Source organism: Panthera tigris, chromosome E2 (genome assembly GCF_018350195.1).
Source record: "Panthera tigris isolate Pti1 chromosome E2, P.tigris_Pti1_mat1.1, whole genome shotgun sequence".
In the NCBI taxonomy this organism is placed as follows: domain Eukaryota; kingdom Metazoa; phylum Chordata; class Mammalia; order Carnivora; family Felidae; genus Panthera; species Panthera tigris.
Window position 1 is genome coordinate 18,289,340 of NC_056674.1, and position 67,962 is coordinate 18,357,301.

At 50.9% G+C, this 67,962-nt stretch overlaps 5 protein-coding genes, 1 long non-coding RNA gene and 1 pseudogene across 11 annotated transcripts in view; 3 read left to right on the forward strand and 4 right to left on the reverse strand.

Annotated features, from left to right (window-relative positions):
* The window catches only part of MAG (myelin associated glycoprotein), an 11,062-nt gene extending 8,125 nt beyond the window's left edge, over window positions 1-2,937 (reverse strand). Inside the window, exons 1-4 of the mRNA XM_042968985.1 lie at window positions 2,889-2,937; window positions 2,357-2,725; window positions 582-878; window positions 218-475 (exon numbers count right to left, since the gene is read on the reverse strand). Coding sequence (XP_042824919.1) covers window positions 218-475; window positions 582-878; window positions 2,357-2,725; window positions 2,889-2,934 — 970 coding nt within the window. The 5' untranslated portion in view covers window positions 2,935-2,937. The remainder of the gene's footprint in view (window positions 1-217; window positions 476-581; window positions 879-2,356; window positions 2,726-2,888) is intronic.
* A 6,280-nt stretch (window positions 2,938-9,217) lies between these two features.
* On the reverse strand, window positions 9,218-10,787 carry LOC102956443 (hepcidin antimicrobial peptide). The gene is made up of 3 exons (XM_007096768.3): window positions 10,637-10,787; window positions 9,518-9,577; window positions 9,218-9,433 (listed from the first exon to the last, which is right to left on the reverse strand). Exons 1-3 carry the CDS (start codon window positions 10,721-10,723, stop codon window positions 9,329-9,331), a joined length of 252 nt encoding a protein of 83 aa, XP_007096830.2. The 5' UTR covers window positions 10,724-10,787; the 3' UTR covers window positions 9,218-9,328.
* A 2,180-nt stretch (window positions 10,788-12,967) lies between these two features.
* Window positions 12,968-22,209, reverse strand: USF2 (upstream transcription factor 2, c-fos interacting). The gene is made up of 10 exons (XM_042969069.1): window positions 22,126-22,209; window positions 21,815-21,861; window positions 21,587-21,705; window positions 21,251-21,451; window positions 20,679-20,829; window positions 20,468-20,555; window positions 20,118-20,176; window positions 14,001-14,095; window positions 13,711-13,839; window positions 12,968-13,618 (listed from the first exon to the last, which is right to left on the reverse strand). Exons 1-10 carry the CDS (start codon window positions 22,185-22,187, stop codon window positions 13,529-13,531), a joined length of 1,041 nt encoding a protein of 346 aa, XP_042825003.1. The 5' UTR covers window positions 22,188-22,209; the 3' UTR covers window positions 12,968-13,528.
* Window positions 22,210-23,428: 1,219 nt separating this feature from the next.
* LSR (lipolysis stimulated lipoprotein receptor) lies at window positions 23,429-36,840 on the reverse strand. 6 transcript variants are annotated; one of them, XM_042968969.1, is made up of 10 exons: window positions 36,715-36,840; window positions 35,166-35,510; window positions 29,812-29,931; window positions 28,068-28,124; window positions 27,351-27,497; window positions 25,005-25,166; window positions 24,774-24,833; window positions 24,543-24,674; window positions 23,619-24,244; window positions 23,429-23,528 (listed from the first exon to the last, which is right to left on the reverse strand). In XM_042968969.1, exons 1-10 carry the CDS (start codon window positions 36,821-36,823, stop codon window positions 23,493-23,495), a joined length of 1,794 nt encoding a protein of 597 aa, XP_042824903.1. In that variant the 5' UTR covers window positions 36,824-36,840; the 3' UTR covers window positions 23,429-23,492. The 6 variants fall into 6 exon arrangements, with proteins under 6 accessions (XP_042824903.1, XP_042824904.1, XP_042824899.1 ...); XM_042968970.1 differs by lacking the exon at window positions 28,068-28,124 and having other exon boundaries at window positions 36,715-36,832; XM_042968965.1 differs by having other exon boundaries at window positions 23,429-24,244; window positions 36,715-36,823.
* On the forward strand, window positions 35,997-37,096 carry LOC122234084. The gene is made up of 3 exons (XR_006211810.1): window positions 35,997-36,086; window positions 36,671-36,778; window positions 36,979-37,096. It is a non-coding gene; the product is annotated as an uncharacterized LOC122234084 (long non-coding RNA).
* Window positions 37,097-46,676: 9,580 nt separating this feature from the next.
* Window positions 46,677-47,544, forward strand: LOC102961836 (annotated as a pseudogene).
* Window positions 47,545-63,253: 15,709 nt separating this feature from the next.
* On the forward strand, window positions 63,254-67,183 carry LOC102955870 (protein FAM187B-like). The gene is made up of 2 exons (XM_007096766.3): window positions 63,254-64,013; window positions 66,774-67,183. Exons 1-2 carry the CDS (start codon window positions 63,259-63,261, stop codon window positions 67,159-67,161), a joined length of 1,143 nt encoding a protein of 380 aa, XP_007096828.3. The 5' UTR covers window positions 63,254-63,258; the 3' UTR covers window positions 67,162-67,183.
* Window positions 67,184-67,962: the final 779 nt, after the last annotated feature.

Sequence of the window (67,962 nt, forward strand, 5' to 3'; positions counted from 1 at the left end):
TGTCCCAGGGATGAGAGTGGTCACAGTAGGTGTTCGCCAGATACTTTGGGAAGCAGGCGGAACGCCTCGACCTGACGCCCTCCTCTCCATCTCCACCTCCACCTTGTATATGGCCTGGAGGGTCCGGGCCCGGCCCAACTCCAGCGGCCCTGCGTGAGTCCGGTTTCCCCTAACCTCTCTGCCCCGGGGCCGGTGCTGGCGCGTGCAGGAGACTCACACATGACGCTGAGCCCCACGGTGCGGTTCTCCTGGCCATAGGCGTTCTCTGCCAGGCAGGCGTAGACGCCGTCCTCCGCGGGGGTCACCTCTTCCAGATCCAGGAACAGGCTCTCGGTCACGGCCTCCCGGAGCACCGTGCCGTCCCGCATCCAGGTCAGCAGCGGCAGCGGGTTGCTGTCAGCCCCACAGAGCAGGCTGACATGCGAGCCCTCGATGGCCTCCACCGAGGCATTCATCTCCACGATCACCGGGGGGTCTGAGGCCGAGGACACAGTGTGGGGTCAGGGGGCTGGGGCCGCAGACCCCGCTCCCGGCCCTGACCACCGCGCACGCCCCCCCCCCCGCTCCGCCCCCAGGCTCACACTTGACGTCCAGGCTGGCGTAGCCCTCGAACTGCAGAGTGGTGTTGGGGAAGGAGGCCTGGCAGCCCAGCCGGTGGCCGTTGGCCTCCCTAGTGGGCACGAAGTGTAGCAGCGACACCTGCACCCACGTGCCCTCGTCCTCGCGCAGCCGACCCAGCACGGTGGGCTCCCCCAGCCCTTCGTGGCCCAGCCAGCTCAGCTCCGGGCGCAGCTCTGGGCAGTTGTCAGGCACCATGCAGCTGACCTCGACTTCCGTGCCTGCCACCACCTCCGGGGGGACCACGATGTTGGGGGTGTCTAGACGAGACAGGGGTGGTGGGGGCCGGGGGAGGAGGGAGGGCTGAGGAAGCAGCATCGGGCCACGGGCCACCTCTACCTTGTCCTACTTCATTCTCGGTACCTGGTTGCCTCCCCATCCTTGCAGACAATTCCCTACGACCCTCTCTCCTCCCGGTTACCTGTCACCCAGAGGTCCTCCACAATGAACCACGGGTGTGCAATAATGAAAATAATGCCCTGAGTCCATGACACCAGCTTGACTTGCCAGTCCTCCCAGCCATGCTAGTTAAGTGGGTAATATTAGTTTGCTCATTTTTGAGATGAGGAATTCTACTGAGACCACAGCTAGTGTGGAGTAAAACTGAACTTCAAACCCTGTCACTCTGGCTTCATAATCTGTGCTCTGGCTATGACATTATATCCCCTAAGAAACTTCTCTCTGGGTGGCTCAGTCTGTTAAGCATCTGACTTCAGCTCAGGTCATGATCTCACAGTTCGTGGGTTCCAGCCCTGCGTCGGGCTCTGTGTTGACAACTCAGAGCCTGGAGCCTGCTTGGGATTCTGTCTCCCTCTCTCTGACCCTCTCCCACTCACACTCGGTCTGTCTCTCAAAAATAAATAATAAACATAAAAAAAAAAAAAAAAACCTTCTCTCCTTTCCCGTGTTTTCTTTGGTTTATTTTCCGTGTGTGCATCTGTGTGTGTTGTATGTCCTGCAGGTGTGTCCGTGTCTGGCTGTGCCAGTGGGGTCTCTTTCTGCATCACGGCTGTGATCTGGCTCATTTAGCTCCGTGCTGATGGGAAATCCGAATCTAAGGGCTCCATGCTACAGGGCCTCTCAGACATTAGGCAGCGTGCCCTACTCTGATTGCCAAATCTGGCCCAGAACTGCATTTTATTTGGCCTAAATTTAGGATTAAAAAAAAAAAATCTGAATCAGCAGCCAATGTTTAGGAATTGGGAGATTACATGGAAAAAACACAGTTCTGGTTTCTCTTAAAAATTCAGATCGTCTGGGAGCGGTATCTGTGCCTTCTCCCGGATCACCAGCTACCCAGAGCAGGGTCCCCTGTGCCAGGCGCTGCTCTGAGCACTCGTAACTCTTCACTGGTTGAGCTCTAAGTGCTGTTCCCATCCCCGTCTTACAGAAGAGGAGAGCACAGCCCAGAGAAGTTAAGTAATTTGCCCCCAGTCACCCAGCTGACACAGGGATCCATCCAGAGGCCTCACCCCGAACCCCTGGGCCCCGCTGCTTTTCTCCGAGTTGTTTCTAGAAGAGGAAGAGCGCTCATATTCCTCTGAGGGCAATAAAACTATCCGGGGCCTTAGTCTGCGCCGTCCTCCTGGTCCGTGTGGGCGTTGGGGTTTGCACCCCTCCCCCCAGCCAGACCGAGAAGTCCCTGGACCTGCCAGCCCAGACCTCCCTGGAGAGGTCCCGGGGAAGACTTTGTGCACCGCCCCAGCCCGCAGCACCCGCGCACCCTCTGGGGACTCACTGATGATGTCCAGAACACTGTGCTCAGAGAAGGTGTACTGGTTGTAGCCCCCGAGGTCCCCGCGGAAATAGTACTTGCCGCCCAGCTCCGGGCTGAGGCTGCTGAGCAGCAGGGTGCAGTTGCGCATGCCCAGGTCCCCCAGGAGGCGGCTGCGGCCCTGGAAGCTCTCGTGCACGACTTGGGTTCGAGACTTGAAGACCACGGGGGGGTAGTTTTTCGGGTAGGGGCTGTTGAAGTACCAGACGCCATGCACGACCGCCGGCCGCAGCTCGTCGGGGAAGTCGAAGCGGCAGGGGATGGAGACGCACGTGCCCTCGAAGGCGGAGATGGACGAGGGCATCCAGGCACCCCAGTGACCCCCTCGGGAGGCTGCAGGCAAGCGGGACCACTGAGGCGGAGGGACACGTCCTCCCTGACCCCCGCCCCCGCCCCCACTCCCGTCGCCTTCCACCGCCCTGAGGGCTCCAGGGGCCCGCAGAGACAACCCCAGCCTGCTCAGGGCCCCAGGACCCCCAGCACCCCTACCTCGTACCTGAGATCATAATCCAAAACAGAGGCAGTGTCGTGAGGAATATCATTTTGTACAGCAAGCGAGCAACAGCTGGAAAGGGGAGGTGGTGGTGAGGGCTGCGTCTATTAAGGCTTCAGGAAGGGGGCCTGTTCAGATGTTAGCTGCTGCTGGTATTATTATGATCTGTAGTTGCAAACATTTCTATGGCATGGACCGCGTACGAGGCTTCAGCGCTTTACTCCGTGATATTAATTCATGTGATCTCTTTGAGGTAGGTGCAATTATAACCCACACTTTATAGCTGAGGTCCAGAGAGGTTAAGTAACTTGCCCAAGGCCACACAGCCCGCAAGTGGCAGAGTTAGGATTCAAGCCCTGTCTGCCTAGCTCTGGGTCTGCAGACTTCACCACCGAACCGCCCTGATAATTAGCCTCCTTGTCCTCGTGCCCCTGGGCACCTGGAGAAAGTAAGGACAGAGCCAGGGCTGGGCCAGCAGCAGGAAGCGGGGGAAGCCAGGGGGAAAGAGAAGTTGGAACCCCGCCCCTCACCTCCGTCTCCCTGAGTTGGGAATGTCTTCGGGTCTCACTTGAAGCGGTCAGCCAGCCAACCTGGAACGAGAGTCAGACAGGTGCCCCCCTGCCGCCCTCTTTCGGGGTCCGCTCTGAGTGGCGACCCGCCGTAAGGCTGCCCGTGTGGGCTCTGCGGCCTGTGGATGCTTGGGACCCTCCCACACGGCCCGGCAGCTACTCTGTGGCCACGGCCCACCCCGAGCTGTGATGGCAAGGAACTCTGGGGAGGAAAGGGGGAGCGGCAGAGCATTGGGGTTGGGGGGGAGGCAGGCAGGGTGGTGAGTAGGGTGAGGGAGCAGATGTCCCACGGCTGAGGCCTGGGGGTGGCAGGCAGGGACCTGGCCCATCAATGACTGGGTTTCACGGCATCAGCATTCCCGGCATGCCGCGGGAATTCCTGCCGCCCTCTCCCACCCCACAGACGGCCCCTGGTGTCCCCCACCCTCAACAGAGGCCAGGACCGGTTACAAAAGAGCCCTGTTCGCTCAGGGTGAGGGTGCCTCATCCCGGGGGGCTTCTCGGGTAGGTGGGATGGGAGAAGAGTCCGGCACTCCTGGCTGGGCTCTGAGCGGGACCAGGCGGGACCAGGGGTTGGGAGTCAGTGAGTCCCTGGCACCCGGCGGCTCTGTGGGTTGCCTCAGGGTCGAAGCCAAGGTTTCCAAGTGGCTGCCTTTCCTGGCCTCCGCCTCCCTTCTTCCCACGGACACAGACGCATGCACAGTCAGACACATGCAAAGGCCGGTATGAAAAGTGACAGATCCAGACCCGACCAGAAGGAGCAGGCTCACACAGCGGGGACTCGGGCGCACCCCGGTCAGGGCCCCGCACCCGCAGACAGGCACCGAGACCCCCGCGCCCGCAGAACGTGCCGGCACACACACAGTCACAGAAGCATGCTGCATTGCCCCGCCTCGTGTCCGCTGCACGTGTCCACCTGGGCTGGCGTGGGCACGGCATTCAGGCACGCGCGTGGACCCGCCTGCGGGCCAGGCTCACAAAGACCCGCAGACCTGCGCACACGATGAGGTGTGGCTGAGGACAGACCCGCCCAGACGCGCGCTGACGGCCACGTGGCTGATGCCACCGTTGCACGTGCGACAGGAAGGCACAGGAGATAGACACAGGTGAGGCCCAGCCCCAGGACCCGGGCCGACTTGTGAAACAAGCTTGTAGGCCACCTGTTTTTCACGGGGGGTAAAACTTGGTTCCTGGGGTGTGGGCCAGAAAAGTCTTAGAGGTTCCCATGCAGTGTGAGTCTCGAAAGGGCCGCGGTGCATAAACATATGCATACACCATGCATATGGTGTATCTGCTTGGTGGGAGTGGGATTAGGAAAACCAGGTCTACAATTTTTCCTTAGTGGGGTGTAACGAAAACAAGGCTGAGGAACGCTGATGCAGATCCAGGCGGACCCAGGGGCAGCGTGTGTGTGAGTGCACGTGCACACACACACACACACACACACACACATGCACCTGTCAGGTGCCGGGTGCTAGAACTTGCTCGCTCACGGCCCGCCGCCCTCACGCCCTCACAGACAGCGGGATGCAGGTGTCTGATCTCCTGCCCGTCCTTCTGTTCCTCATCCAGCCCCAGACACTCCCACCGCACCTCAGGAGCCCTCGGGCGGCCGTTCCTGCACAACTTCCACCGTGGGGATGCTGAGGGGGCCCTTTGTTCTTTCTCCCTGGTTTCTTCCCTGAGCCCGGTCACTGTCCCTGCTGCGGTCCCAGCCCCTCCCCAAAGCAGTTCTGACCCGCACCCTGCTCCAACCTAAACTGGTGGCAGTTGCCGGTGACCATCCACGGCCCGGAGCACCTGGCCTTGGCGCGTGCTTCTGGGCGCCCCTCGCCGCCCCCTCAGTCCCGGTCCTCTGCCCTCCACCTCATCGCTGGCCCCTCTTGGCGGCGGTACTCACTTGGATGCTCTTGCTTCTGCGCCCTCTGCTCCACAGGCCCAGCTCACAGTCCCCTGGCCTCCCAGGGTCCGGGCCCCCACTTGCCAGCCCGTCCCCTCCCCCCGGGTGCCAGGGGCCGCCTGCCTCCAGGGCCCAGCTCCTCCCTGCCCCCGAGGGAGGGGGGCACAAAGGGGCCCTTGTCACCACCGCTGGAACTGGGCAGCCTGACGCCTGGGTTCTACCAGCTCCTTCCTGGAGGGGACGGGGCGGGGGGGAAGCGGCCCCCCTTGTCCCCCCTCCTCCACCACTGAGCGCCCTGGTCCTGGGTCCCTGAGAGGGCCTTCCGATATCCCTGGAAGTCTCAGGCTAAGAAACAGGAGGCCTTGTCCTCAGTGTCTAGGGAACGTCAGTGGCAAGAACAGGTATAACCTCAGTCCCAAGAGGCCACAGAGGGTGTGAGCAGGAGCAGGCGGGACCCGCCCGCTCTTGGCTCCAGCGTCACCTCCACCCTCTCTTGAATCACTTCCCAGGGGCAGGTTGGGTGCCCACATCCTGGTCTACCTTCCAGGCTCCTCTTGCTATCACAAATGACCGTATGGTTTGACTGTCTCCTCTCCTGAGAACTCGGCCTCCAGAACGACGAGGGCTTTGCCTGCTTACTCCGTCTGTCCTGTTTGTAGAATGGCTCCTGGCACAGGGTTAAGCTTCCTAACCACAGAGCGGGTGCACGGATGTGTTGCTCAGATACCCAGCGGCACCTTCTGCCTGGAGACCTTTGCACTTACCTGTTCCTTCCTCCCGGACAGGTCTCCCTACCCCATCCCGCTCCCCACTCTGCCACTGGCCGCGGCCTGTGCACTCTGTTGGCTCCCAGCTCGGACACCACTTCCTCTGGAAGCCTGCCCTGCCCGTCTCACCAAGCCGGGCCCCTCCATTCAAACGCTGCCCTGTCCTTCCAGAGCCCTCCGCACACTTGCCCGCCGCGCTCTGGGTGCGCTCCTTCCGCGCCGGCACGGGAGCTCCCAGAGGGCAGGGTTTCTACCTGTCTGTCTAGTTCATCCTCTGTCCCATAGAACAGCGCCTGGTGCACAGAGGGGCTTATCGGGGGCTCTGTTTACTCTATGAGCTGGGTGAGGACCCTCTGTGCGCAGATTCCAGATTCCACAGCGATCCTCCTCTTTGGTCATGACCTCGGCAAGGTGCTTGTACGGGGAGGGACGGGCGGAGGGAGCTGGCGATGCCGCGATTAAGCGTAGGGATGGTTTGACCAGGAGCTGTTCAGTCACACTGGCGCATCCTCAGTCCTCATTCAGGCCAGAGCAGTTTGTGGGGAGAGGGGAGGTCCTTTCTCCCAAGGGAGAACTCGGCCAGGGTGGGGAGGGTGAGGGGCAGGGAAATCCCTCAGACCCAGGCGTGTGGAGTCAGAGAAAGCTGGATAGAGGGGGAGGGGGAGTCCCACCCCCACCTCAGGCTTCATGATGTCAGACTCTGCCCGTGCCTTTCCCAGACAGGGACAAAGGCCCATTGAGAGTGGGGTGGGGCTTGAACGCCTGGGTCCCGGAGAAGAGAGGGGCCTGGTGCCTGGGCTCCGGAGGAGGACACTGAGATCCTGATCGGGCTACTCATATGGCACAGCCTTCAGCCTCAACACCAACCCCGTTGGGGTCGTGTGCCTGTGCCGTTTGGGGGTCCAGCTCCTCTTTAGGCGTGCACCGGAGGCTGTCTCGTGGGGCGGGTAGGATGTACAGGCAGGCGCATCCACAGACAGCCCTGGGTCCCCAGGCCACAGGAGGGTGGGGCGCTGGGGAGCCTGAGAGTGTCTAAAGGGGGAGCCGCCGCTCTGATCCGGCCGAGCCTTCCAAACCAGGCAGGTGTGGTAGGACTACTGTGACAGAGCACCACATGCTGGGTGGCTCAAAAAACAGAAATCGATTGTCTCCCAGGGCTGGAGGCTGCAGTCTGACGTCAAGATGTTGGCAGGCTCGATCCTGGGCGCTGGCGGGAAGGATCTGCTCGAGGCTTCTCTCCTTGGCTCATAGGTGACAGTCTTCATGTTCGCATGGCGTTCTTCCTGTATATGGGCCTCTGTGTCCAAATCCCTGCTTTTCATAAGGACACTAGCCCTATTGGATTAGGGTCCACCCTACTGACCTCATTTTAACTTGATTATCTCTATAAAGAGACCCTATTTCCAAATCGGGTCACAATCCTGGGACTTAGGACTTCAACATTTAAATGTGGGGGTGGGGGTGGGTGGTGCCTGGGTGGCTCAGTCGGTTGAGCGTCCGACTTCGGCTCAGGTCATCATCTCGTGATTCGTGAGTTGGAGCCCTGAGTCGGGCTCTGTGCTGACAGCTCAGAACCTGGAGCCTGCTTCCCATTCTGTGTCTCCCTCTCTCTCTGCCCCTCCCATGCTTGCACTCAGTTTCTCTCTCTCTCTCTCTCTCAAAAATAAATAAACATTAAAAAAAATTAAATGTGGCGGGGGGTGGACACAGTTTAACTCATAACTCGTGAGCAGCTAAATCACCCGATGAACCGAAGCCTAGAGACACTTCTCCTTTTTCAGATGAGGAGGCGGGGTTTCCGTGGAGAGAAGCCGCCTGCGAGATCCTGCAGCTAATGGGAGACTAAGCTGTCTACCTCACCTTCCTCTTCCCACCCTTTGGTCTCCATTCAGGGAAATCACTCCCAGAGGGCGAGCCTCTCATGGCTTCCAAAGCAGAAGGTAGAGGGTGGCGATGTACAGGACCGATCTGGCTCCCTGGCTGGGTTTAGTTGGGCTCACAGAGTGTTGTTTACAAAAAATAAAATCCCTTTCATCAGCTGCCAATATTTAAAAAATCAGGAAATTTCACATAAAAATAAGCATGGCCACCTTCTCTCGAAAAGAAGATTTCGCCATGTTTGGCCCATCTTTGGGCACAACAGCCATCTACCGGTCCCCCGTTGGATACCCGGGCCTCCCCATGGATACGAAACATTGGGCCCAAATGGCCAAGGCCCCTTATCACCATGCTAGCGCTGATGTTTTCTTAGAGGCTGGGAAGATCGTGAAATGCATCTTCTCTGTTTCTATCAGTGGGGAAATGGGATAAAGCAAGGGGGATATGGTCCCAAGAACAACGGGAGGGAACTCAGCTCCTCATGGAGGTGGACGGCGTTCTCCCACGTGGGTCACATGCCGTGCGTCCTTACTGAGATCACAGAGCCTCCCACGTGCTCCTCTGAGACAAGCCCCCCACCCCTCACTCGTTCGCCGTGCCTGTCCAGAAGGTCGTCGGTTTTTCTCAAACTCTTTGGTGTCAGAATCCCTTTCTACTCTGCAAAATCTTCGAGGACTCCAAAACAACTCTTGTTTACATGGGTGGTATCTATGGCTGCTCAATGTATGAGAAATCGAGACTGGGACGCTTTTAAAGCACGGGGGCACACGAGCGCACAGCTCATTACCGTCAGAGCCATGGGGTCATCCCGTGTCACAGAGCTTGTACGCCCGGGACGCAAAGAAGGTGAAAGAAAAAAACAAGTGACGTTTTCGTAGTTTCCACCTTGTGGAGCCCTGCGAGGAGTCCCCAGACCTTGCTTTGAGAACCCTTGTGGGGAATCTAAAGTTGTAACCCCTGTTTCAAGAAGACTTCAAGGAGAAGAAACTTGGCTTAACTTCCAGCCCCGCTGTAGCAACGTAAATTCTAGGTCCTCTGAAGAGGGGAAGGGAGGGAAGAACAGGGAAGAAACTTCCTTCACCAAGCCTCCTTGCCAAACCCAGCACGCACGAACCCCGTACGCCCCACGGAGTACCGGCCCTTGCAAGACAGGGGCCAGAACCAGCCTCTGGCAGTGGCCTTGGGCAGGGAGAAAGGGCAACAGACACTCTGGGATGGAAAACAACAGACAGAACGAGCCATTTTATTCCAAGTCCATTCACTGAGAGTCAGGGGGCAGCAGGAATAAATACGGAGGGGAGGGAGGTCCGGGGGCAGGCTGGGGAGGCTCTACGTCTTGCAGCACATCCCACACTTTGCTTTTTTACAGCAGCCGCAGCAGAACATGCAGATGGGGAAGTGGGTGTCTCGCCTCCTTAGCCTCTGGAGCACGGGCTGCGGGGAGGAAGGGAGAGTGAGCGGAGCTTGGGCGCAGGGAAGGGACGGGGAGGCTCAGAAGGGACTCGCAGGTGCTCTCACCTTCAAGCCCGCCTCGGCTGCCGCTGTGTCCTGGGGTTGGAGGTCCGTGAGCTGTCCTGTCTGTGAGAGCAGAAGGGGTGGTGAGGGTGGTGGGGATGTGGAGCTCTCAGACTCGCCCCCAAAGACCAGCTTCTCCCCGCGTGGTCGGTGTCCTGGGGCTCAGCTGGCATCCCAGGAGTGGCCTTGCCGTCTGGCCTTTTCTCCCCCGCCCTCGGGCAGCTCTTCCTGCAGACGGATCCCGGATCCGTCTCCCTCTCTCACTTCTTGGGGACATCACCCTCCCTGGCCTGGATGCCACCCCCGCCTGTATCAAGTCTCCCTGCGTCTCGCCCCGTCCATCCCGTTCGTGCCTCACACCTTATCGGTCGGATTAAAAGCGTGGCGCCCGCTCAAGAGTCTCTCCCTCCGCCCCTCTCCCCAGTGCCAGCGCTTGTGCTAAAAGAAACTAGCCTGCAGAGCTGCCCTCGCAGGCGGAGGAAAGTCAGTACTTGGAGTCCGCCCCTCAGTCTCCTCTCCAAGCCGCGTCCTCTCCACTTACTACAGCCTCCGATCCTCGGACACCCGTCTGCCCTCTGCCCGGGGCTTCGCTTACCGCCCCCTTCTCTTATGGTCCAGGTCACCCAGTCCCAGGTCGAATTTCATTTCTCACAAACCATCCCGCTTGACTCCCAGCCCCTGATCCGTCGCAAGTCCTCCCCTCACCCCTCGTGGCCACTCTGCTGCCATCACCATCTTCTGTTATCCAGGATCCCACTGACGAGACAGTTATCCTGGTTATGTTTTAATTGTTCACAGATGAATTCCCCGGCCGGGACGTCAGCTCCACGAGAGCAAAGCTCTTCTCTCCTCTACCTTGTTCGCTGTGTGATCCCCACTGACTAGAAAAGGACTTGTCACAGAGCAGGTGCTCTGTAACTGTGGAACTAGTTCGGGCCCCCAGTCCGATCCTCAGGCCACGATCTCTGTACTTCAGGCGGCCGTCCGTCCCCACCCCGGTCCCTGCCCCGAGCTCTACCTGGTGCTAAGAGGACCAGCTGCCCTCAGCAGTCCCCCCACCACCCAGGGCCTGGCTCTCCGGTCCCGGCCACCGTGCCGGGCCCGGGCCCCCTGGGCTCTCACCTCTTGCCGGAGAGCTGAGCCACTGGCCAGGCTGGCCAGGAGGAGGAGCAGGAGGCAGGCGGCCCGGACCTGTGTGCTCAGTGCCATCGTGTTGTCTGGCTGTGTCCCGCTGTCGGGTTTGGGACTTGCTGTGGTGTCTGGGGTCCCGTTTCAGCTGCTTTTATGGGCCCTTCTGGGGGAGGCGGGGGTACTAAGCCCCCTCCCCTTTGTCCCAACTCATTTCCAAGAAGGTGGTGGCGCCGACAAGACGGGAGATAAGCGGGAACAGAGCGACAGGGAACAGTGTTATGTCACCCTGAGCCAGCGGAGGTGTGTCCAGGGGGTGGGGCAGACGGGGCCACAGACCCATGCCTCTAGCCAGCCACCTGGGAGACACTTTCCCTGACACAGCATCACCCTGTTGACTTCAGAAAAAATTCCTTTTGCCCCCAAAGTTGAACAGTTCGAGGAGTAGGAGGAAGGTGACCTCTTATTCTCCCCCCTTTCCCGATATCCTCATCCACAGGGAGGCCGGCTGTCACTATGGTCCCTCGGGTGTCCAGCAGAATTCCTATCGCTTCAGGCGGTCTTCACATGTGCACGGGTTCTGGCAGGGAACGCTGGGGTGGCCAGACGCAGGAATCTGTGTCGGCTCCAGCCCCCAGCAGGCATGTGGTTTTCTGAATCTTGGGAAATGTATCTGCAGAACGTCCCCGAGAATTTTGGGCCACGAGACAGCAGTGATAGTAACGGCTGCCATCAGACGCCTGCATCCTATGCGCCGGCGGATGTACTGACCCACTTTTGCATTCGGCCTCTGCCGCCCGCCCCCAGCAGCTCCCGCCTGCCCCATGTCGGGCTCTGCTCTGTGCTTTGGGGCCCTCGTCGCCTTCTTAGCCACCGGTCCCGGCGGCCTAGCTTCCCGGGCCCTGCTCCCTCCTGGGAGCCCACGGCCACCCCAAGGCTGCTTTTCTTCATTCTGTAGGGGGAACCGAGGGCGGACTCGGGGCAGTGCCCAAGCGCACCTGGTCAGAAGAGCTAGGCCGGCCTGAGCAGCCGGACCCTGGGGCCCGTGCTCTCACCATTGGCCTTCCTGCCTCCCCACGAGCACAGGCCACAGTGGGACGTGCTAGACCCGGCTCACACCGGCTCCACGGAGCGAAGGGTGCGCATCTCATCCCGGCTCTGCCGCGGGACATCCCCCTGGCACCTTGAAACCGGCCGCGGTGGGAGCAGCCAAACCACAGATGGTGGCCGACGCTGCACAGCTGGGCCTTTTTTGGGCGAGCTGGTCCTCCAGCATGTCACCGGATGGAGACGAGCCTGGGCTGCCTGCCTGGGGCCACCTCCCTCCTACTCACTTGGGCCGTCTTTGCAGGCACACGGCCCTGGGAACTACCAACCTTGACTCCGCAGACAGGCCTTTAGCCATGCCGCCACCCTGACTCACTCTAGGACCGTTCAGGGTCAACTCCGGCAGAAGAGCCTACAGACGACGCTGCCAAGGAACGGACACCCGTTCCGGGCCTGAGCTGCCACTGAGGCCCACTCAAAACCACAAAAGCGGGGTGTGTGGGGGCCGGGAGGCGAAGGCTGCTCCCTGCCACCTGCCCCCTGATTCAGTCCACGTTAGGCTCTTCCTGCCCCACACGCCTTCACTCGGCGGAGGGGACGGGGCTGTCAGAGGGAACACCAGGTAGGAACATTCGGGATGGGACCGGGTGGAGAGCTCGGCGAGGTGACGAGGCTGGCAGGCCCGGCTCCCTGGAGCGGTGTGGGGGGTGGGGCCGAAGCAGAGTCAAGGGCTGTGCGGCCACCCACAGGGAGACATGGCAGCGTCCCCCGGCACCGCCAGGCATCACCACGTCTCCGCTCAGGCCAGGTTTCGTCATCAGCCGGGGCAGGGGTCACAGTACAGGCGCCAGAGCCACAGTGTGAGGCGACAGGCTGACGGGCCAAGCCTGGCTTCCTGGCCATCTGCCCTTCCTGGGGGTGGGGGGCTCAAGGCCAGGCCCCACCATTGGCTGGTGCAGAGGGGAGGGCTTCAACCCCTAAGGGCAGGGTCAGGAGCCAGTCCTATTTTTAGAACGGATGACAGGAGAGACCCCAGCCTCTCCTCCAAAAACATGGGACGTGTCCTTGACCCTGGCACCTCCTGCCTTCACACCACATATGCACACCTGGGGCCTCAAAGAGGATATCCGTTCCTTAATTTCTCCACCATCCAGCCGACAGACTGGGTACCAGGGGGTACAGGATGGCAGGGACGGGCACACAGCCACGAACACAACATGGAGTTCTGCAGACCCCAGGCCCCCCCCCCCAAACCCGAGATGGACAGATACACAGACAGACAAGGCGGGGCCACATGGGGCCAGTTTATTGCAGTTAAATACCTCTCTCTCTCTCTCTCTCTATTTTTTTGTCCACTTTTCCATAAAGAAAATTAAAACACACACACACACTCAAAGGGGAGCAGGGATCCAGAAACAAGAGGTGGGGTGGGACATGGCCTCCCTGCTTAGGTCCAGGCCCCGGGGCTGGCCCCCGTAAAGTCTCCCCTCCTTCCCGAAAGCACCCTGTCTCAGTACCTCTAGAGACCAAGGAGGCAGCGGGATATGGCAGGGCTCCGTCCTCCTCCCTCTTGCCTCCAGGCGAGACCACTAGAAGTGCTGGGGCTCCGTGGGGGCCGGAGGAGGGAGACAGACAGGAGGGGGAGGGAGGAGATCATTTCCCAAGTTGAGGAGAGCGGTGGGCGCTTATCCACAGAAATGCATTGTTTCTCCCCGTTTTGTTAAAAATCTACTATAAAAAAACGCAGCTGGGGGAGGGGCGTCTGTCCCTCTCTGTGCTAAGGGCTGGGGAAGGGGCGGCGGCGGCCGGAGGAGCCCCCGCCGCGCGGCGGGGCGGGTGTCACTGCCGCGTGCTCTCGCCCACCATCTCCAGGTTGTGCTGCTGCAGCTGGGCACGAAGCACGGCGTTCTCGTTCTTCAGCTCCTCGATCTGGCACACACGACAGGGCACGAGGAGCCAGGGGCTGGCTCCCCGCCCCTGCCCCGGCTCCCCCACCAGCCCCGGCCCGGCCCGGCCCTCACCTGTTGCCTCAGGAGCTCATTGTCCATCTGCAGCCTCTCGGCCTCCTTGAAGGTCTCCTGCATGCGCTGGTTGGTCTGGCGCAGCTCCCGGATGTAGTCACAGGCCTTTGACAGGATCCCTCCTTTACTCTGGGGGGGGGCGAGAGCGCCGGTGAGCGCCGCCCCCGCCCCCGGCTCACCTGGGACAGGGCCTGTGCCCGGGGGGGGGCCAGGTCAGGCAGACTTCGTCGCAGGGGCTGGGGGCCTGGCCCACGGCAGCGCGGGGAGCTGGAGGGCCGGGGGGCACTCACCGCTCCCGTCTTGCTGTTGTCCGCATTACAATCTGGAATGATTTTTGAAAGCTGGACGATCCAGTTGTTGATCTTGTCCCTCCGCCTCCGCTCCACTGTAAGAGCAACAGCAGTGTCCACGGCCGTGCCAGCAGAGCTTCGGGCGGCTCACTCCCTGACGCTGATGTTCCGAGACCCGAACGCGGGCACCCGCGCCCCGCTTCTCAAGAGGAACAGAGTCTCCCCTCTACCCACCCGCCCCCCGGCCCCCCTGCCCGGCAGATTCTAAAAATCTGAGCCGAAATTCAAATTAAGAAATTTCACGTAATAGTTGGCATCCTGAGAAATGGAGCTGTGGCTCGTGTGCCTGGGAGGCAAGAATGGGCCAGAGCTCCTTTACACGGGACCCAAGTACCCCTCGCGGGTCCCCCAGAGCGGGGGGTGTTTGATTTTTCCATACCCCCTAGAGCTTTGGGCTCCGTAATTTTGTTTTCTCTTCATCTCTACAATCAGTCTGCCCATATCCCACCCCCGGCTAAAATCCTTCTCCAGAGCCCTGGCAGCGAGTCCCAAGCCCCCCAGCTGGCATGAGCGGCTCGCAGGGGCCTCCAAAGGATGTGAACCCTACCTCGAAGGCCAGGGCTGGCAAACTAATGGAAGGTTTCACCTGAAAAACTCCAGATGCGTGATTTTTACTCTATAAAACTCGGCAACCTCGCTCAAGCTGTCAGCTGACTTGAGTGGCAGCTACCCCATTCAGCTGGGGCCCGCGCCTTCTCTCCAGCTCCTCCCTCTGGCTCACTTCAGGGCCTTCTAACAGCTGCCTGGGGGCGGCCTGCGCTGAAGCCCGAGACCCCACTTCAGGGCCTCCCGAAGCAAAGCTGTGCCAGAATCTTCCTTACCTTCCAAGCACAATACTAGGCACTGGTGTGGACACACAAGAAAGCCTCCGTCAACCCACAACTATCACACACCCTCATCCCTCCTGCCAGGACAGACCACAGACAAAAGCAGTCGGTGTTTGCTGAGGAGATGAAGCCTGGAGGAGAGGTTTGGAGAGGAAGGCAAAGGGTATGGTCTCCAGGCTGGGCGGTGCTGACAGGCGTTTACAGAGGGGGTCGGGGGTGGGGGGGGAGGGGAGTGAGAAAGGAGGGTGGGCCGGAATCACGCCCCTTACTCCTCACAGCCTCTGAGGCCGGTTCCTCCCCTTGACCCTGCTGTTCTCTCAAAGAACACGCCCGGCCACGAACAGGCAAATCCCACCGCCGGCTCTTGGCTTTGTCTGCTCACTGCCAACCAGCCTTTCCCCACGTCCGAGTGCTCCCCACCCTAGCCTGGGTGAGGACGCCCTCCTACACGGACCCTCCGTCTTTCCACAAGAGTTCCCCAACGCCTTGCTGAGAACGTGCCCGGCACCGCACTTTGCCCCACCCTGGCTCTGGCGTGAGTGCACAATATCCGGGTCCCACGGAGAGACCTGCACCTCCCCACGGAGGACGGCCGTGTCCTATGGTCTGGGAACTCCGCGGCCAAAGGACCACAGCGGGGCCCAGAGTCCAGCCCGGGCCTGGCGGCGCCGCCCCCCGGCCCCCCGCAGCGCGCTCCACTCCACAGCAGGTGGCTCCTCCGCTTCCTGGTCTCCCCGCGCGCAGCCTGGCGAGCTCGAGCCCCGGCACCGTGCCGCGGCCCTACCTCACGTGGACTCCTCCCTTCCAGCCACCAGGGGGCAGGGATGGGGGGGCCGGGCACAGCTTTTCCAGTTTGCGTTTCCTTCTTTAAATCGTCCTGCTTGCCCTACCGTGTGCAGGGTGCCCTGCGAGGCCAGAGTCTACGGCGGACTCCGTCTCTGCCCTGCTGGTGCCCACAGCATCCCTGAGATGTGCATCAACGGGGGGTACTGACACCGTGGATGTGCTGGCATCGAAGATCGTACCGAGGGCCTGGGGAATGCCAGTGTGAGGCAACGATCTCTGCATGGGGGTGGGGCGTGGTGGACCTTTACAGAAGAGACTCGGAGAGGGAACATTTGGGCTGGTTTCTGAGGACAGGGGCATTAGGCAGACAGGTGTGAAAAATTCAGAAATGGCGACACGGCAATTCTTGGGAGATACTTGGCAGATACGGTGGGGCAGGGTGTAGGAAAGGCCAGGTTGTGAGGCCTTGAATGCCCTGTTTATGGGCCCAGGCCCTTGAGTGTAGGCCCCTTCATCAAGCAGGTGGTGAGGTGGTCAGGCCTATGGCTCAGGAAGACCATCTTGGCACATTTAAAATGGTGGAAGACCGTTAAGACCAACGCCACATCCGTTCTATGGAAGTTACGCCCATACAATGTTGAAAACAATTCAGGAGAAAAACCTGCCAGGACTGGGGGGAGAAATGGGCAAATTCACAGATACAATTAGAGACGCTAACACTCCTCTCTCAGTAACCGACAGAACAAGTAGACAAAAAAGTCAGCACAGAAAACCTGAGCAGTGTCAGCCAACTTGACCTCGCTGACCGAGGAAACACTCCACACAACAGCAGCAGATACATTCTCTTCAAGTGCACATGCAAACTTTCACAAGACAGACCACGTTTAGGACCATAAAGTAGGGCTCGACAAATTTCAGGGCACTGAAATTATATAATAAGAGTATGTTTCTAATGAGAACAGAACTAAACTAGAAATCAGAAACAAAAAAATTACCCAGAAAACCCACACGATTGGAAGTTAAGAAGAAATCGTAAGGAAAACTGGAAAATATTTTAAACTGAACGATAATGAAAACCAATGTATCCAAATGGGATGCAGCTGAAGCAGCAGTGGAGTGAAATTTGCAACCAGAAGGGCCTGTGCTAGGAAAAAAGAAAGGTTTAAATCATCTTAAAAGGCTAGGGAAAAACCCCCAAACAAACTAAATCCAAAGTAAATAATGGAACGAATTAACAACATTAAGAGTAGGAACTAATGAAATAAAAAAAAGCAATCCCATCCGGCATTTAAAAACCAGATTTCACAGAGATCTGGATTTCTGGCTCCTCAGAGGATCCGGGTAACAGGGGACCCAAAGTCTGACATGGCTGCAGTGGGCTGGCGCTGCACGGGCCACCCTCAGGCAGGACCCGCAGGACCCAGTTTCCCGTGGGACCTGGAGACAGGCTCCTGTGGTTCCAAGAAATGGGGGAAAAGAGGGAAAAAGGAGAAAGAGAATCTGATTTGAAGTCCGCTTTGGCACAGGATCTCAGGGTTCGCAGACATGAGGGAAGGAGAAGGGGGCAGAGTGGACAGTGGCCCTGGCATTCGGTTCCAGCTTGGGTAATTAGCACAGGGGAGCCTTATGCCACTATGGAAAGAGAAATGCTGCCTGGGAGCCTTTGGGGAGGGGAGACGGCAGGCTCTGTTTTGGGCAAGTTGAGTACGAAGGGGTCTCTAGGACATCCAGAAATGAAGATTTTTGAATGGGCAGCTCAAACTATGGGTCTGGAGATCAAGAGAGAAGAATGGAATAGAGACAGCTTGGCACACAGCCAGGGCCGGGGCGTTGGCGGGGGGCGGGGGGGGGGGGTGCTGGGAGGACACTGAAGAGTGGTTCTCATCTTGTTCAAGTCACATACTCTTTTCTGGAGAAACGATCGATACCTACAATAAGGGATAAGGCTTTGGGGATATTGACCATCCCTGGGCCTAATGTTTCAACTCTCCCGAGGCCAACAGAAGAGGGGCGAGACCTCAAGGGAAACCATCAGTCAAAGCAGTTTCCCAACCCTGCCCAATGGGAAGAATCACCTGGGTAACTTGTTGAAATACAGACTCCTGGGCCTCCCTCTGACCCACTTGTTCAGAACCTTGAGAGGACAGCCCTGGAGATAGAGACCGTTAACATGCTTCCCGGAGCTACTGGGATGCTGTGCTCTGAAGAACAGGCTGGGAAGGAAAAGCAGAGAGTGCAGAAAAACCAGAGCGGGTAGAACAGAAGGGAACATTCCCGAAAGAAGGAGAACAGGCAGGGTCAGATGCTTGGAGCGCAGACAGGAAAGGAAGCCAGTGGATTTGGCAATGAGGTCATCCTGAGTGACCTTAGATGGACGTCTTTTGGTAGAGAAATGAGCCAGACTGCCAAGGGTACAGGGAGGATGGGCAGAGGGTGGGTCAAATACTGTGCAGGTCAGGAGAGAACAGGATGCAGCTGGAGAAAGACAGGGTTATGAGAGAGACGGTTTTTTGTAGGACGAGAAAGATTCATGACTTTGCAGCTAGACCAACCTAGTGAGAGGCAGAGAGTGACGAGTGGGGTGGAGGGTGGCTGGATGGTATCCCCGAGTCACTGGTGCAGCCTTACCAGGCGGCACACCGCGCTGCTGGGGGGGCTCATGTGTCTGTACTCGCTGAAGTCACCATGAGTGTCCGGGGGAGCCGCGCGGCCACCATTCTACACAACACCGAACAGGCACAGACGCTGAGAAGCAGCCTCGCGTCACGCAGCCAGTAAGTAGCAGGGCCACGACTGCCTGGGATCCTAGTGGAGGCCCCTCAGACACACCGCAGCCCAAACCAAGCTCAGACCTGCCCCTTCCCTACAAAGCGACCTGATGCCACCGTGAAGTCCTGGCTCTCCAGCCTTGGAATCATCTCCCCAACGCGCTCCCCTACCTCATGCCCTGTCCTATCCCGAGCCAACATCTGCAATTACCTCCTATGCGCCCAGCCCCCGGTGTCCCATCACCCTTGCTATCCAGCGTCCATACACAAACCCCTCTGCTGGCTGGAATAAAAACCCGGGAGCAGGGATGCTGGGAGGGCCTCTTACAAGGCCCTGCGTGACCCCGGTCCCGGACAGCCCTCCTGAAACTCCAACTTCCTCTTTCCTTCTCGGACTCCTGCTCTTCTTCATACACACCAAGTCTGTTCTGGCTTCGGCCTGGGCGTCTGCACTTAAGCATCCTCAGGCACCTGGCCGGCCCATTCAGGCCTCTGCTCAAATGTCACCTCTCAGAGGGGCCTACGGAGCACGCTGTCTCCGTTACCCTCCAACCTCCCATGCAGCTTTATGTTCCTTGTCGTGATTTACACTACCTCATGGCACACCGCAGCTTTGGGTGACTTCTGTCTCTCCCACCAGAACGGACACCGGGAGAGCCAAGAGCTCATCTGTTCTATCATCCACTGTACCCGAGGGCCTAAGACACAGGCATATATGTGGTACAGATATGCTCAACGCCAAGCTCAATGAGCTGCTCCGATCACAGGTACAAAGGCCCAAACCCAGCTGAACACCGTGGGGACTCTCAGGGCCTCGCCTGACATTCAAGGCCCTCCTTAGTCCTCCCCGGTACCCTGCCCCCAAGCACTCCGCATGGAACCTCTGCTATGACCACACCAGTACTCCCCGAAGCAGCCGCAGGCCACTCTGCCTGCCCTCCAGCCTGCGTTCCCCTCTGCCTGACACGCACTCCTAAAGGCCATCTCTCCGGGGAAGAAACAAGCCCGAACTCCGTCCAGCCTCCTTGACGCTGCAGACCGGGCTCCAGACCTGGCACGGGGCAGGGGGGGCGTGCTTGCCACCCAGCCCAGAATCCACCTTCAGGAAACATTTGCTGAGAGACAAGCGTCAAGACATATGTTCCCCTGGACTTGCATGTGACCACGTCCACGACAGTGGCTACGGACTGGGGGCAGGCAGGGCTCGGGGTGGGGAACTAGGGGACATCATGAAGGGCCAAAATAACCGTAGGGTGGGCTTTGGTGTTCACAAAAGGCACGATGCCCCAGCCTTGGCCAGCCAGAGGCACAGCTTCTGGAAGTCAGGTAGGCAGGGGAACGAGGGACTTAAGGTCAATGACAGTCACCAATGGAAAGATAGTTCTAGGGGCATCAAATCAACTCGAGTTTTCAACAGGCAGGAAATCCGTATGTGAATGTGAAACACGCCATTTCAGATGCTGACCGTTAATTTGAGATCACTAACCAAGATGACAAAACACATTCCAATTCACACCTCCTGCCTGTCTGTTCCTGACTACGAACTTCCACCCGTTTCTACTCTTCCGGCATTCAACGAACACCTTTCGTGCACTTCTAGCACGTCGCTGATCTGTGACACCAAGCACCAGGCCTGGCCGTGCCCGTGAGACCCAGAAACTCCACCCCGGCCTTACCTTCGTTGTGCTGGGCCCTCCTTCTTTCATCCCGTGGTGTTCTGGTTCCGTCAATTTTCCTAGAAAAGGAAAAAGACGGGCACGTATTATCTCGGGTACCGTTTGCCTAAACATCTACGAAGAAGTCAGACTTGAGAATCAGCTGTGTAAAATAAACTCTTATGCAGAAATAGAAAAACGGTAACTCCCTTATACTCAAGAAGCAGAAACAGACCAAAAACACATACTGACTGCCTGCCGTGTGCTCAACTGCCTGGCTCCCATTCCAGAAAACCTTCCCTTCCTTTGGCCCTCTCACACCAGGCCCTCCCAGGGTCCCCTGCTCCTGGGAACAGGTCTCCTGCACGTACGGGGAGTAGGGGTGTGTCCGAGGTGCAATTGTCCTCTGTGTTCCTGTCTGAAGCACGTCCTGTGGCGTCATCATGACATAGAACTGGCCTGCAGCGAAAGCAGGGGTTAGTGCAAAAACTGGGGGGCAGTGAGAACTGGTTAGGGGGGCTTCCCTCCCTGCTAGGCCTGCTGCCTCCCCTGCCTTCCGCCCTGGCCCCTTCCTCCCTTTACCTCCGGCCTGCAAGCTCTGGTCTGTGGTCTGTACGGATACAGCTGTGGTATCTCCCACACTGGATGCTGGGAAATAGGCAAAGCGTGCCTCCCCACTGACAGCCTCAGCTGCAGGGCTGCCGCCATTGCTGAAGGGATTTTGGATTACGGCCTGGGGAGTAGGAGGACACAGAGGCCACCCTTAGCCATCTTTGTTCCCCAACCCGCTCCCGTGTTGCTGTGTCTGACATTCACTGCATTCTATGGCGAACGGAAAACCCCTGTGTGCCACTCCACTCTGTCTCCTAGGCCCGGAACTCAGCAGATACTCAGTGATCACCTGATGGGTTGATTCATTTTTACCTCTAAAAGTCTTTCCTGTTACTCTCATCCCCCTTTTACAGAAAACAACAAAAAAAAATGACATTTCAAAACTCCTGACCCAAATTTCACCTTGCAGAACGGGGATATGACCCACACAACGCAATGGGTCTAAAGGCAGCATCTGTGTCCCACCTGCCCCACTCCCTGGGGATCCCCAAGAAGAGAGTTACTGTCCCCTCTCCATCCCCCCAGGGGTTGTGGGCACCTACCAGTGGGAAGGGTGCTGCGGGACCTGGGGGCACAGATGCAGCAGTGGGGCCAGGACGTTGGGCTGCCCCATCCACACCCACCTGGGTCACAGCCTGCTGACCCCCAGCGAAGGCAGCCGTAGACACAACGCTGACGGCGCCAGCCGTGTCGCCCTGGCCATCCAGCTGACCATCAGTCACCTGGACTACGCGGTACGTCACCTGCAGGGGGCAGCAAAGCGGCGAGATGGGTTCTAGGGTCCCGGCAGGGGCCAGGTCCGAGCCCCTCCCAGCTCGCCCTCTGGACCCTCAGCTCGACACTCCACTTGCCCGCGGGCTCCCGGCCCGGAGCCTCACCTGTCCTCCATTATTCTCTGTGCGGAACTGGTACTGGATGTTGTGGTCGCCAAACGCCGCCTGCTGGACGCTGGCGATGGCCACCGCCGTCTGCTCCTCCGCCCCAGGGCCGTCCCCGCCTGCGGTCGGGGGGGGGGGGGGGGATGGTCAGTGGTCACGCGGCCTAGGCGCCCCCAGTCCCCTCCCCGGGCTCAGGCCGCAGACCCGGTGGGCCCCTCGAGTACTCACCTTCCTGCAGCTCGACGCCCTCCTCTGCCTCGGGTCCCTTGTCGTGACTGCGAGGAGGACGGGAAGGAGAGGGGGTCAGGGCCGCCCCCGCCCCTTTGCCCAGGTGCACGGCCCCCGTCCCGCCCAGCCCGGTCTGGAGCTGGGATACCGCTAGGACCCGGGACCCAGGGTATTAGCGCGGGGCCCCCCTCCCTCGCGGCCTCCATTTTGAGCTGGGCCCGGCGGCCGCTCGGGATCATGGCGGCCCGGTCGCCAGGCCGAAGGGCCGGGACCGGGGCGCGCGGGGGCACGGACCGGTCCGGCATTCTTACCTGGCGGCGGCAGCAGCGGTGGCCGAGGCAGCGGGATCCAGACCCGGGTCCAGCATGTCCATGGGGGGGGTGGGGGCGGGGGGGGCGCGGGGCCCGGGGGGGGGGAGGGGAGGGGAGGGGAGGGAGGGGAGGGGGCGGGCGGCCGGGGGGGCCCCGAGCCCGGCGCTCACGCCGCGCGGCAGGAGGGGACGGAGGAGACACGGGAGCCGCTCGCGCTGATCACGGGGACAAACAGTGGGGTCATGTGAGGAGGAGATGCCGCCGCCGCCGCCGCCGCCGCCGCCGCCGCCGCTCCTGCAGCCGCCGCCGCCGCCTCCGCCCGCCCGCCCTCCGGCTCCCGGCGGCTCCCGGCTCCGGGACGCAGCGCGGCCGCCCCCCGCCCGCTGCACGCGGCCCTCAGGCCTCCTTCCCTGAGCAGCCGCCGCCGCCGCCGCGACTTTTTTTTTAACCCGGCCCGCCCTGGATGGCTGCCGCCTCTCCCCTAGATCGTCGGCTCGCGCGTCCGCCGCCCAGCCTGGCCCAGTCCGGCGGCGGATCGCTGCTGCAGCCGCCGCTGCTTTCTATTTTTTCCCCCTTTTTTTCCTCCTTTACTTGAGCTGCGCGCGCGCGCGGCGGCAGCGGCGGCGGCGGCGGCGCGAGCCCGGGGCCGACGCGCGCGGGGGGAGGGCAGCCCCCGGGGAGCGCGCGCGCTGTGTGTCTCGGATGGCGGGCGGGCGCGCGCGGGCCCGGGTCTCGGCGGGGCGCGAGGTCGCCGTCGCCGCCTCCGCCTGGCACCCGCCGACAGGCCGCCCGGTGGAACGCGGGCCCAGATGGAACGCCAGGGGACCCGGAGGAGGGGCTCCGGTCGCCCGGGACGAGGCAGGCTGCGGGGTTTGGAGAAGTAAAGTAGGTCGGGGGGGGGGGGGGGGGGGCGAGGAGGTGAACGGGGTTGAAGGGGAGAGGAGCGCGCGCGCGCGCTCCCGGCGGCCGGGCGGAGGTGCGCGAAGGCGGAGGACTGGGGCGCATGCGCACGTCTGGGCGGGGCCGGGGCGCGCACGCAAGCCCAGGCGGAGCCTGCGTGGGGCACGTACTCCCGGCCTGGGGAGGAAGGCAGACCCGGTTCTTTCCTCCCGGCCCAGGAGGCAAGTCCTGAGAGAAAACTGGACACATGGCCTTTTGCACACTCGCAGGCACGCACACACACAGACGCAGCAGCTTCCCGGCTACCCACTTCGTGCAGCAAAACAAACACATCCCTCTAGACACAGGCCTTGTAATGATAAGTTTTATTAGACTTAGGAGGGCAAGATAATCAATAGTCCCTCAAATTAAAAAACAAAAAACAAACAAAAAAAAAACAGTACAAAAGGTACATACAAAACGTGAGATCAGACGACTAAACTTTCTCGACTCAGGGCCAAGTTCTGCAAGGGAGAAAAAAAGAGGGTGTGAGCTGGGGACTCTGGAGGAGAGTCCAGGAAGGGTCTTAAAGCCAGGGAGGGCTGTTCACTCACCTTCTTAAGCCTCCTCTCCCGGGAAGCCTGGGAGTCGGTCTCAGAGTAAGGGGGAGGCGCTGGAGGGTAGTAGGCCTCCTCATCTTCCTCCCTGTAAGGTCTCCTCCTCTCAGCTGGCCCCTTTTTCCTCAAGGCCTCTTCTAATAAACGCCCATCATATTGGGGGTCCCCAGACCTGGAGCTATCTTCCCGAGGGTCCCGGGAGCGGTGGTAGCGGGACCTAGGGTCAGCATAAGGGCGGTCTCTAGACCTGAAGTCATCATAGTGGGGATCCCGGGAGTGTGGAAATTCCCTTGGGTCATCTTGGTCATAGAGATCATCCCGGCTTCGGCTTCTGGGAGGTCCATACGCTTGGCCTCTCCTCCCCCTACTTGGGGGAGACCTCCTCCCAGATTCAGCAGAGCTTGGCCGGGTAAGGTCATCCAGAGCATCCACAGATCGTGCACGGGGCCGCCCGGCCCCCCAGCCACTCCCTGGCCGCTCCATGGGGGCCTCTTGCTCCCACCGCCTGGGACTCTGAGGGGAGTGGTGACTCCATTCTTCATCTCGGATTGGGGTAAGGGCAGGACCCCGGGATGGCCGGGATCTCCAGTTGTCCTCATGGAGGGAGGTGACTTCACTCATGGCTGTAGGGGAGGGGAGGTGGGGGTGTGTCACTGACTGCTGGGAGGTCAGGAACTCCAGGGCCCAGCAGTGTCACCCACTTGGCTCATACACTTTCTAGAAGACCCTAAACTTCTCATCTTTTTAAGTATTGACATGCAGGGTCCCGTACACTTCTGGCTGTGGCTGTGGCTGTGGCTGTGGCAGGGAAGGAGGGACTGTGCCCAGGATTTGCCACAAGCATACACAGGGCAGGTGTCAGGGAGACTTGGTTCTCCCTCCCCACTCAGGAACCCCTCAAACCCCAAGGCTCCCACTCACCCCGCTCTACGCGGCCATTGGGGGCACCAGGTCGAGAAGGGTCAAAGTTGGCCAGCTCTTTTTCCATGTAGTACAGGACCCGCATGGAGTCGTCCTGCTGGCTGGCCTGAATTCTGTAGCCACTGCGGACTTCTAAGGACAGGAGATGGAGGTGATCAGTTTAGAAGAGCAGATGTAGACCCAGCTCCCTCCCCTAAAGGCATGTCCAATCTTTTAACAGTTGGTTCTTACCAGAGGTCACACTGCTGTCTGTGTCACGAAGCAGGGGTACCTGGGAGCTGTGGCCACCAACTGAGGGAGATGACTGTCAGTGGCTGTCTACCTGGAGCAACCCATATCCAGCCTCCTCTCCCCTGCCTCCAATCCCCTTTCTTCCAGACCCAGACCCAGACCCAGACCCCTTAGGACCCAAATGTCCAGCCTACCCCCTGCCCAGCTGCTCCTGGCTCCCCCAGGCCTCACCTGAGCTATTCCTGTCGAAGTCTCCAGGGTACCCATTGTAGATGGGGCCCATGGGAATCATGGCTGGTGGGGGCGGGGTCTTGGCAGGGGAGAGGTGAGCATAGGTGCTTGGGGCGTAGATGCTTGGGACGCCTGAGGTGGCGGCTTTGCCGGCAGCATACACTGGGAAGGACACACAATATGAGAAGGTGGCCAGGAGCCATACCGCTTTTTGCTGCGTTAGAGGGTCTGGAGGAACATATGCCTGGACCTTCTTCCCGATCCCCCAGCCATGGGGCTTCCCTAGGCACTTGTGTGCACTGGTAGCACGTGCTACCAGATGGGGGGCCCCCATCTGGCAAGCCAGCATGTTTGTATGATGGTTTGCCAACATTTGACAAGGTTTTACATAAAATCCCAGCTCTCTAACCACCTTGTCAGGAGATGTGGCCACCCTGGGCCTGTGTCCTTACAGAGCAGTAGGGCACAAAGGAGCCCCTGTAGGTAAAGCCCATGTGCTAGATTCTCTAGCTGGATTCAAGTATTCCCTTGACCATTCCAGAAAATGCATCATCTGGGGAGGAATCCCATGCCCACTCCCCTCGCATGGCTGCTGGGTCCTCCAGGCCCACATGCAATGGGAATCAGTCTGAGGCAAGAGCGTGGGAGCCTCAGCGTTCACTTGCCTCAGCCAAGCAGCGAACCAAGTACCTCCAGTGGCGGAGGGCCACAGCCACTCCCACCCTACCCCCCGCCTGATTCTAGGCTGGACAGCTCAAGGGCACATCCTCTTTGCTGCCTTCCTCCCCAGGCAAGAGGCTGAGTTCTGGTGGCTGCTCTTGTGTCAGAGTCACTGGGCCCCAGGAGGCTGCTTCCTCCCTGGGATTGGGACAGGGAAATGGGAGGCACAGAAAGCTCCCTCCTCTGATTCAGTTTGGAAACAGAAAGCTCAGCACCCAGCACCCCCAGGAGAAGCCCCTCGGTAGCTCAGGTGATCTGGCAGTTCCCTAACTAACCATGGGAACTGGACCAACTTCTTACTAGCTGGCAGTTGTGGACCAAAGGAACGGGGCCCCTGGCAGTGAGTTCATGGGTTCTCTGAGGTATCAGGGTCTCAGGATGGAAAGAACATGGCCTGGGGACAGGCATTTGCCATTGTGGCCCCAGCCTTAGTTAGTGGGGTAATTGCAGACCTGGATGCAGCCCCGGCAGGGGGGGTTGGGGGCGTCTCTCATCACCTGTGATGTGGGCTAACACCCCCTGCCTGAATACGAAGCTCTCAACTAAAAATGACAAGAGAAACAGGATGGCCAGCAGCCTCCAGAGAGCAGCGGATTTTTCTCAGGGCAGCAATACTTTGAGGAACTGGGTTGCTCACTGCTGAGTTCAATGTCATAAAATTAGCCAGTGTGGATTGAGCCGCAGCCCTGTGCTGGGTGCTCACACGCACTCTTCCCTTCATGTTCAAACACCTTCTGCGGGGACCTGGCAAAGAAGGAAACCATCCGGGAGAGTGGGTGCTGCTTGTGTGAGGTCACACAGTTTCACTGCCAGGGCTCCAAGGTGCTTCCTGGCCCTTAGTCATTACCAGTGCTGACAGCAACATGTCCGACAGCTAGTGGGTGAGGAACATTTTCTGTAGGCTGAGCCCCGCGCTAAGTACCGGACACACAAGGGGAGGTGGCTCATTAGGCTTCCAAGCAGGTGACCTGTCCAGCCAGGCCTTATATCTCCACCTGCCTAAGCCCACAACGGCCGCCTGCCACTTCACCATGAAGTGCGGAGGGGCACTGCCGTACCTGGACGCTCTAGAAGCAACTGGCAGCGCTCACGTCTCTGAGGAGAGGAGCTGGGCCAGTGGCAAGAGGGAGACTCCCTCTCTTTGCTTCCCCCTTCCTGTTTTGTTTGCTCTCTCCCCTTCCGTCCCCAGCCGTACCTACTCTGATGTGCTAGAGATGGCCTTAAACACGGCATCCGCGTCAATCCCAGAGTGCTTTTGTGGACGTGGGCTTTTAAAATTTTGTAAATTATACAGTGCTGTAAACCTTGTCTGGTGTCTTACTTTTTCATTGCAGATTTTGTTTTTCAAGGCAGCTTTTCTTCCCAGTGAATGGCATTTTGCACTATCTGAATCCTTTTTTTTTTTTTAACCATGTGCATAAATTATGCTTTCAAAACAAACAACTCCAAATAAGTGAAAATCTAAATGAGCACTGAAGACAGCAGATCCTCCTTGGCCCACTTTGTTCCAGATTGCTCAAACCCTCCAGAACAGTGACAGTGTCCTGGGAAGCGGGCAGAGGGCTACCTCCTCCCCTGGAAGCCAGGAGAGAGGCCTGCAGGGGTGGGCGTGTGAGGGGCACTTACAGGCCTCCGGACAGCAGCACTTCTCCGGGCAGCAGGGACACCTGACATAACAGCAGCACGTGTGGGGGCAGCACTGACACCAGCAGATGCCCAGGAGGAGGAAGACGAGGAAGGCAGCCAAGCAGACCACGACCACAAATAGCCAGTCTGCGGAGGGAGGAGAAAAGGCCATGAGCGGGAGGCCTGGGAGGACACGGGGACACGCGGACACAGGCACAGCGGGGCAGTGCAGAGTCATGGGTGGGGCGAAGCTGTTTGTGAAACTTGCTGGGGACGTTGCAGCCCCCTGCTGGATTCTCCGTGCCAGACGCCGGGGCGCAGCAGCAGAGGGATGCCCGCCCTCTACGACCCAGGCCAGTCCTGAATTTAGGGAGCTTGCACTGGGCTCATCAGGGAAGGCAGAGAATGAGGGGTGACCTGGCTGGAGCAAGAACAGGATGGAGCCTCAGAGAAGGGACAGAGAGCCAGCTGCCCAGATCCTCGTCTCTAGAAGAGTAAGGCAGGCACCAGTCAACAGGAGCCCCCTGCCTACACCCCAGGCCCCTGCTCAGCCAGCCCAGCCCACCCCAAATCCCAGGGCCAGGTCACCTGATGCCACGGAGTTGGAGTCAGGTGAGGTTAGTGGGGGTCCACAGAGAGCAGTGTTTAGGGTGGGGGAGAATACTTAGCAGCGGTAAGTGGTGTCGGGGGCGGAGGGGGGGGGACGCCACCCCGTACCTTCCATGGGCCCCGCCTGAAAACCAGGTAAGAGCTCTGCCACCCCCGAGGTCCTGCCTGGAGGGACAAAAGAAAGACAGATTATGCTGGCAGGGGCCAGCCCAGCCTGCCCCTACCCTGAAGCCAAGCTCCAGGCTCATCAGGGTGAAGGTGTCCTGAAGCAGACGGGCTGGTAGCCCAGGAGGGTCCTGGCACACAGTTCCTGCCGCGCGCCCCCCACCAGTTGAGTGCTATTTTCTAGAAGGCTTCCACCACATAATTTACCCACTCTCTCATGCCATGGGGAATTCTCTTGCCCCAAAGGGTCCCGTGGTTCTGAAGGTTCAACCTCCGTGTGGGCACTCCATCTTTTCCACATACACGGGTCCTATCGCCCCAAAGGGCTCCATGTCATGTGACAGGGACAGTCCTGTTCCATCAGGCAGAGGAGGCACAGTGCCCGAGGGCCCATGAAAATGTTTTAATTTTATTTTAAAATCTGAAGAAAAAAATATAGTAACACTGAATATATAATAATGAATTTACAGCAATGCAATCATAAAACACGTATTTTTAATACGAAGGAAGAGGCCCATGAAGGCAAAAGTGCCAACAGGCCATCAAAATCGTAGCGTGGCCTTGAGTTCCGTCTCATTTCACACTCTGTCCAATACGCACATTCCATGGCCCAGCTGGTGCCGCCGGTTGCTCTGTGTCCCACTAGCATCGTACCGCCGGGGCACCCACACACCAGCTGTGCGTCAACAAAGCTCTCCCCCACAGACCTCACATACTCCGTGCCACCTGCCCCGACGAGGAGGTTCTAGCACGCAAGCCAGCGGTTCCCAAAGTGTGGTCCTGTCCACGAGGCTACAACTCTCAGAATGACACCACGCCATCATTCGCCTTTTTCGCACCCCATCTCCCGCAGGTGCGCAGGGGTTTTCCAGAGGCTCCGTGCCGGGCGATGACCTCATCGCTCTGAGGATAATGGATCGGGTGCCCACGTGCCTCGTGCTTAAAAAAACCTCCTGCTTTCAGTTTGTAATAATCCGCAAAACCGTCCACGAAAACTCTTCGCGAGCCTCGATAGTTGTTTAATGCGTTAAGCAGGTCCTAACACTACATTTTGGGAAATGCTGATGTAGAATGTGCATGTGACCAAAGGCCAGCGTTCTCTGGGTCACCCACACGTGAGCTCTGCTGTGATCTGAACACCCTGGAGCACGTCCCCCATCATGTGTGTGCTCATTCACACATGCGTTTCCTTGCATCACACGTGTGATGATGGCAACGCCCAGCCCAGCAGCGCCACGCGTATAGCACACGCCTCACATATAGCACGTGCCACACATGACTATATGTGTTGGCCGGTAACAGAGCATCTGGCTAATGGCAGCGTCCCTTCCACGCATGGCAGCAGGATCCAGCCTTCCCTCCTCACTCCCTGCCAATTAACTCTGAGAATTTCGAGATTTTTAAAAACGGAGACCAGGAAGAGGTAGAATCCCCAGCGCTCTCCACTCTCAGTGTGGCTCTGGCTTATCTGAATTGTTGGGGGGAGGGGTCCCTGCCTGGGGTGCAGGGCAAAGAGAAGCCCCAGTGACTGGTGGTGCCATGAGGGGAGAGCGAAGCAGGCGACAGAGTCCAGAGAGCGAGCTGGAAGGCGGAGGGCAGACGGCAGACATACACAAGTGGCTGAAGAAGGGGCCCCGGTCCCGGTTCCCACCCCCTTCCCGGGCCCGCAGGGCCCAAGCCCACTCACCCAGAACGATGAGCTCTGCATAGGCCTCGTTGTTCCCCTGGAGGTCCTGCGCTGAGACCACGGAGCAGTAATATACACCGCTGTCCCCCCAACCCGTCTGGTCAAAGGTCAGGTCAGCATCTGCAACAGGAGACAGGTGAGGGAGCCTCAGGGGAGGGCATCGGGGCCTCCCAGAGAGCATGTCAGGGAAGAGGGTAAGAGAGCAGGCCTACACACGGACCACGGGAACAGTAAATGACTCGTACCAAGGGTGTGCTTTTTAGGCTCTGTTGTAACTACCTAACACGGGGTGTTTCAACTAGTCTGTGAGGTGGGTCCTGTTACCTTTCCTGTTCGGTAGATGAGAAAAGAGGTCTGGCGAGATCACCTAATCTGACCCAGGTCATAAGAGTCGTCAGCGGTGGAGCTGGATGGTCTGACTCCAGAGCCTGGGCTGCAGATTTATAGCCATTGTCTTACCACCTCTCACAGCAAAGGGGACTCCCCCGACAAGAACCACCATAGTGCCTGGGATAGACCCAGGGGCAGGGGGCTGGGGTGGCGAGGCAGAGAAATAGGCCAGATTCCAGGAATTGGGAGCCGCCCAGGCCTGGGAAAGAGTGGCTGTGAGAGACACTAGGGCCGCCCCCAGTTCCCGAGTCGCCAGCCCCACATTCCAGGTCAGGCCCAGGGCTTGGGACGCTCACACGGGCCAGGAGCCTGTCAATTACAGCGGTAATGAAAGTCTTTCAGCACATCCGGTTTCCTCCCTACTCCTCTGGCCCTAATTAGTTAAACCCCTTCGGCCATTCACCCACGTGGGATGGGGTGGGACCCCAGGCGACTCCCCAGGAAGCCCTTGAAGGATGGAAGACAGGAACAGGCCAGAAATGAGCACCCCCCTCTCCCACCCCAGGAGTCCAGGCCGCTTTCTCCACAGCTGCTCTGGCTCTCTGGCTCCTGCTGACCTGCCTACCTCCCTGACCCGCACACCCAATGCCCTTCCCCATGTGGGCCACGAGGGCACGAAGTGTGTGCCCCAGTTTGCACCACCTGGGACCCAGCAGGGCATCAGTCCACTGATGAAGTAATGAAAGAGCTGATCCCTCTTCCTTTTTCAAAAGGCCTCGCGCCTATAGGAAACCCTCCTGCCGAGGTCCTCCTACGCCGCTCCAAGCACCTTACCCCAGCCCACAAGGCCCTTGGCAAGATCTGGCCACTGGTTACCACACCAGCCTCAAACCCACTGTTCTCCTTTGCTCACTAGACTCCAGACACACTGGCCTCCTCACCGTCCCCCAAGATGCTGGGCCCATACCTGCCTGGTACTGGGTTCCCAGACGCTCACAGGGCCGGGTCCATCCTGCAAGCGTAACCTCCACCTGACTGCTGAATTGTATCAGCCAGCTCGGGGGCTGACCCTCCGTGACCCCATGCCCAAGGGAATGTGGGCTCCATGCAGGCAGAACCCGGCCTGTCTCGGCCACTACTGAGTCCCCACTGCTTGGCACGGGGCCTTGGCCAGGACCTGGAAATGAACCCCTTCCCTCTTCGTGCCCACCTTCCTTAGCACCTGCTGTCTGTTCCAGCATTCTGGGCACATGGCTGTATTCAAATAGGCACTTGATACACTCATTCAATATTCAACACATAATCACCAAATGCACCCTATGTTCCGGACATACCTGAGGCAACTGGCGTGCTAGAAAGGCAGTCCTCCAAGTGTGATCTACAGACCCCGGGGTTCCCCCAGATCTTTTCAGAGGTGTCCTTGAGGTCAAAGTTATCATCATAATAATACTAAGGTGTTATCTGCCTTTCTCACTCAATCTCTCGTGCGTTGCCAGGAAGTTTTCCAGAGGCTATAAAGCCTGTGCTGTCACAGTATACTGAATGCAGCAGCGGCTCTGAGAAGCCAGCTTCTCCTGCTCGGGCAGACTTGCAGGAGATGTGCAAAAATACAAAACTAAAGCAATGCCATACTCTTCGTTAAAGGTTTTTGCTTGGGTTTGGAAAATATGGTTCTTTTTCCATAAGAAAGCATGTTATTTATATTAACCTATAACAAATTGGTTATTGTCATTTTAAATATTTTTTAAACTCCTCTGTTTGCTAGTCATAAAAGCAAAGTTCTCTGAAGCATTTAAGAGTGGAGAGGCCCTACAACCGACAAGTTTGAGAACCACTGCTACATACAGCAGATATAAATCCCGGCTCTGACGGAGCTCAGATCCTAACTGGGAAAGAAAGACAAATAAACTTAAATATACCACGTATCAGACGGTGATAAGGAGTACGGAGAAACCCGACCAGAGAAGGCAGACGGAAAGTGCCAGAGGTGGGAGTTATGTAAATTTAAGGGGTGGCCAGGGAAGCCTTACACGTAAGGTGACCTTCCGAGCAGCTGTGAGGGAGTAGAGGACACAACTCCCCTCCACAATCACACATCTAGCCACTGATTATTGAGCTCTTCCTCTGTGCTGGGTCCCTTTCCATGTACTCTCACTGAATCCTCATAAAACGCTGAACTACGTGCTCCCAAATCTTCCTGATTCTCCGGAACACCCTCTCGGCCCATCATTTTTCCACCTGTGTCCTTAAATCAGACTCCAACCAAGTCTCCAAAACCAGAGCTGAGGGGCGGGTCCCTACCCTGTGCTGCAGAGGTGGATGGGAACCCCCGGCTACAGCCAAAGTTCACAGGCCAGGAGTTGAAATCCCCTGGCTCCTCTGGGCCGGATCCCAGGCTCAATGTTTTCTTTGAGGCTGTATAACGTTTTCAAAACCCACACAAAATATGGCTTTCCAGCTGCTTTTGATCAATTCTAAGGCCCGGGCCCACCTCCTTCCTGCAAGGCGCACCCTGTTCCCGGTCTATGTGTGGTCCTGACATCACTCGGGCTGGGCATTGCCCTCATTGTTTTAGGTGCCAGGAGGAGGTGCTGGGTCTCCAGTTGAGAACAGAGCAGGGCCTCCTCCACATCTCTGGGCCTCTGGTTCCTTATCTGCATCAGGCAGAAGCAGCCCTCACCCCAGGGGTCCCATGGGCTTTCTAGTGCTACTGGGGGGGGGGGGGGAGGGCACACGTGCCCAGGCAGCCTGGCGAGGTAGAAACAAGGCTCCCATCCCGGCGCTCCACGTCACCCAAAGCAAGGAGGAATGGAGGGGTAGCCAGAGGCACCCTGAGCTGAGGGACACACCATTATGGTTTGCCAAGGACAACTTCCAGTTAAAACCTGGACAGCTGGTGGCCCTAGGAACACCAAAAGGGGGTCCGCTTTTCTCCATCCTCAAAGCTGAAATGGAGGAAGCTCCCGCGGCTCCCAGATTTCCTGAGAGGACATACACACAATGGATATTTACACATTACTGCCTGTATCAAACACGACACAGAGCGCGTCAAGGCAGCTTGAAACCCCCGCGTCAAGGCACCTTAGGCCTCTGGAACAAGAAGAGTCTACCCCAGGAGAGCCTGAGGGTCACTCTGGAGTTTTAGCCTCAGCAGAGGAGGCGTGATTCCAGCCAGCCTTCAAGGACACTCTCAGTTTGGCGGTATCCGGACAGGGCTGCTGGGTAGTCACGCCTGGTCCAGGCCAGAGACGGCTCTGGGTTATAGGGGAGGGGCCTGTACAGGTTGAACCCCCAAGAAGCTCTCTGACCTCAAGAACAGCAGGATGCTTTGGGCTGAGCTGCTCATGAAAAGTCAGGGCAAGCTGTTCGGGTCCCTCCCCCAAGCACGACTGACAGACTGGGTCTCTGGAACCCTGTCTTCTGTCCATGGTCTAGACAGAGCGAGGGAGTGTGCTCCACGACCTGCCTGGTCTCTCGGGGTCTGCAAAGGGACGCTCCCTTCCCTGCTCTGTCCCCATGCCCAAGATTAAAACTCTAATCCTTATTTAAGACAGTGAAAGGGTAAATCCATTACATGGGTTGAGCGTTCATCCCTCGCCCACTACAGCCCCATCACCTTCCCCGAGATTCTTTAGGGTCTGGTCCTTCTATCTCTTAATGTTTATTTATTTTTGAGAGACAGAGACAGAGACTGGGGAGGGGCAGAGAGAGAGGGAGACAGAATGCGAAGCAGGCCCCAGGCTCTAAGCTGTCAGCACAGAGCCCGACGCGGGGGGCTCCAACTCACAAACTGTGAGATCATGACCTGGCCAAGTCGGACGCTTAACCGACTGAGCCACCCGGGCACCCCTAGGGTCTGGTCCTTCAAAAATCATATTCACTAAACGTCTTAAGGGGTGCGCCCCTGACTCATTCCATATAGTAGGTGGCCCTAGCTGGCTTGCTCTGTAGCACTTAGTACTCCCTGAAATTCGCTTTCTCTGCTTGTTTACTGCCAGTCTCACCCCACTAGAATGTCACCTCCTTGAGCACAGAGACCTTGGCTGTCCTGATCGCCACTTACATCCACAGCACCTAACATTTAGCAGATGCTCGATAAATACCGGAAGAATGAATGGATGACTTCCTACCTGCTCCTTACTTAGTCCCAAAAGGCATTTCCTATTAGCTGGCAGCATTATGGTTAAAGACCAGGCTTCTGAAGTCTGCCGGGGTTCAAATCCCAGCTCCAGCTCCTTCTTAGCTGTGTGTCTAGACAGCCACTCTAACCTCTCTGAGCCCCAAAGCCAAGAGTGTAAAATGTGGTCATGAGGACTGCATAGGAGAAAGTATGTAAGGTGCCTGGCAAGTCATAGGCTTTATCCATGAAAATCTCTCACCCCGTCAGCTTACTCATGTTACCACCTTGGTGAGCCCTTTGCTGACCACCCTGGGCAAGTAAAGGGATTACAAGCTTGGAGATGAGACCCAAAGTGGCCGCCTTAGAATCGCAGCTCTGTGACCCCGTGTAAGCTGCTTTACCTCTCTGGACCTCTATACAATGACAATAGAATCTCACACAATTACTGTGTGGTCTAAATGAGTTAATCCATACGAACCCGGATGAGGGCCTTGGCACATACTTATATACATTTTTACATATTGTTGCTGGTATTAGTATCATTCTAGAACCGCTGCTTCTCTTCATTACCCAATTTTATGTTCCAAGCACTTGACACTACATGTTATCTCATTGGTCTCCCTCACTGGAATGTGGTCTCCACAAGGGAAAGGATTTGATGAACTTCCAGCATCAAATGGCACCTGTATACGTTAGGTGCTCAATAAATCTTTGTTGTTAAATAAAGCACAGACGGATGAATGAATGGATGGATGGAAGGAAGGATCCCTCCCTTCATCAAGCCTTTTAGACACTGGTACTCAAGAGCTTCCAAGGGGGGCGACGCGAGGTTGGGCACAAGGGAGCCAACACCGCCACCCAAGCAAGCCCCGCCCCGTCCCCTGCCCTGCCCAGCCCAACATACTTCCTGTGATGGTGATCCTTCGGCCCTGGTAGTAGTCTCCCAGGGTCACGGCATTGCCCTGCTTGGTGGCTACAACCCTGACAGTGCGCATGCTGTCCTGGCACTCCACGTAGGGATTGTAGCCTGGGTTACCGGCTGCCAGTTGGGCATTGAGCTGGTTGTCCACACTGGCTGGGGAGAAGGCATCGGCGATGCGGTCCCGGCAGAAAGACTTGTACTTCCAGATCACAATGGGTGCCGTGGGAGTCGTGGTGGCTTGGTAGGTGCAGGGCAGGGTCACGGGCTGGAAGAGGATCACCACGTGGTAGGGGTCTGACACAGTCACCTGGATGGCGCTGGCAGGAGCTGAGGGCAAGGGGAGAGTCAGCAAGGGCTTCTGTGAGCTCAGGGAAGTGCCTCAGGAGTGAGCAACATCACTGGTCACCAGTGGGACACTTGCAAGTGTAATGGTTTTACAGAATGCCTAGCACACACTGTTCCTTAATCCCTGGGACCGGAGAGGCTGCTCAGATAATCATGCCCATTTCCTAGACCCGTGGGGCTAAAGTGGCAAGTGCAAGGTCACACAGCCAGATTTCTTGGCACGTCTTGTCCATCCCTCTTCCTAGAGTGTGGCCTTGGCTCCCTCTTCCCTTAGCCATTCTCTCATGAGAAGGACCTCTCTCTGTGGCCTAAGCAGGAAGGCGCAAAGACCACCCCAAGGCCACTGCACTCAAGGCCCTACTGCAAAAACAACCACTAAAGGTTCCAAGTTCCATGGGGTCTTGTGACTGGGGGGCGAGGGAAGGGAGTGGAATTTTGGAGTTGTTTCACTGAACTCTTTTGCCATGGAGTAGCTAAAGCCCCCATAGTGTCTCCATCAGCCTCCCACCTCACCCGACCCTAATCCATCTCAAAAGTGAACACACCAAAAGTGCTTGGGTAAGGATAAAGTCCCCTCCACATCCCCACCCAAACATCTGATCCAGGTGAAAGCTTGCCAGCAGAAGATGGTTTCACACCAAGTCCGTTAAGTCCATCCCACCAGACCCTTAGGCAGATACTTCGCAACATGGACGGGGCTGGGGCCTGGGGAGTCCCAATCCTACATCCACCCAAAGCCTGGGCTCTGTTTCTTGAACTCCTTCTCCAGGCGGCGTCTGATCCAGCCCTCGAGTGTCCGCTCTCCGTTACCCCAGGTCTTAGAAATCTTGGAGTGCGCCCAAATCCCCATCCCGGCCTTTGCCAGTGATCGGGTGGTCCTTTCATCCCGACATCACAAAAGGTCCCCTTCTCCTTGCCGCTCCAGGATTCGCGGTCCGGGGAGTTTCACTTCCTGCTATCTCTGAACTAGGGCGGGGGAGAGTTCCTTGGCTCGAATGGGGAATTCCCTTCACCCTGGGAATTCCCTTCACCCAGATTTCCCGAGACCCTGGGGATCCAGAGATCCTAGTCTCGGCGCTCCCCCTCCCCCAGCTCTCCAGCCCGCTCGGCTGTGTAGAACTCCATCCATCCCCCTTCTACAGTGCCGTCCCGCCGCTCCGCCGACCAGAGGCCCCGCTCTCCATACCTGTGCACAAGGTGCTGAGAAAAAGCCACACGAAGACGACCGCGCCCCAGCCCCGAAAGGCTAGGTGAGGGCCCATCCCCCAGGAGAGCCCGCGAGCCACTGGCGCCATCGCGGCCGTCTGGGCGCGTCTGGCCCGCGCGTCCCCTACTTGGTACCGAGAGGGTAGGGGGCGCGGCGCGCACCAAGCCTGGGAGGGGTGCTTGCTCCTCCCCTTCCCGCTTCCGTTCCTTGTCCCTATTCCAAGCCCACCCTGCCCTGTTCCAGGACTTTAATTAGCGTAAATGACGTGGATGAGGAGCACGCTTCAGCTTTCGGGGAGAAACTCGCCGGACCCACTGTGGCTCCCCGAGCCACTCCACCCCCTGCGCGCTCTGGGGAATGGATCAGCCCAGGTACACTGGGTGAGAGCAGAGGGCTGGGCCAGGGGGTGGGCGGTGGGGAGGGGCTCCTCCACCTCCCTCCCCGGAAGTGGGCTGACCCAGGTACGCTCCGGCCCCGAGGGTCGGAACCAAGTGACCAGCCCGCCGGGAGGGCGCCTGCGGACTGGGGGTCCTGTCCGGCCCTCTCCTGCCCTGGCGAAGCCGCGCAGAGTGTAACTCACGAGAACCGACGCTTAACTGGGGTGATTCACCTGTTGAGGGGGGCGGGTCCCTCCCTGCACCTGTTCCCTCTCTGCCCACACCCCTCTGCCCGGCTGGCGATGGACCCGCCTGGGTACACCCTGCGGGGAGGGGCGAGTCTTAGCGAGCTTTGGGCTAGGGGAGGCTCCCGTCCAGGGAGAACGGAGGCGTTGCGGGCCTGTTGTGCCCTCCACTTAGATAATTGAAAGAACCGAGTGAAGTTTCCGGAAAGGAAGCTCTGCGCTCTTAGGGACGCCCGAGGGGAATCAGGCCCAGGAAAAGTTGGAATTCTTTTTGGGAAGTTTTCTCCGCCTCCCTTCCCAAGTCGCGATTCAGTCCCCGGGCAGCCATCGCCCCAGGTTAGGCCTCCGGACACGCTCGCTCTTAAAGGGCCGAGCGGAAGCGCGCAACTACGGATAGGTTTCGGCGTAAGGATTCCCAGGGTCTGGGCCACCTGCGCCCGAGGGTGGGGTGTGTCGAGGCACCCGAACGCGAGGCGTTCAGCGCGGCTCTTCTGCCCCCCGAAGGCGGCTCGGGGAAGCGCCTCCTGGGGAGCACTAGGCGCTTACTCGACAGACTTCCTGGAGGTAGCGAACTGGCCACTGGCTGGCCGGTGGCCGGTGCAGTGGCCTCGGATGTTTTGTCCCACTGCATCCTGTTAAAATTCAAGTCGGATCACGTACAGCTGTTCAAAAACTTGCTGTGGCTCCCCTTGCCAGAAGAAACCAAAATACTTACCGCGGCCTGAGCTCTCTCTGGCTTCCCCTCCTTCCACTCTCCTCCAGGCTCCCTCAACTCCAGCCACACGGGCTCCCGCCGGATGCTGGAATGTGTCTCTCCCACTCCCACTCAGACCTGTTGTACTACTCCCTCTGGCCGAACCCCCTTCCTGCAGATGGCCACTTGACTTTCCGCCTCCTTTACGGCTCTACAGAAAGGTCATTTCTTATAAAATTTCAACCCTCCCTCGCCTCTTTGTTTTTTGTGTATCTGTGATAAAATATACATACCATTTTAGCCGTTTGCATTTATTTTTTAAAGTTTAGTTGTTTATTTTGAGAGAGAGGGAGAGAATCCCAAGCAGGCTCCTTTGCTGTCAGCAAGGAGCCTGACATAGGTCTCGATCCCACCAATGGAGAGACCATGACCTGAGCCAAAATCAAGAGCCACCGAGGTGCCCCAGCCTATTTGTAAGTGTCCAGTTCAGAGGCATTAATTACATTCATAGCGTTACCTTCTCATCGCCACTATCTATACCCTTTTTTCATCATCCCCAATAAACTCTATCAATTCAACCATAACTCCCCATTCCTACCTGCCCCCAACCCCTGGTAACCTTTTCTCTACTTTCTTTGTCAAACTCGCCAATTCTGAGTAACTCATGTAAGTGGAATCATACAACATTTGTCCTTCAATGTCTGGCTTATTCACTAAGCATAATGTTTTCAAGGTCTGTCGATGTCGTAGGATATATCACACTGAAAATTTCCTTCCATTTTATGGCTTCCATTTAAAGTATTCAATGTATGCCACATTTTGTGTGTCCACTTGTCTATTGTTAGACCCTTGTGTTCTTTTCCACCTTTTGATTATTGTACCTAATGCTGCTGTGAACATTGGTGTATAGATACCTGCTTTCAGTTCACTAGGATATATATCCAGGAGTAGGATTGCTAGGTCATATGGTAGTTCCTAATCTTGAGTAACTGCCAAGATCACATCAGCTGCACCTTTTACATTCCCACCACTAACCCAGGATGGTTCCAACCTCTCCACGGCCTCACTGACATTTATTATTTCCCATCTTCCCGATTATAGCCATACTAGTTGGCGCGAAGTAGCATCTCATCATAGTTTTGCTTTACATTTCCCTAATGGCTAAGGATGGTGAGCACCTTTTCATGTACTTACTGGCCATTTGTACATCTTCTTTGGAGAAATGTCTGTTCAAATATTTACCCATTTTTGAATTGGGTTGTGTTGTGGAGTTGAAATTCTTTCTACATTCTAAGTATCAATCCCTCGTCAGATATATAATCTGCAAGTATTTTCCCCATTCTGTAGGTTGTCTTTTCACTTTCTTAACAGTGGTCTTTGACACTATTAAGTTCTTAACAAAGGTTCTTAATTTGATGCAGTTCTGTTTATCTGTTTTTTTTTTCTTTTGTTGCCTACGCTTTTGGTGTCATATCCATGAAATTGTTGCCAAATCCAAGGTCATGAATATTTTCCCCAATATTTTCTTCTAAGAGTTTTATAGAGATCTTAAGTTAGATCTTTGATATATTTTGAATTAATTTTTGTACATGGTACAAGAGTCCCAACTTCATTCTTCTGCATGTGGTCATCCGGTTTTCCCAGCACCATTTGTGGAAAAGACTGTCCTTTAACCATTGAATGATTTGGGCACCTTTGTCAAAACTCAGTTGACCACATATATGAGGGTTTATTTCTGGGTTCTCTGTTCTATTCCATTGGTCTCTATATCTGCCCTTATGACAGTACCATACTGTTTCAATTTCTGTAGCTTTGTAGTAAGATTTGAAGTGTGAGTCCTCTGACTTTGTTCTTTTTCTCCCCAAGGTTGTTTTGGCTATTCACGTTCAGGGCAATTCCATATGAATTTGAAGATTTGCTTCTATTTCTTTGAAATAGGCTGTTGGAACTTCGATAGGCATTGCATTGAATCTGTAGATCACTCTGGGGAGTATTGACATGTTAAGTCTTCCCATCTATGAACACTGAATGTCTTTCCATTTCTTTAGATATTCTTTAACTTCTTTCAACAATCTTTTATAGTTTCAGCTTCCAAGTCTTTCACCTCCTTTTTCTTTTTTTTTTTAATCTGATAGAGAGAGCAGGTGTGCCGCACACAAGTGGAGGAGAGGAGCAGAGAGAGAAGAGAGAGAGGATCTTAAGCAGGCTCCATGTTCGGTGCAGACCCCAACATGGGGCTCGATCCCACGACCCTGGGGTCATGACCTGAACTGAAACAAGAGTCAGACGCTCAACTAAGTAAGCCACCCAGGTACCTCTCACTTCCTTGATTAGATTTATCTTAAGTATTCAATTCTTTTAGATGCTACTGTAAATTAAATGGAATTGTTTTTTTATTTCCTCTTTGGTTGTTTAATGCTGTTGTATTGAAACACAACTGACTTTTATGTTAGTCTTATACCTTGAAAGTTTCTTGAATTCATTTATTTATTAACTCTGGTGGCTTTCTTGTGCATTCTCTTGGACTTTTTCTATACAGGATCATGTCATTTGTGACTAGGGGTAATTTTATCTCTCTCCAATTTGAATGCTTTTTACTTCTTTTTCTTGTCTGATTGCTATGTTAGGATTTCTAGTATTGAATAGAAGCAGTGAAAGTAGGCATGCTTGTCTTGTTCTTGACCTTAGAAGGAAAATATTCAATCTTTCACCATGGAGTATGATGTAGCTGTGGATTTCCATAATACTCTTTATCAGGTTGAGAATTTTCCCTCTATTCTTAGTTTTCAGAGGGTTTTTGTCAATAGAGTTTATTTGATTTTGTCAAATGCCTTTTCTCCATCGAGATAATCATGTGTTTCTTTTCCTTTCATTCTATTAATGTGATATATTACTTTGATTAGTTTTCTTATGTTGAACCACCCCCCTTACATTCTTGGATAAATTCTAGTTAGTATCTTTTAATATGCTGTTGGTTTTGCATTGCTAATATTTTCTTGTGATTTTGCATCTATATTCATAAGGGACAATGAACTGTAATTTTCTTTTCTTGTCATGTCTTTGTCTGGCTTTGGTATCAGGGTAATGTTGGCTACATAGAATGAGTTATGAAGTGTATCCCCCCCCTTCAATTTTTTGGAAGAATTTGAGAAGGATTGATGTTAATTCTTCTTTAAATGTTTTGTTAATCTGTGAAATCATCTGTCCCTGGCTTTTCTTTGCTGGGAGGTTTTAGATTACTGATTCAGTCTCTTTACTTATTATAGGTCTGTTGAGATTTTCTGTTTCTTTTTGGGTTAGTTTAGGTAGATGTATGTTTCAAGGAATTTGTCCATTTCTTCTAGGTTATCTAATTTCTTGGCAGATAGTTATTCCTAGTATTCTCTTGTAATTCTTTTTATTTCTGTAGGGCCAGTAGTAGTGTCCTCACTTTCATTTCTGATTTCAGTTATTTGTGTCTTCTATCTTTTGTTTTATCAGTCTAGCCAAAGCTTTGTCATTTTTGTTGATATTAAAAAAAAAAAACCTTTTGGTTTCATTGTTTCTCTTCCCCCCACGTCTCTATTTTATTTCATTCTGGTCTACTTTTCATTATTTCCTTCCTTCTGCTAGTTTAAGTTTTGGTATATTGCATTTTAATTTATCTCTAAGTATTTTCTAATTTCCCTTGTGATTTCTTTTGACTCACTATTTTAGAGTGTTTATTTTCCACAGTTGTAAATTTTCTGTTTTTCTTTCTGTTATTGATTTCTTACTTACGCTCACTGTGACCAGAGAAGATGGTTTGTATGATACCTATTTTTTTTTTTTTCAAATCTACTGAGATTTAGTTGGTGGCCTAACACATGGTATATCCTGGAAAATGACTCATGCATACTTGTATTTGTTGTTGGGTAGAGTGTTCTGTATATGTCTGTCAGTGCTAGTTGTTTTATTGTGTTGTTCAAGTCTTTTATTCCTTACTTACTACTTGTTTGTTCTATCCATTATTGAAAGTGGAATATTGAAGCCTCCAACAATTATTGTAGAACTGTCTATTTCTCTATGCAGTTCTGTTCACATTTGCTTCATATTTTAAGGTACATAAATGTATAGGGTATGGTTTCTTGCTGTGCTGAAACTGTTATTAATAGATACTGTCTTTCTTTGTCTCTTGAAACCTATTTTCAATTTGTCTGATATTAACATAGCCATTCCGGCTCTCTTTTGGTTATGATTTGCATGGAATATTCTTTTCTATCCTTTCACTTTCATCCTGTTTGTGTCTTTGAGTCTAAAGTGAGTCTCTTGTAGACAGCCTATGGTTGGATCATGTTTTCTTTATCTATTCCACCAATCTCCATCTTTTGACTTAAAGTAATTACTGATGAGGAGGGACTTATTTTTGCCACTTTGCTATTTATTTTCTGTATGCCTCAAAGCCTTCTCTTTGTGCCTTTCATTGACTCCATTACTGCCTTATTCTGTGTTTAGTTCATGTTTTTACAGTAAAATGTTTTGACTCCCTTCTCATTTCCAATTATATATATATCCTATGGCAATTTTCTTTGTGGTAACCCTGGGAATTACATTACATATAAAAGCTCCTGAAGTTATAACACTTCAGTTTGAATTTATACCAGCTTAATTAACTTCAATATCATATAAAAACTGGGCTCCTGTACATCTCTATCACCTCCTTCCCTTATTGGTGTCTCAAATTACATCTTCATAAAGTGTTTTCCCAATAGCAAAGATTAATAATTATTTTTATGGATTTTCTTCTAAGTCATGTAGACAATTAAAAGTGGATTTTAATATAATAATATCAGCTTTAATAATTGCCCATGTATTTACCTCTGCTGCAGAGCTTTATTTCTTCCTATAGCTTCTGGTTACTGTCCAGCATCCTTTCATTTCGATCGGGAGGACTCCCTTTATCATTTCTTTCAGGGCAGATCTAATGGCAACAACATCTCTCAGCTTTTGCTTATCTGGGCATGCTTTAATTTTCCTCTCATTGTTGAAGGATGATTTTGCTACTTATAGAATTCCTGGTTGAAAAAAATTCTTTTCTCTCAGAACTTTGAATATTTCAACCAATTGCCTTCTGGCCTCCAGGGTTTCTGACAAGAAATCAGCTGAAACTCTTACTGGGAACCACTTTATGTAACAAGTTGCTTCCCTTTTGCTACTTTCAAGATTGTCCCTTTCTCTTTGGCTTTTACCAGTTTGGTTACAATGTGTCTTGGCATGCATCTTTTGAGGTTAATGCTGTTGAAGTTTGGTGAGCTTCTTTGATTTATAGATTCATGTCTTTCTTAAAACTTGGGAGGTTTCTGGCCAATATTTCTTCAAATGTAGTTTTGTAGTAGCTTTCTCTCTGTCTTCTTCTGGGACTCCAACAATACGTATGTTGGTCTGCCTGATGGTGTTTCATAGGTCCCTGAGGTTCTGTTCACTCTTCTTCAATCTTCTTCCCTTCTGTTCCTCAGACTCAATACTGTCGGCTGTCCTATCTTCAAGTTCACTGATTTTGTCTTCTGCCTCCTCGCATCTGTTTTGAACTCCTCGAATGATTTTTTCATCTCAGTAATTGTATTATTCAGCTCCAGAATGTCTATTTTTAATATTTTCGATCTCCCTATTGATATTCTCATTCTGTTCATACATCATTGTCCTGTTTTTCACCATGTCTTCTTAAGCTCTTTTAACATTTTAAGACTATTGTTAAAGTCTTTGTCCAGTCGTCTGCCACCTGGGCTTCCTTGGGGATAATTTTTTCTTTGAATGGGCTATACTTTTCTGTTTCTTTAATGCCTTATGACTTTTTTTTTTTTGTTTCAAATGGACATTTGAATCTTATAATGTGGTAACTCTGGATATCATATATCCCCCTCTCCCCAGGGCTTGCTGGTAGTTGTTGTTGTTTTAAGGTATCTCTGTGCTGGGGGTCAGCCCAAAGTGTAAGTTTAGGGTCATCTCAGATCTTTTCTGAGTTTGCATTTTCCCCTGGACTTATGCAATGACTTTCTGAATTCCCCTACATTCTGTGTGTATGGTTGCTTGCAAATGTCCTAATCCATAAATGTCTGGCTTCCAAAAGGGGTAAAAGGGGAGAAAGCCCAGAGGCTGCCCTTTTAAATTTCCCAGAAGCTGCTTCAGCCAGCGGGGGTCAAAACAATGGTGGCCTGCCTCTGTGTCTGCACTTCTGTGATCAGAAGCAGTAATCTGCAGTCAGAACACAGAACCTTGATATTTAGAGGGCAAAGTCCTTGTTGCACATTCGCCAATAACAACAGTGGCTGAGCACTTTATTTACAACATCTCATCAAATCTTCATAAGTGCCCTTTATTGCCAGTACCATTAAAATCCCTGTTTGAAAATGAGGAAACAGGTTTACAAAGAGAAAGCCATTTGATCAGGCCTCCATTGCAGGAAGAGACTTCATTGCAGTTCCTTAAATTGTAAGAAAGAGAAAAAGCAGCCCCTGATAGCTGGTAGCTGACCTGACACTAATCACAGTGTTGGTGTCATTAGGAGGTGGCCTGTAACTCACAGCTAAGTCATGGTATGCTATTGAACAGAAACAACCTAACAGAATACTAATATCACACAAAGCCTCTCTGTGACTGTGATGAACCAAGACAAAAACAAGATCATACTATAATCATGTCTGAACAGACATGACAGGGACATTGTCCAAGCCACAAAGTACCAAATGTCCTCCCCCTCTCCCAGGTCATATGAGTGACTGCCACTTTAGCTACACTGCATTCTTCTGATCTTCTAGATAGTATAGAATTACTCCCCCCAAATAAGCATTCTCTTCTACATCTCTTCTGTATACAAAATTACTCCCCCCAAATAAGCATTCTCTTCTACGTCTCTTCTGTATACAACGCCCGGATTTTGTTTGTCTTCAATGACTTCTGTAGTCAGAGAGGGTTATACTTCCCCAGTCCTAGAAAACAAATTCTGATTGTCTTAAGCCAATCATGGGAATTCTCTTTTCTCTCAGGCATTGGTTTGGGTCTGCACATGGGACCTAATCTTGGCTAATGGAACCTTAGGAGATCTGATGGGATGATTTTGCAAATGATTTTAACTTTCTGATGTAAAAGAACACTGCTTGTGGTAACTATCAACTGTGGTAATCTGACTTCCTTCTACTAAATGTTTTAACTGACTTCCTTCTACTAAACTGACTTCCTTCTACTAAATGTTTTCTGGGCATAGTAGAATTCCATTTCCTTTGTTGGATTGGTGAACTGGTGGTACCATGTAACCATTTCTGGCCACTGGTTTGTGAGCAAGTGGCAGGTGTCATTTCAGTCCAGAGCATTTAATTATGGATGTGAAATCCGACAGAGCTCTCTTTTTTCCTCCTCTGGTATGAAACTGGAAATGTTTGAGGTGGCTTTGCTCCATCATCCTGGGTCCCTGAGTGATTATAGTACCAACCCACAATGAATGCGGAGCTTGAGTGAGAAATAAACCTTTGTTTTTGTAAGTCATTGAGATGTGTAAGCCTGAGGTATTGCTACATTTGCTGTACAAGCAAATAGCCTATCTTGAGTGATACAGAAATTAGTATCAGGAGTGAGGTGTTGCTGTAACCAAAAAGAAAAACACATGGCACTGGCTTCAAACACAACAAAAGGAACAAGAAATGTATTTGAAACCAGCAGGATGGAGGCTGCTGGCTGAGCTACTTTTTTTTTTTTTAGGTTTATTTATTTATTTTGAGAGAGAGAGAGAGCGAGCACATGGGAGGGGCAGAGAGAGGGAGAGAAAGAATCCCAAGAAGTCTCCGCACTGTCAGCGTAGAGCCCAAGGCAGGGATCAAACTCATGAACCTTGAGATCATGACCTGAGCCGAAACCAGAAGCCGGATGCTTAACGGACTGAGCCACCCAGGCACCCCTGCCTGAGATACTTCTAAAGGCAAATGATTTACGTCATGAACTTGCAGCTTTGGTGGAAGCAGCTGGAATACAGAAGAGCATGCGTGAAAGTTCACTAAAGTTGGCCAAAATCTGGGAAGGCCCTTGAGAGGCAAAATCCAATTAGCACTCAGATTTTGTGAAAGATAGAATCAAAGGCGCAGCACTAATTAAATCTTGATTACCCATTGTTAAAGACTCTGAATGAATTCAGATACTCCCAGAAAATCCTTAAGATACCCCCAGGTAGGCAAAAGTGCTCAGTGAAAGAGAAACGAAGAATATGGCTCCCGATGCGTGCCTGATGCGGTGCCTCTGCAGTGACAGACAGAGAGGGAGAGAGTGGGAAAGAGATGGGGCACACCTTGCACAGAACTGTGGGTGTGGGTTTTTTTGCAAATGGAGTTGGCTGGAGCCTCTGAGAATCCTTAGGTCCCAAACTTTGGAAGGCAGGAAGCAGGCCAAGGAAACCGTTCATGTGGAAAGGAGGGCACCTCTTTCAATGGCACCTCAGATGTAACCAAGGATGATAATGGCAAAGAAGATAGTTCTCTGGAGAGTGGAGACAGGAGCCCAGGGGACAAAGATTTAGAAAGCACCCCCACCCCACCTCAATTAGCAGATCTGGTGCTAATTAAGCGGTCCTCCCCACTTGCAAGACAGGAGGCCCTTGCAGTGTTTCCTCAGTGGATTTTAGAAATGGTACAGACCAGTGATGTCTGTGTACTCCTAGAAGTGCAGCAGACCCAGTTTCATTCCACTTCCCAGGGCTGATGCCCGAGTTCTGTGGGTGACTTCACAATGCCCAGGATGGTTCCCAGCACCCTTTTGTAGTCTCAGGCTACCGTGTTGGCCACCCTGTGACTGCTTAGCCTTTCTCTCCCCACTCTGTGGGCCCAGATATGAATCAGTTGTGCCTACAAGAGTCTCTGCCAGCAGGCCCTAGTCTCAGGCAATGATGTCGTCCTGCAGTGTGACTATCCCAAAGCACTCTGGTGCTTCTCTTCCTTTCTAGGGGAAGATCCCTTCCTGCTCTCCTCAATGCCTCACATAAAGAAACTGCCTGGGGGCAGCCTTCAACTGACCAACCCTCAGCCCTCCCAGACAGGCCTCTATCACTGCCAGGACAATGACAACGCCCTCGTGGTAGAGTATGAGATTGATTTCCAAGATGCCACCCACCGCCTTGCATGTTACGCACAAAAGCCTGGGCCAAAAGCCCCTGCAAAATGAGACCCTGAGACTGGGTGGCCACGTACTCGTCTTCACCCACTGGGAGCCCCGGCAGGACTGTAACTGCTGTGGGGGGCCTGGTGAGTGGAAACGCCTGGGGTATTGCTACATTGGGGAGCCCCAGGAAAAACCCATGCCCTGTTGGCTCTATCTGAGAGCGGAGAAGGCACGACACAGCCGTATGTGGCCCGAATTGCAGGTGGAAGCCTGTCTTGTACCCTGTGACCACGTTAAGGAAATCAACCAACCATACTTCATCTTTGACATATATCAGTTGGGCACGTTGACCAACAACATGTGGCTTACCTGCCCCATGGCCTCCATCTACAGGTGACTGGACCAGGGCATCAGTCCTGCATCTGACCCTCACCTAGGCTTTGTTTCCTAAGCCCACCTGGGCCAGGGGTTTGCCTTCCAGTGGAAAAGCAGGCTCTGTCTCCCACCCATAAGCCTTCATGGTCAGTCTGTCCAGGAAGGGGTCTCTTCACTGTCTTGTTCAGGTAGATGTTCATTCAGTAGGAACTACTTTTGCCCCTTCTGAGCCAGGCCCTGGGTAGGGTGCTACTGGGGACACAGGGGTGACCAAAAAAGTTTAGTCCCTGCCTTCATAGGCTCCTGATATTCAGGAGTGACCAAATGTAAAACCTAGAGACCAAGCACCTTGGCCCATATTCATGTCAACATCATCACCAGTGTTGTTTCTGTCTCCTCACTGAACTCTGATGAATACAATCTGTTTACGCATCCTTGCATCAATGCCGTGGTATTTTTATTACTATCCCTTTGTAATAAGTCATGATATCTGGTAGTATAGATTTTCCAACTTCGTCCTTCAAGACTGTCTTGATTAGTCTTAGCCATTTGTATAAAAATTTTGGAATCAGCTTGTAGTTTCCATCCCCGCCAAAACCCTATGTTTTAATAAATGGGGACTTCATTGAATTGAAAGATAAATTTGGGTAGAATCAGTATATTACAATATTTAGACTTCTGATCCATTGACATCATAAATATTTCTTTTATTTAGGGTTTGTTAAATTTCTCCCAGTAATGTACAGTTATTAATGTAGAGATTTTACATGTTTTATTATATTTATTTCTAAATACTTGATTTTCATGCAATTACAAATGTGTCTCTTTTATGGATTTATAAGGCATGATTTAATAAGTTGGTGCATGAAATAAAATAATCCAAGGTTGTAAACAGTGTTTTGACTATTGACAAAATTTTAATATACCTGATATTAAGATCTGATTCAAGTCACAGGCATATATTATATATATACATACACATAACAAATATATTATACATATTATTATAATGTACAACATACATAAAATATATATTATATACAGTATTATATTATGTTGTACACCTGAAACTAATATAACCTTCTGTTTTAATTATCCCTCTTCAAACCCCTCTTCAATTATCATCCCTCTATACAGAGACAGGTATAACTGAAATATAATGTTATATTAGTTTCAGGTGTACAACATAGTGATTCGATATTTGTATACACTGAAATAATCACCACGATAAATCTAATTACCATCCATCATCATACAAAATTACAAAATTTTTTTCTTGTAATAAGAATTTTTAAGATTTATTCTCTTAATAACTTTCAAATATGCAATAAAATATTATTGACCATTGTCACCATGTTGTACATTACATCTCCATGATTTATTTATTTTATAACTGGAAGTTTGTACTTCTTGACTCCCATCACTAATTCCACCCACTCCTCAACATTCCTCCCCTCTAAAACCAATCTGTTTTTTATTTCTCTAAATTTTAGTTTGTTGAGTTTTTTAGATTCCACATACAAGTAAAATCGTGGTATTTGTCTTTCTCTGTCTGACTTATTTCACCCAGTATAATGCCTTCAAGGTCCACCCATATTGTCATAAATGTCAATATTCCATTCTTTTTTATGGCTGAGTAGTATTCCACCGTGAATTTATACTACATCTTCTTTAGCCATTCATCCACTGATGGACATTTAGATTGTTTCTGTATCTTGGTCATTGTAAATAATGCTTCAGTGAACATAAGCGTGTATATATCATTTCAAATCAGCGTTTTCATTTTCTTGAGGCAAGTTCCCAGAAATGGACTTGCTGGATCAGGTAGTAGCTCTATGTTTAATTTTTGGAGGAACCTCCAAACCGTTTTCCATTGTCGCTGTACAAATTTACATTCCCACCATCAGTACATGAGGGTTCATTTTTCTCCACATTCTCACCAACACTTGTTATTTCTTATCTTTTAAATAATAGCCGTTCTAACAGGTGTGATGTGATATCTCATTGTGGCTTTGATTTAAATTTCCCTGATGATGAGTGATGTTGAGCCTGTGCCTGTTCATGTGCCTGTTAGCTATATGTCTTCTTTGGAAAAATATGTATTCAGATGCTCTGTCCATTTTTAAATTCGATTATTTGGGTTTTTGCTATTGAGTTGTATAAGTTCTTCATGTATTTTGGATATTAACCCCTTCTTGGGAAAATAATTTTCAAATGTTTTCTCCCATTCAGTAAGTTTCCTTTTCATTTTGTTGATGATTTTCTTTGCTGTGTAGAATCTTTTTAGTTTAATGTAGTCCCATTTGTTTATTTTTACTTTTGTTGGCATTGCTTTTGGGGTCAAATCCAAAGATATGTTGCCAAGACCAATGTCAAAGAGCTAACTGCTTATGTTTTCTTCTAGGAGTTTTATGGTTTCAGGTCTTATATTTAAGCATTTAATCCATTTGAGTTAATTTTTGTGTATAATGTAACATGAAGGTCTAGTTTCATTCCTTTGCATGTAGCTACCCAGTTTTTCCCAACACCATTTATTAAAGAGACTGTCCTTTCCTAATTATATATTCTTGGATACTTTGTCATAAATTGACCATATATGTGTGAATTTACTTCTGGGTTCTCTGTTCTGTTCTATTGATCTATGTGTCTATTTTTATGCTAATTCCACACTATTTTGATTATTATAGCTATGTAATATAGTTTGAAATCTTGGGGTGTGATGCCTCCAGCTTTGTTATTTCTCAAAATTGCTTTGGTTATTTGGAGTCTTTGGGGTTCCATACAAATTTTAGGATTATTTGTTCTATTTCTGTAAAGAATGCTATCAGAGTTTTGATAGGGATTGTCTTGAATCTATAGGTAATATGGGTAATATGGACACTTTAATAATATTAATTCTTCCAATTCATGAGCACAGAATATCTTTCTATTTGTGGTGTCTCCTTCAATTTCTTTCATCATTGACTACAGTTTTCAGTATATAAGTCTTTCACCTTGTGGGTTAAATTTATTCCTAGGTATTTTATTCTTTTTGATGTAATTGTAAATGAGATTATTATCTTAATTTCTCTTTCTAACTATAGTTGATGTATGGAAAGGCAACTTATTTTTGTACATTGATTTTGTACCCTACCGCTTTATTGAATTTGTTTATTTAAACAATTTTTTGGTGAAGTCCTTAGGGTTTTCTACATATAAAACCATATTGTCCACAAATAGTGATCGTTTTACTACTTCCTTTCCAAGTTGGATGTCTTATTTCTTTGTCTTGTCTAATTGCTATGTCTAGGATTTCCAGTACTATGTTGAATAAAAGTGGTGAGAGTGGGCATCTTTGTCTTGTTCCTGACATTAGATGAAAAGCTTCCAGGTTTTCACCGTTAAGTATAACGTTAACTGTGGGCTTGTCATATATGGTCTTTGTTATGTTGAGGTACATTCCCTCTATAACTACTTTTGAGAATTTTTATTATAAATGGATGTTGAATTTTGTCAAATGCTTTTTCTATATCTACTGAGATAATCATATGACTTTTATCCTTCATTTTGTTGACATGGTGTATCACATTCATTGGTTGATTTGTGGATGTTGAATCATTCTTGCATTCTTGGAATAAATCTCACTTGGTCATGGCTTATGAGCCTTTTAATGTATTGTTGAATTTGGTTTGCTAATATTTTCTTGAGGATTTCTGCATCTGTGTTCATTGGGGATGTTGGCCTGTAATTATTTTCCTTCCTTTCCTTTCCTTTCCTTTCCTTTCCTTTCCTTTCCTTTCCTTTCCTCCTTTCTCTCCCTCCCTTCCTCCCTCCCTCCCTCCCTTCCTTCCTCTTTTCATCCCTCCCTCCCTCTCCACCTTCCTTCCTTCTTTCCTTTCCTTTTTCCTTCTCTCTCCTCCCTCCTTCCTTCCTTCTTTCTTCCTCCCTCCCTTCCTTCCTTCTTCCCTTCCCTCTGCCCCCTATCTCTCCTTCTTCTTCTTCTACCCCCCCTTCCTTCCCTCTTCCCCCTCCTCCTCCTCTTCCCCCTTCTCTTCCTTCTCTTCCTCCTTCCTCTTCCTCTTCCTCTTCCTCTTCCCCTTCTTCTTCTTCTGCATCCTTGTCTAGTTTTGGCATCAGGGTAATGCTGGTCTAAAAAGATGAGTTTGCCTCCTCTTGAATTTTTTTGGAAGAGTTTGAGAAGGATAAGTATTAAATCTTCTTTGAATGTTTGGTGGAATTCACCAGTGAAACTGTCTGGTCCTGGACTTTTGTTTGTTGGGAGGTTTTAGATTACTGATTCAGTCTCTATACTAGTAATGTCTTTTGGGGTTTTCTGTTTCTTTATGATTCAGTCTTGGAAGATTTTATATTTCTAGAAATTTATCTATTTCTTTTTGGTTGTCCAATTTGTTGATGTATAATTATTCACAGTAGTCTCTTATGATCCTTTATATTTTTGTGATATCGATTGTAACTTCTCATTCATGTCTGATTTTATTTATTTGGGCCCTTTCTCCCCACCTCTCTCTCTTTCTCCTTTAGTGAGTCTAGCTAAAGGTTTGCCAACTTTGTTTATCTTTTCAAGGAACCAACTCTTAGTTATGTTGATCTTTTCCATTGTCATTTTAGTTTCCATTTCATTTATTTCCGCTCTGACCTTTATTATTTCTTTCCTTCTACTAACTTTGGGTTTCATTTGTTCTTCTTTTTTTAGTTTCTTTGGGTGTAAAGTTAGATTGCTTATTTGAGATTTTCTGGTTTCTTGAGGTCTGTATCACTATGGACTTCCCTCTTAGAACTACTTTTTCTATATCATAGAATATGGTATGTTGTATTTCCATTTTCATTTGTCTCAGGTATCCTTTGATTTCTCCTTCCATTTCTTTACTGACACATCGGCTGTTCAGGACCATGTTGTTTAATCTCCACATATTTGTGATTTTTCCAGTTTTCTTCTTGTAATTGATTTCTAGTTTCATACTATTGGGGTTGGAAAAGATGCCCGATATGATTTCAATCTTCTTTAATTTATTGAGACTTGTTTTGTGGCCTAACATATGATCTATCTTAGAGAATGTTCCATGTGCACTTGAGAATAATGTGCATCTACTGCTTTGGATAGGATGTTCTGTGTATACTTATTAAGTCCATCTTACCTAATGTGTCATTTAATGCTGTTATTTCCTTATTGATTTTCTGTCTGGATGATCTATCCATTGATGTAAGTAGTGTACTAAAGTCCCCTACTATTGTTTTGCTATCAGTTTTTCCCTGTTAATATTTCCTTTACATATTTAGGTGCTTCTGTGTTGGGTGCATTAATGTTTACAGATGTTATAGCTTGTTGGGTTGAATTCTTTATGTAATGCCCATCTTTGCCTTTAATTACAGAATTTATTTTAAAGTCTATTTTACCTGATATAAGTAAGGTTTCAGCCTTTTGTTTGTTTGTTTTCATTTGCATGAAACATCTTTTTCTAGCACTTTCAGTTTCTGTGTAATTTTACATCTGAAGTGACTCTCTTTTAGGCAGCATATTAATGGACCTGGGTTTTGTTTTTTGTTTTTTGTTTTTAAATCCATGCAGCCACTCTATGTCTTTTGATTGGAGAATTTAGTTCATTTACATTTAAAGTAATTATTAATAAGTATATGCTTATTCCCATTTTATTAATTGGTTTCTGGCTGTTTTGTAGTTTCTCTTTGTTCCTTTATTCTTCTCTTGCTCTTTTCCCTTGTTGTTTGGTGACTTTCTTTAGCTTTATGATTAGATTCCTTTCTCATCTTTTGTGTATCTGCTATACGTTTTTGTTTTGTGGTTACCATGAGTCTCACATATAATGGCCTTATATATAATAGTCTATTTTAAATTGATAGCCAGCTGAGTTTGAGCACATTCTAAAACTCTACATTTTTACTTCCACCCTTCTGTTTTATGTTTTTGATGTCACATTTTACATCTTTTTATTTTTGTGTATCCCTTAACTAATTATTGTGGGTATAGTTTTTATTGATTGATTGATTGATTGATTGATTGCAAGCATGTGCATGAGCAGCAGCACCAGGAGTGGAGGGAGAGGGAGGGAGAGAATTCCAAGCAGGCTCCACAGCCAGTGCAGAGCCCAACACAGGGCTGATCTCATGACTGTGAGATCATGACCTGGGCCAAAATCTAGAATCAGATGCTTAACAGAGTGAGCACCCAGGTGCCCCTAATTTTGTCTTTTAACCTTCACACTAGCTTTGTGATTAATCCATTATCTTTACTGTATATTTATCTTTACCAGTGATATTTTTACTTTCATACACTTCTTATTACTAATTAGTGTCCTTTCTTTTTGGCATATGTAAGTTCTTTTAACATTTCTCATAAGGCTGGTTTAGTGATGATGAACTTCTTTAGCTTCTGTTTGTCTGGAAAATTCTTTTTCTCTTTCAATTCTAAATGATAACCTTTCCAGGTAGAGTATTTTGGTTGGAAGTTTTTCATTTCAGCATTTTGAATATATTATGCCAACTTCCTTCTTCCTGCAACATGTCTGCTGAAAACTCTACTGATAGTCTTATGGGGGTTCCCTTGTATGTAATAAGTTGCTTTTCTCTCACTGCTTTTAAGATTCTCTCATTATCTTTATCTCTATCTCTTGACATTTTAGTTATATATGTGTCTTGGTGTACGGATCTCTTTGAGTTCATCTTTTTTGGAACCCTCTGGGATTCCTGGATCTGGATGTATGTTTCCTTCTTCAGTTTAGGGAATTTTTCAGCCATTATTTATTCAAATAAGTTTTCTTCTCCCTTCTCTCTCTCTCTTCTCCTTCTGAGTCTCCTATAATGTGAATGTTATCCTGCTCGATGTTGTATTTTAGGTCCCTTAAGCTATCTTTACTTTTTAAAATTCTTTTTTCCTCTTTTTGCTGCTCTGTTTGTGTGAGTTCCACTGCCCTGTCTTCCAGATCAGTGATCCTTTATTCTGTTTCATCTAGTCTGCTGTTGAACTCCTGTTGTGCATTTTCAGCTCAGTTATTGTTTCCAGTTCTGTGGCTTCTGTTTGGTACTTTCTTAGATTTTATTTATTTGTTTTTGTTGAAGTTCTCACTGTGTTCATTCATTTTTCTCCTGAGTATCGTTTTGTGACCATTACTTTGAACTTACTCTCGTGGGTAAGTTACTTATCTCCATTTTATTAATTTTTTTTTCTAAATTTTATCTTGTTCCTTCATTTGGAAAAAAAACTCCTCTGTTTCCTCAACTTGCTCAACTTTATGTGTTTGTTTCTAGATCTTAGGTGAAATAGCTACCTCTCCCAGTCTTGAAGAAATGACTTTGTGACTTTGTGTAGGAGATGAACCTTTATCATTCAACTGTGCCCTAGTTCTTGATTTTCTCTCATACCTTTTTGATTGTCCAAGCAGCCTGACTTATTCTTGCTTGGTCCCATTTGGTGAGGGTGTGCCAAGAATTTTCAGTGTTTCAAAGGGAGGAATCTCAGTCGACACCTAGTTTCAGGCTGATTGGCAGCAGCTTTTAAATTATGCCAATTTTTACAGTCCTATGAGACAACAGTTATAAACCCTGCTGGCTTCTAAACTAGTTGATCTGTAGGTGTCCCTTGTGTGACAGATGTGAAAATTAGGGCTCTAGATGAGTTTATAAGCTCCATTCTGGAAGTTAACAGTGAACTGTAGTAAGGCCAAGGGAGAACACAGAGGTGGTGCCCCATGGCCTACATTCTCTGAGAGCTCCTTCATAGCCTCTAGATGTGTGGCAAAACTCTAGGATGGGTAGATAGGTCTTTTTCACAGGAAGACTGGGATGTGTTTCAGTCTTCTGTAGAGTGCCCTAGGGATAGTAGCCTACCCGCACTGTCTCTCTAATTGTTTCAGTCCCACTGGGGCCTAGAAACACAAGCACTACACCCCCTCCCCACAACCAACTACCAGAACCAGGCAATTAAGGGGAATCCCCTGTGTCAACTGGTTTGTTGGCATACCGGCCAGCTTTCATGAGACAGAAGGAGAGCACAGGGCCTGGGTGCATCCATTAGCTTTGGCAGGCGTGCAGGTGAGTGGAGGGCTGAAACACATGCCTGTCAACTTTGGAGGGGCAGCTAAAGAGACAAATTATATCTTCTAAGTTTCACCTTCTAATTGTTTGTTGTTGGTATATAAAAATATACTTGGTATTTGTATATGACTTTGTATCAAATTGTTTTGCTAAATTCACTTACCTCTAGTAAAATGCGGAGTGGAGAGGTTGATGGCAGACATGCTTATCGCTATTAAATATAATACTGCTCTAGGTTTTTAGTAGAAATACTATCAAATTAATAAAATTCCCTTTTATTCCTAGTTTTCCAAGAGTTTTGAGCCATGAATGAGTGTTGAATTTTATCAAATGCTTTTTCTGCATCTAATAAGGGGATAATATGGTTTTCTCCTTTCTTGTGTTATTATGGTGAATTACATTGATTGATGTTCATATGTAAACCCAAGCTTGCCTTCCTGGGATAAACCCAGTGTGGTCATGATGTTTATTCTTTTTACTTATCATTGGAAGAAATTTGCTAATATTTTGTTTAGGATATTGTGTCCTTGTTCATGAAAGAGATTGGCCTGATATTTTCCTTAGTTGTGATATCCTCATAAGGTTTTGGTGTCAAGGTGATGCAGGCCTCATAGAAGTTTGGAAGTGTTTCATCTTTTTATATTTTTGGAGCGATTTTGAAAGATTGATGCCATTTCATAATCATTAAGAAATGTTTGCAAGAATTCAGTGGTAAAGCTTTCTGGGATTAGAAGGATTTTGTGCATAGGTTTTTAATTACAAATTCAATTTCTTTCATAGAAAACAGAACAGTTCAGAATTTTTCTTGTGACAGTGTCGTTAAGCTTTTCAATGAATTTATCCATTTTATCTAAATTTTTGTGTAAGTTTTGGCCAAAAGTTGTTTTTAATATCATCTGATTATCTTTTTATGCCTGAAAGTAGTAATATCTCTTTTTTCATTACTAGTATTTGTTATTTAGGCCTTCTTCCTGTTTTTTTCTTGATCAGTCTTGCTAGGGCTTTATCAATCTCATTCATCTTTTAAAGAACCAACTTTTGGTTTGTTGGTTTTGTTTTCTATCTAATTGATTTCTGGTGTTTGAGATACTTGCCTAGATCTCTAGTTTTTATCCCCCACCCCCTCAAAATATGTATTTAGGCTGGAAATTTCCCCCTAGGTATAACTTACTTGCATCTTACAAGTTTTAATGTTATATTTTTATCTTCGTTCAGTTAAAAATACTTTATATTTTCAATTGTGGTTTCTCTTTTGATCCATTAGTTATTTAGACATTTCACTGTACAAATTTCGAATATCTAGTGATGTTCTTGTTATCTTTTTGTCATTTGAGTCTAACTTACTTCTACTGACCAAAAATGTGATTCTGTTCCTTTAACATTTATTGAGACTTGTTTTATGATCTAAAATACGGTCGATTTTGCCAAATATTTCATGTAATTAGAAAAAATATGTGATCTGAAATTGAGTGCAGTGTTCTACATTACATATATGATTAAGTCAAGTTTATATCATATAGCTCAAATATTCTTTATTGTTACTAAATTTTTGTTTGCATATTGCCTTGTGGATTTGTCTATTTCAACATTTAATGCTAGAAGGTTTTGCTTCATATATTTTTAGTTTCACACAAATTTAGGATCATTATAACTTCCTATCGAACTGACCATCTTATACAATGGCTCTTGTAATCTCTATTAATACTTTTGGCCTTAATGTTTACTTTCTGTTATTAGTATAGCCACTATACCAGTTTTCTGTTATTTAGTGTTTGCATGATATTTTTCAATGTCTTTACTTTCAACTTTTCTATATCTTTTTACTTAAAATGAATCTCTTAAGAAGTAGATATTTAGGGGCACCTGGGTGACTCAGTTGGTTGAGCGTCTGACTTTGGCTCGGGTTTGATCTCACGGCTCATGAGTTCAAGCCCTGCATCAGGTGATGTGCTGACAGCTCAGAGACTGGAGCCTGCTTTGGATTCTGTGTCTCCCTCTCTCTCTACCCCCCACGCCCCGACAGCTTGTGCTCTGCCTCTCTCTCTCTAAAAAAAAAAATAAACATTAAAAAAAAGAAATATATATTTAGATTTTTGTTTTGGTATTCAGTGTGAAAATCTTTGTCTTTTAATTGCAGTATTTAGTTCATTTACATTTAATGTAATTACTGATATAGTTGGGTTTAAGTTTACCATCTTCCTCTTTGCTTGTTACATGTTCTGTCTTTTCTTTGGCCCTTTTGTCTTGTTTTACTTTTGGATTTACCAAGTATTTTTAAAAATTTTAATTCCAATATAGTTAACATACAATGTTATATTAGTTTCAGGTGTACAATATAGTGATTCAACAGTTCTATACATCACCCAGTGCTTATCACAACAAATGCATTCCTTAATCTCCATCACCTATTTAACTCATCCCCCCACCTACCTCCCCTCTGGTAACCATCAGTTCTCTATAGTTAAGATTCTGTTTCTTGGTTTTCCTCTCTGTTTCTCTCCTTTTTTTTCCTTTACTCGTTTGTTTTGTTTCTTAAATTTCACATATGAATGAAATAATTTGTCTCTCTCTGACTTATTTCATTTAGCATTATACTGTCTAGCTCCATCCATGTTGTTGCAAATGGCAAACTTTCATTCTTCTTTATGGCTGAATAACATCCCATTGTATAGATATCATATCTTCCTTATGCATTCATCTATTGGTGGACACTTGGGCTGCTTCCATAATTTGACTGTTTTAAATAATGCTGTTATAAACATATGGGTGCATATATCTTTTTGAATGAGGGTTTTTGTATTTTGAGGGTGAATACCCAATAGTGCAATTACTGGATCATAGGGAAGTTCTATTTTTAACATTTTGAGGAACCTCCATACCATTTTGCACAGTGGCTGCACCAGTTTGTATTCCTACCAACAGTGCAAGGGTGTTCATCTTCTCCATATCCTTGCCAACACTTGCTGTTTCTTGGGTTTTTTATTTTAGCCATTCTGATGGGTGTGAGGTGATATCTTATTGCAGTTTTGATTTGCATTTCCCTGATGATGAGTGATATTAGCATCTTTTCATGTGTCTGTTGGTTATCCGGATGACGTCTTTGGAGAAATGTCCGTTCATGTCTTTTTGCCATTTTTAATTGGATTATTTGTTTTTGGGGTGTTGAGTTGTATCAGTTATTTATATATTTTGGATACTAACCCTTTATTGGATATGTCATTTGCAAATATCTTCTTCTATTCAGTAGGTTGCCTTTCAGTTTTGTTGACTGTTTCCTTTGTTGTGTAGAAGCTTTTTGTTTTGATGTAGTCTCAATAGTTTATTTTTGCTTTTATTTCCCTTGCTTTAGGAGACATATCTAGAAAAACGTTCTAAGGCCAATGTCAGAGGCACTATTGCCTGTTCTCTCTTCTCGGATTTTTATGGTTTCAGTCTTACACTTAGGTCTTTAATCCATTTCGAGTTTATTTTTGTGTATGGTGTAAGAAAGTGGTCTAGTTTTATTCTTTTGCATGTCGCTGACCAGTTTTCCCAACACCATTTATCGAAGAGAGTGTCTTTTTCCTATTGGATATTCTTTCCTGTTTTTTTGATGATTAAGTGATCATATAATTGTGGGGGTTTTTCTGGGTTTTCTATCCTGTTCACCACAATCAGGTGGGATTTATTGCTTGTATACAAAGGTGGCTCAATATTTGTAAATCAATCAACATGGTACATTACATTAGTTACAGAAATAATAAAAACCATATGATCTTTTCAATAGATGCAGAAAAAGCATTTGACAAAGTACAACATCCAATCATGATAAAAGCCCTCAACAAAGGCCACATATGAAAAACCCACAGTGAACATTATATTTAATGGGGAAAAATTGAGAGCTTTCCCCTTAAGTTCAAGAGAAAGATAAGGATGTCCATTCTTGCCACTTTTATTCAACATAGTACTGGATTCACCAAGTATTTTTTTTTTTTACCCAGTATTTTTTAATTATTCCATTTCCCCATCTATTAGCTTATTAGATATGCATTCTTTTATGATTTCGCTAGAGATTACAAAATTAATTCTCACTCATTAGAATATAATATAATATAAATTTGTACTTGTACCATTACCTCGACAATGTGGAGACCTTATAACTTTTTAGCTGCATTTATGCTTCCATCCGTTGTGCTTAGTATTTTTTATTTTAAATATATTTTAAACCCCATAAGACATTATTTTTAAATACTCTAAATATTAATTTAATTTTGCCCACACATTTACTCTTCTGGTAGTTTTTATTCCTGTGTTGCCTTGCTTTCATTTGGGATCAGTTTCCTGCTGCCTGGAGAATTCTCTTTGGTATTACTTTTAGTGTGCTCTGCTGTGGTAAATCCTCTCAGTTTTCACCTGAAAATATTATTTTTTGCCTCCATCTTTAGAAGATATTTTAATTGTGGTCTATAGAATTCTAGATTGGCAGTTCCATCATTTCTTTCTTTCTTTTTTTTTTTTGTTCCCATCATTTCTTTTTAAAAGTCCGTGTAAGGTCTTAGGATTATCACTTTCAAAGTTTGTATCTTTTTCTTCTCTGGCCATTTAAAAACATTTTTTTTTTAATTTTTTAAATTTATTTTTGAGAGAGACAGAGAGAGAGAGCATGAGCCAGGGAGGGGCAGAGAGAGAGAGACAGAGACACAGAATCCGAAGCAGGATCCAGGCTCCAGGCTCCAGGCTCCGGGCTGTCAGCACAGAGCCCAACGTGGGGCTCGAACTCATGAGCTGTGAGATCATGACCTGAGCCGAAATCAGACGCCCGGCCAACTGAGCCACCAAGGCGCCCTTTCTCTGGCCATCTTTATTATTTCTTCTTTGCTTTTCAGCAGTGTTTTCCTATAAAGTTCCTGGGTGTGGCTCCATTTATATTTACCCTGTATGGGATTTGAAGGCCATCTTGAATTTGTTGCTTGATGTTTTTTGCCAGTTTTGGAAAGTTTTCATTCAGTACCTTAAAATATTACTTATGTGCCTGTCACTCCTTTGCTTCTGAGTCTCCATTTACATGAATGTTAGAACTTTTCGCTATGTCTTATATATGTCTTGCACTTTTTTTTTTGTATACTTCAGTATAGATATTTTTCTGTGGTCCCATCTTTCATTTCCCTGATCTTCTTTTCTGTTGTGTTTAATAGATTGCTATCCTTTCTAGAGAATCCTCAATTTCACAAATTTCATTTTTTAGTTCTAATATTTCCATTTGATTCTTTTCTACCGGTTCAAAATCCTCTTCTTGTCCTCTCCTGAACATATTAATCATGGTTATCTTAAAATCTATAGTTGTTATTAGTAAGAGTGTTGATCTAAGCTTCTCGGTTGTAGTAGTAAGCGGAAACCCCACCCACATTATTAAAGAATCGCAGGGAATCTGGATTCTCATGTGAAATCTCTTGGCTTTTACATGTTGGCCACTGATTTAAATACCCAACCCCCTCCACCGGGGAGGCCAATTAAAACATTTATTCAGGCTGTATCCAGCCAGTCTGTTACTTCTCACCTAGACCATGCGAAAATCGGAAGTGGGCTATCTCACGGTGGCCCCATATCCCCGCTTACGTGTTTAGAAAAGATCCCCTGGGCTGAGGAGACAGAGAGGGAGAGAGCTGGAGGGGAAACAACACAAGTATGACTGTTAATGTGTCTCAGATAGAGGGATTTTAGAAGGTCCTGGGGAGCAGACAGAAACTCTGAATGGTTTTATGGATCTGAGAACAGAGGAGATGTGTGGCCCACTCCTGTGGTGAAGGTGGTGGTGAGATGGGTATAGAAGCAGCAGTTCCAGAGTCGAAGCGTACAGCTTATGCCAAACACAGCCTGTAGAGGTCTCCACATGGGACAGGGACATGACTGAGAGAGCCCCCGGTCATAAGGAGCCAGGTAGAGGAAGGCAGGATGTCTTAGCAAAGACTTGGATGAAACTTTGACCTCACCCACTCACCACTCTCCTCCTTGTCCACTGCTCCTTAGCCGCTTTGGCCTCTACACCCTTTAAATATGGCAGCCATGTCAGGGTCTAGCCATCTCTTGGGAATATTCTTCCTTCAGATATCCACATGGCCCTTTATGTCAATTTATTCAGGTGTTTGTGCACCTTCACCTCCTCGGTGAGTGTTCAGACAGGCCTGACCAACCTCCTTGAGCTCGCGCTCACGTCCATCTCCTCACTTTCTATGCCCATTTCCCTGCTTTACTCTTCACTTGATCTCAGCCAAAAGGCCGAGAAGTGATCCCCTGCTTTACTCTTATCTTTAGTGATTATTAGTCCTCATTATCTGAGGGTTCCATAATTGTGAATTCACCTGCTCGCTAAAATTTATTTGTAGCCCCAGGTCAACCCCCACAGTGGTTCCAAAGTCATTTGTGGACATGCAAAGAGGAGTGAAACAGTCGAATCACTTAATGCACATTCCCAGCTGAGGTTGAACAGGGAGACACTGCCTTCTGGTTTCAGCTATCATACTATTAACAAGTATCCTTTTCATGGTCTGCTTAGTGCCACTTTTTTTGTTGTTGTTGCATTTTTGTACTTTTTGTTGATGATTTCACTATTTAAAATGGCTCCCAGGCAGTGCTGACATGTTAGCCAGTGTCCCTAAGCACAAGAGGGCTGTGACATGTCTTGTCAAGAAAACACGTGTGTTAGAGAAGCATTGTTCAGGCATGAGTTAATAGTGCTGTTGTGTACAAGTTCACTGTTAATTAATTAACAATATATATTAACTAAGAGGCCGTTAAACCAAAATATACATATAGCAAAGTTATATGTTAAGCAGTTGACAGAAAATGTTATGACCAAAGGCTCGTAGGACCTTACTTAAGTCTGTATGTCTCCTACAAACAATGTTCAATATTTGCTAATTCAGCAACTTTATAGAACATAACCGCCATGAATAAGGAGAATCTACTGTATCTGGTATTGTGTATTATATATTTGTTTATTATCTGTCTGTTCCACTAGAAGGTAAGTCCAAGAGGGAAGAGGCTTTGTCTAACCTGTTTGGGGCTGTGATTAGAATAAGGCACATGGGAGGCATTCAGGAAACTTGTGAAATGAGTGAGCAATGGCATATCAAGCCTGCACGATAATTGTTTTTAATTTCAGTGCTGAGAAGGAGTTTAGGAAAGGGTTTGGAAAGGAGACCACTGAGAAAAATATTTGCTTGTTTAAGATGAGTTGAATCATGCAGATATCTGTGGCAAGAGTCTGGGACCAGCACATGCAAAGGTCCCGAGGCAGGAGCCCTTTGCTTGCCTGATGTTTTCAGAAGGTGGCAGGGAGGCCAGCATGTCTGGGGAGGAGAGGCTGGGGGAGAGGGGTAGGAAATGAGAATGGTAACCAGACAGAATTTATTCACCTCTCCACCCCCTGCACTAAGAATTGTGTACAGAACATAGTAGGTGTTCAGGAAAAATGTGTTGAACGTTCACATGTGACACGTTAATGCCAAAGCAGGGAATGGTAGAGAAAATCCTGAATAGACAAATTAAGTTTCCTCCTATCCCAGCAGAGTGGAGGGCTTGGAATAGATATTAGATAGAGTTGTTAAACTGTCACCAGTCAAATGGGGATTGTGACCTCACATAGCCATGAGGTGAGCTACGATTCAGCCTGCTGCCCAGGGCCGGCCTGGGTTTCATGGGTGACTTCACAATGGCCAGTGTGGTGCCCTGCCCACCGCCACAGTCCCAGTCCACCATGCTAACCACCCTGTGGCTGCTGCTCAGCTTTGCTGTCCCCTTGCCAGGGTTCTATGTCTCCTTCAGCTGTCCCAACGAGAAACAATGCCAAAGAGCCCTCCTCTCGGACAATGACGTCTTCTTGCCCTGCAACTCTTCTGGGTCACAGTGGTACTTCTTCCTGCAAGACGGGACCAGCTGGTCCCACACACTCTCCAGTGCTTCCAACATAGAAATCATACCTGACAGCGGCGTTCTCATTCGGAGTCCGTTGCCCTCCCAGACGGGTTTCTACCACTGCCAGGACAAGGACGGCCTCCAAGTGGTACAGTATGAGATTGACTTCCAGGATGTCAGCACCCTGCACATAACACACAAGGGACTGGGTCAGAAGCCCCTGCGGAACGAGAGCCTGAGTCTGGGTGGCAAAGGGATCGTCTTCACCCGCTGGGAGCCCTGGCAGGACTGTAACCGCTGTGGGGGGCTGGGCGAGCGGAAACGCCTGGGGTACTGCTACATCGAGGAGCCCCTGCAGGAACCCATGCCCTGCTGGCTGTATCTGGGAGGTAGGAAGGTGTGGTCCAGCCGCATGCGGCCCGAGATGCAGGTGGACGCCTGCCACGTCCCGTGCACGGCACTGACGTCGGATTACGTCCCCTTTGACAACTTTGAGATCACTGAGGAGTCGGGATCCGTGTGGCTCACCTGCCCCCTGGGATCTGTCTACAGGTGATGGAGACAGGCACCAGCCCTGCCCTTGGCTTCTAGCCAGGGCCCCCAGGCTGGGAGCCTTCATGATGAATTCCTGCAGAGGGGAGGGGGCCCACATGGTCAGCTTGCTCTCTGCTGGCCTCTTCCGATGTGCCTTTGGTAAGAGCCCCCTGGCGCCCACACACAATTGAGTCACACAGGTAGAACAGGACGGCTGACCCTTTGGGAGGGCTTGGCCGATTCTGTGGCCGCTCCTGCAGTCGGCCATGCTGTGGATGTGGCGCTCATCAGACACCCCTGCGGAAGCCCCCAGCCTGGGGGTGGGGGTGGGGGGTGGACAGCCTGGGGTGGTCAGGGCTGGGATGGGAGAAGCCCACGTGACTAATGAGGCTATGCCGGGGGAAGCTCAGAACACTGTGGGACCCTGAGACCTCTGCTCATTGGGGAGGATCAGAGAGCCCCGAGGAGAGGAGGTTGCCCCAGGAGGGTACCCATCAGGGTCTGCCTCGCAGAACGCACACTCATGTTCTTGTATTCCTGCCTGGAGCCCCTGGGAAATCTCCCCTTGGCCTGTCTTCCCTAAGCCGCCCGCGCTGATGACCCCGGCGAGAAGAATTACAACCACTCACAGCCCTGCACTTTGGCCACGGGCTGCATCCCAGCCCCAGAGCCAGAGCCGTGGGCCCCAGAGGGGCCATTTACAGATGAGGAAGCTGCAGCTCTCAGAAGGCACAGTCCTTGCCCGGGGGGGTATCCACGGTGGCCCTAAATCCTGCAAGCTTGGCTGTAGAGTCCCTGTGCCCTCCAGCCCCGCGTGCCAGGGATGGCCCCTCCCTTGCAAGGTGGGGGCCCCAGCAACCCCTTGGGGCCTCTGTAGCCACAGGCTCTGTCAGTGTGAACCCCGCCACCTCCATCTGGTTTGCTTTCCCTTGTTCCAGCTGTGACCTCTGACCTCTTCTCCTTCTCACCCTGTCTCCATGGTGTCCCTTCCTCCTTTTCCCCTCCTCCTTTAAGTATAAAAGTAACAGCTACTCCCTACAACCCTCCCCCGCCACCCAGTTCAGAAGTGCAGGAAAGGGCACAGGAGCCTCTCCTCTTACCTGGACTGGGCCACCCACTCCACGCCGCTTGCCAGACAAGGGGTTCCTGGCTGCCAGTCACTGGGGACCTGAGATAAGAATCAAGGGAGGTCCCCAGAGGCTTTAGGAGTTGCCGGGTCTCAAGGGAGCCGAGTAGAGTGGCATTTCCTGTGAGGTTTACATCTTGGACTCTGGATTCATCCAGACCTGGGCTCCAATCCCAGCTCTGCCGCTTTTCCAGCTGTGTGACTTTGGGCCTGTGGTGTCGCTCTGGGCCTCAGTCTCCCTGTCTGTAGAATGCGGGTTGCATTCATTTCCTAAGGCTGTCACAACACAGTACCACACACTGGGTGGCTTACAACAATGTAAATGTATTCTCTTGCAGTTCTGGAGGCCAGAAGTCCAAAGCCAAGGCGTCACCAGGGCCACGTGCCCTATGAGATGCTGGGTGGAATCTGTCCTGCCTCTGCCTAGCTCCTGGGAGTGGCAGGCAATCCTTGGCCTTCCTTGGCTTGTTGCTGCAGCCCCCCGCACCCCCCCATCTGTCCCTGTCATCACTCGGCATTTTCCCTGTGTGTTTGGGTCTGTGTCTCTTCTCCCTTTCTTTTTTTAAAATTTATTTAACGTTTATTTTTGAGAGAGAGAGACAGAGCGTGAGTGGGGGAGAGACAGAGAGAGAGGGGGACGCAGAATCCGAAGCAGGCTCCAGGCTGTCAGTCGGCAGAGAGCCCAACGCGGGGCCCGAACTCATGAACTGCAAGATCATGACCTGAGCCAAAGTCGGACGCTTACCCCACTGAGCCACCCAGGCTCCCCTCTTCTCCCTTTCTCAAAAGGACACAGGTTGTATTGCATTTAGGGTCCAGGGATTTACTCCAGTCTGACCTCGTCTTCACTAATTACATCTGCAACACCCCAATTTCCAAAGAAGGTCACGTCCTGAGGTTTAGAACACGAATTTGGGGAGGACACGATCCAACTGAGTGCAGAGGTCTTGGTGGGCCCGGCCTCTCGGGCTCATTGTGATGTCTAAGGGGCAACTGCCTGTCCAGACGCAAAGCCCCACCCTCTAGTGGGTGTTCGTTTTCGCTTGCATGATGACTGGCCCTGTCAATGCCGTCTGTTGGGTCTCCTTTCTGTTCCTCGGTCACGACGGGCTGAGAAGTTGCCAGCACTGAAAGGAGATGAGGGAGCCAGCCCTGTGTGCCGAGGCACAGCCCTCCAGGCAGAGGGAACAGCCAGGGCAATGGCCCTGAGGCAGGAAGGTGCATGCTGGAGGACCACCTAGGAGGCCAATGTGGCTGGGGCAGCCTAAGTGAGAGACAGAGTGGGGAAAATGAGGCCCGGCCAGGAAAGCGGGGGGGGGGGGGGGGGGGGGAGGGGGTTGTGGGGGGTGCGTTCTTGCTGATTCCTCCAAGTAACCCTCAGAGGCAGGTATAGTCACACCCCCCGGTTTTCAGATGAGCAATGGGAGGCTTGAAGAGCTAGAGGCATTTTCCTGTCGCAGATTGAGTGGGGGTGGGGCTCTGAGCTCCCCGACACCCGTCCCCACCTTCCCCTGCTCTGTAGCACTCTTGGAGGGCATGCCCTGTGCGCTGTTCCCCAGGGAGGAGGGCACCGCTGTCCCCATCTCCTCTCAGACACCAGTCCCCCACGTACCCCCCGGGGCCACAGCAGCTGACCTTGTCCTCCTTTGCAGGCCCATCCTCTGGGAAGCCGACAACATCCCCCTGACCTGGCAGAGCCAGCTCTCCAGCCAGGACTTGGACACCATTCTGGAACCTTCCAACGGCGGCAAGCAACTGCGGGTCTTCCAGCCGGCCATTTACAAGTGCTTCGTGCAGCAGGAGCTCATGGCCCGGTTCAACCCCGTGCCCTTTCTAGGCACGGCGGAGACTCTCAGGGAAGAGGAAGGCGGGCCACACCGGGGGAAAGGGAAGACCCAGGAGGGGAAGGCCAGCTCCATCCTCAAGGGGCTCAAGTTGCTGCTGCTGCTGGGCATGGTCCTGGGCCTGCTGGGGGTGCTGCTCAAGATCTTCCACCCTTCCCAGGGCAAAAGCAGTGACCAGGTGCTGCTGGTGAAATGAAGCAAGCCCTCTGTGCCCAGGACACTTGGCCTCCTGTGTCTCCGTCACTTTAACTGTCCTTCCCAAGGCACTTCCGGGGGGGGGGGGGCGGCGGAGGCGGTGCCCGCAGGTGCAGAACAGGCCCATGGCCGCAGCGAAGGCTGATGAGCTCTTCCCTGTTCCAGGTCCTGCTCTGTTAACCCCTTAGCAATCCCTGTCCCACAGATGAGGAAACTGAGGCAACTACTGTCCAATAATTGGAAGGTGGGGGTTGGGGGCGCTCCAGTTTGAGCTCAGGTTGCCTGGCTCAAGTCTTGTGTTCTTCACCGGGAGGACGGGAGAGATGGAACTCACCATTTTCAGGGCGAGTCTCTGGGAGTTGGTAAACTGTAGCCACCTTAGGCAGCTTATTGCATTCCCCCGAGGACAAGGGCTGAGACAGGATGGGAGGGGGTGGCGGGGGGGGTCACACCCCGACCTGCAGATCCGCACTGGGCTCTGCCTTTCCTTGGTCGTCCTTGCCCCACACTCCCTCAGATGTGCTGAGGGCTTTCAGGCTTAGCCATATCTGTCTGAGGCAGAGGGTGTTCCCAGGGTCGTAGCCCCGGGCCACCGGACCTGTGTCACCCCTCCTGGCTCTTGCAGTGGAGAGAGAGCCCCAAGAAGGAGAGACAGACCCGTTCTACCAGGACAAGGCGCCAGGCCTGGCCCAGCTGACCCACGGGAGTCACCAAGCCTAGTTGTTCCCAGAAATTATATACACTGTTCCGCAGAGTGCAAGAGTGAGAAATAAAATATTAATGCCTCGTAAAACTCGTTGCC

What these genes read in the sequence shown, in the direction of transcription:
- LOC102956443 (XM_007096768.3), bottom strand. Translation starts at nt 10,723, where the DNA reads ATGGCACTGAGCACACAGGTCCGGGCCGCCTGCCTCCTGCTCCTCCTC. An exon ending in GCTCAGCTCTCCGGCAAGAG is followed by an intron (nt 9,578 to 10,636) that starts GTGAGAGCCCAG and finishes CTGCTCTCACAG; the next exon opens with ACAGGACAGCTCACGGACCT. An exon ending in CAGCCGAGGCGGGCTTGAAG is followed by an intron (nt 9,434 to 9,517) that starts GTGAGAGCACCT and finishes TCCTCCCCGCAG; the next exon opens with CCCGTGCTCCAGAGGCTAAG.
- USF2 (XM_042969069.1), bottom strand. Translation starts at nt 22,187, where the DNA reads ATGGACATGCTGGACCCGGGTCTGGATCCCGCTGCCTCGGCCACCGCT. An exon ending in ACCGCTGCTGCCGCCGCCAG is followed by an intron (nt 21,862 to 22,125) that starts GTAAGAATGCCG and finishes TCCTCCTCGCAG; the next exon opens with TCACGACAAGGGACCCGAGG. An exon ending in ATGAGCTCCTGAGGCAACAG is followed by an intron (nt 13,619 to 13,710) that starts GTGAGGGCCGGG and finishes CGTGTGTGCCAG; the next exon opens with ATCGAGGAGCTGAAGAACGA.
- LSR (XM_042968965.1), bottom strand. Translation starts at nt 36,823, where the DNA reads ATGGCGCCAGTGGCTCGCGGGCTCTCCTGGGGGATGGGCCCTCACCTA. An exon ending in AAGGATCACCATCACAGGAA is followed by an intron (nt 29,932 to 35,165) that starts GTATGTTGGGCT and finishes CTCCTGTTGCAG; the next exon opens with ATGCTGACCTGACCTTTGAC. An exon ending in CAATGGCCGCGTAGAGCGGG is followed by an intron (nt 24,245 to 24,542) that starts GTGAGTGGGAGC and finishes CCTCCCCTACAG; the next exon opens with CCATGAGTGAAGTCACCTCC.
- LOC102955870 (XM_007096766.3), top strand. Translation starts at nt 63,259, where the DNA reads ATGGCCAGTGTGGTGCCCTGCCCACCGCCACAGTCCCAGTCCACCATG. An exon ending in CCCCTGGGATCTGTCTACAG is followed by an intron (nt 64,014 to 66,773) that starts GTGATGGAGACA and finishes CCTCCTTTGCAG; the next exon opens with GCCCATCCTCTGGGAAGCCG.